Source organism: Anoplopoma fimbria, chromosome 17, assembly GCF_027596085.1.
Source record: "Anoplopoma fimbria isolate UVic2021 breed Golden Eagle Sablefish chromosome 17, Afim_UVic_2022, whole genome shotgun sequence".
In the NCBI taxonomy this organism is placed as follows: domain Eukaryota; kingdom Metazoa; phylum Chordata; class Actinopteri; order Perciformes; family Anoplopomatidae; genus Anoplopoma; species Anoplopoma fimbria.
The window spans coordinates 8,015,873-8,087,961 of record NC_072465.1 but is presented as its reverse complement, the minus strand read 5'-3'; the positions used below and the strand labels follow the sequence as shown (position 1 = coordinate 8,087,961).

At 40.7% G+C, this 72,089-nt stretch overlaps 1 protein-coding gene across 1 annotated transcript; it reads left to right on the top strand.

Annotated features, from left to right (window-relative positions):
* Positions 1 to 20,468: 20,468 nt before the first annotated feature.
* On the top strand, positions 20,469 to 60,786 carry cntn3b (contactin 3b). The gene is made up of 22 exons (XM_054616902.1): positions 20,469 to 20,523; positions 22,820 to 22,955; positions 32,578 to 32,753; positions 36,784 to 36,882; positions 39,524 to 39,727; positions 41,759 to 41,861; positions 42,294 to 42,478; positions 42,902 to 43,038; positions 44,276 to 44,405; positions 45,054 to 45,204; positions 48,366 to 48,493; positions 50,765 to 50,940; positions 53,519 to 53,636; positions 54,496 to 54,654; positions 54,791 to 54,940; positions 56,348 to 56,418; positions 56,804 to 57,038; positions 57,452 to 57,561; positions 58,802 to 58,988; positions 59,798 to 59,910; positions 60,004 to 60,169; positions 60,695 to 60,786. Exons 1-22 carry the CDS (start codon positions 20,469 to 20,471, stop codon positions 60,784 to 60,786), a joined length of 3,081 nt encoding a protein of 1,026 aa, XP_054472877.1.
* Positions 60,787 to 72,089: the final 11,303 nt, after the last annotated feature.

Here is a 72,089-nt window from a genome sequence, read left to right as displayed (position 1 = left end):
GTTCCATTGAGGTGGGCCAGGGCCCTGATACTGTGCATGCTGGCTCACTGGAATGGCTGTGACACTAAGTATAAAGGGACTATAATTAATGGTATTAATTTCACCTCTGTTTACAACGCAAAGGAAGGGGCCAACTTCTCACAACTGAAAGTCGGAAATAAGATATGGAGCAACAACCTTAAAACATTAGGAACATCTACCTTAATCAGTTAGTAATTATGTTGTCATTCATTCACTCTTTCCCTATAGCACAGTCCTGCTTATAACTAAGCTAACAGCTATAACCTTAACGGAGGTTGCATTGAGTTGCATTATGAAGGTGTTCAAGCTCTGTTCAGTCACAGTGAGTACTGGGAGAAAGTAAATTATAACGCTATCATGATGTGTTAAAATGTAATCTTGTAGAATATAGTTTTTTGCAATAAAACTTGAATAAACTCTTTTCATAGCAATATAAAATAAATATTATAGAGTGAAATAATGACCGTTTAACTTCCTAACTCTAGCTCTAACCGTCTTATGATACATAATTAAAACTACTGATGCCAAAGTCAATTCAATACAGTCACTTATTTGTTAATAAATGGAATTGTGTGTTTTTATGCCCATAACCTCTATAGATAACAATAACAAAACAAAAGCACAACATTTCATTTTTTTTACGGATACACTGACTTCTGGATGGTTGAAATTTTTTTTTCCTGTCAATTATAGTTTTCAACATGGCCAACATCTGATTTCTTATATAGGGTATACTGTAACTATAAACTTTTTATTTCACAAACTACAGAGCTACTTCTCTCACCTCTGCATACACTCTTGTAAATCCCCCAACTCCATGTAAAAAGCTCTTTTACAAACTGTTTTCTCTCTGCATTCCATCTTCACAATCTCCCTGCTCTAATTCCAGTGTCTGCCTGTAGTGAATTAGTTTGTTGAGGGCTGCTTGGAGGTGTATAATGGCTAATGTTTTCCAGACAGTTTAATTTGTTCACATTTTATCTCCATCTTTATGCCTCCCTAACCTCCCTCAATAACCTCCCAGCCCCTTTTCTTTATACTTTTTGCTCTTTTTGCATTTAATAGGGATGCAGCATTTGATCGGCATGACTCTGCAGCACTTCATTAGTTCAGTGGTCGTAAAATGTCACTAAAGTTCATGTTCAGGTCAGTGAAAGCAGCAATATTACTGAATCAGAGTTGGACGTATTTTAGCCTTAAGAAAACACCCAGCTTATTGTCTCTGCAGTAACAGCGAAGCAATACTGTGGTTGGAACAACTTTTGACAGAAATGTGGAGTATCATGAGTATGAGTAGCCTATGCTTCCCTTCAAAGGAAAAGTGCAGAAGCATATTCGATCAAATAAAAGTAACACCAGAATCTGAAATTTTTGATTTCTGGTGACAAGATTTCTGAAATGAAAACCAGTTTGTCAGTCAACATATCATTACCATTCATATCTATTGTATAGTATACAGAGACATTTCTGGTTTCATACATTTTGAACATGGTAAGTGTTGGTGCACGTTGATTGTTACGATTTGGTATGAACTAAGTATCTACCTAAACCATATCAGAAAATCATAGTTTACAGTAACAATTTGAGTGAAGCCATGATAAACTATGGAACTAGTAAAAGGTCAAACTACATTGGTTCAATATATTGTATTTCATACGTACAAGAAAGACAGACAAGCAACACTACTGAAACACTAGCGAAGGATAAATCATACTAACTCACAGTGACTCTATGTCAGACAACATGCCCCCCCCATTCACCTTTATTCATCAAGACTTTTCTCTGTTTTACGATTGGATGTCACCGTGGTGGCATGAAAGTTTTTTTGTGTCTTCTTTTGACAGAGAGACACAACTTTTTATTTATTTATTCAATATTCATATGCTATTTCATCACTTCTAAAAGTTTTTGAGGTGATAAATCAACTGTTTCAAATTTGGAATATTGGCAGTTTTACCAAACTTGATGGCGAATTTGAAATGAGTTGAAGCAATGTTTTATTTTTACATTCTTCCCTCGATTATGTCTTATTTCACCATAAAAGGTTAGAATAGATTTGTTGTCTAGTCTAACTTTCTTTTCATGGTAGTATATTGACATTTTGTTCCCAATTCCCACATTGTAGCTATCCAAGGACAGAAAAGAAAAAAAACAGGGAAGCAAAGGGACGGACAACGGGAGAGAGAGAGAGAGAGAGACGCAAGCCGCAAACAACTGTTTCAAGCCACCACTAGCTGATTTTAGCGAATCATTCAGGATTAAAGACCATGTCTAGCCTCTGTTAGTGCTACAGTCTTATGTGAGTGCTCTGACTAATATATATGGGCTTATTCTTTCATTTTGAAATAGCCATGTGGTTATTTACCGATGATGAATGACGCTTTGTTTCATTACAACAGTTGAGGCTCTTGAGATCTAATCGTTGAATAGTCTTTACTATACTATTTCCCCATAGTATGAAGTATTCCTTTAAACTGAAATAAAAAGCTGAAAGAGCACATATTGTAAAATAACGACTTTCTAACAAGGAATTCTATTTGTTACGTAATTTGCCAGCAAGTCAAAAAAACGTAAACCTTTTTTTTCAGGTCACTGGTTCTGTAGTTATTGCTGTCTTTTCAGTGCGCAGTGGTAAAGCATTATTTATATTAAGAGTAGTCAAACGTGTGGTTTCTACATGTAAGCATTATGTACGGTAATGAAAAAATAACGAGACTGTGTTACTGCCTAGGGGCATCAAGAAACCTATGAATTTACAAGCTTCAAAATGGCCAATACATCCTATAAATGTATACCTTCCCTCAGCATAATTGTGTGATTCTATTGCCATATCGTTTTTTGTATGTATTTCTATGGCATGTAGATTCTAAAAATTCCTAAAGCTAACTACTTGTTGTATCGTACATGTAACACAATTTCATTTGCATGACTAGGGCATGTTTTAACATCTTTTGTGGGCAATTGTTGGCTAAGTATTGAATAATTAATCACAATTAAGCTGTTTGTACAGCATAGTGTTATCTTTCACATTGGCAGAGCCTGTTTTTTTTTCAAAATGATGAAGATGAGGTTTCTTCCCAAACTGTTCCTTATGCTGCTTTGACTTGGTCATATTTTTTACAGAGGTCATAGTGGGTGGTAAAAACTTAAAGCAATATTCACGTGATGAGCTCTGGGGACTCTGGTGTCCCAGATATCCCAGTTGTTTCTATTTTAAAAGGCTGGTAGGTCATTTTCCTCTGTCAAAGCAATTTTAAGTCATGCAACAAAGAAAATTAAAGTTGGTTTTATGGTGGGTATTTAAGTCTTTGTTGGTTTCCTGGCAACCCCAAAGTGACAAAAGACACATATATATGTGTATATTCACAGATCCATAGTATTGGTTATGGAATATGTCATGTTTCCACTATTATATGAAAACACAATGTGAGTGTTCAGACTATTGCAACACTAAATACTGGATTTTTTTCTACTAAAGGCGAAACCAGGCTGACTAAGGCTGGGTATTGTTACGAAATTACAATTTCAGTATAAGGTGACCATATTTTCAGAGTGTAGTTTCTAGTGTACTGCATGTTCATGCACACGCCATAGGTATTTTCATGAATATCTTGGAAACAAGCTAAGTACTAGTGTTTGATCTCAGATATCTTTTCAGTTTAGAGGTGATTTTGTTAAATTCAAATTGTGTTTCTTACCTATTCTCATTATTATCTACGCTAGATCTTCCTCATTGTCAGTGTATTGGTTCATTTCGTAAAAGGAAGTAACATAGGATTAATGAAATCTTAGGTAAAGAGGTAAAAATATGGTTTACATTTTGTACTACCTTTTCAATTGCAAGTGCCTTCCTTTACAAGGTTACAAGTTACAAAGTTATTTAATTGTCATTGGACAACGGGGGTGCACAACAAAATGCAGATTGGATTCCAATTTGCTACAAACACAAAAACCCATAAAAAAAACTTTTAGGAATCTTGGCAGCCGATACTTCTTCATCTCTTGCCAGACAGCATCAGAGTAAACAAGTTGTGGCTGGGGTGGGTTTTGTCTTTTAATATCCTTGGAGCCCTCGATGGGCACCTCCTCTCACCAATATCACTGATGCTCGGTAGATGGGTCTTCATTTTTATAATACATTTTATTTTTATTTATTTTACCGAGCGCGCCTGTCAATGCCATGGAAAGCTCTTCAGCAGACGAACAATTATGATTTGTCTCCATCAAATAAAACAAGACATCGTTTATTTGAAAACTGTATACTGACTTCAGATGATACAAAATGCAGGGTTTACATTTGTTTAATTTAAAGATCGATTGTCAGATACCTTTTAAAACAAAAGACATGGTGCGCACAAGCACATGCTGCTGACACATTCTCTGCCAGCTGTTGTGTTCTTCCACCTGGCTGTCTTAATATTATCTTTTATAAGGGCATTTCCATCATGCACAACCGAAAAATGTGCTGTCAGTGTGTCCGGAACGCAGCATTTTCCTTGCCTGGATTTTCTCTTCGGCATGACAGCCAACCATTGTACCAGTACCAGTGTACTGACGGGTTCTGTCAGAAAGACCCGCAAGCGTTATAACAACAGTCTTGACAACGATTCATTGATGATTGGCACACATATAGACAATATCACTGCTGAATTCAGAGGCGTGATGTATTTCCTATGATTTTATATTGGGTAAGTTAATAATAGGTGGAAAAAGCTGAAAACAAATAAAAAGTCCAATTTTCCTTTTTTTCTAAATTAAATCTCCGTTCTTTTAACAAGCAGTAACTAGCTAATCGGGGCATTCCTACTATCCGTTGCCATTTCAGCCAGGTTTACTTCTAGCAAGAGAAAAAATGTTTTTCCATGATTTGATTATTTCATCTGAAGGAGGGCTTGTTAAACTATAAGAAAAATATATTGGTCAAGCTCAGGATATTATGGTCTAATAATTTTGACCAATGTTTTTACATGTGAGCGAGACAAAATGTCAACCCTGTTATCGGACATTCAGATCTCTATTAACATATTTTTGATTACACATTATTGTAATTATTACATTTTCTAAAAGATAAAATGTCCCTTAATTTACCCTCAACATATATTTTGACCGGTATTCACAGACAAGCATTAACTTATGTCAGCCAATGCAACAGTGAGCTTGTTACAGCAGCCCTGAAGGTCCTGTGAAGTTCTCCGTCACCCATATTGGGGTCATGTCAGGCCGTTTCACGCCACCAGAGTTCCACCGGGGGTCAGCCTGCACAGCTGAGCGAGGATGGAAGCTGAGCGAGGACGGAAGCTGCCCACGCAGCCTTGGGCCCCGCTGTCAGCTGTCCAGGATGGACCCATGGTGGGACTACAGAGGGCCTTACAATGAGGACAATGTTATGCTGTGCTCACGGATTGAATCACGGTTTGGGTGTTGGGCTGCTAGACGGGCGGCAGTTTACTGACAGGCTTCTAGTGACATTTTAAAAACACAAATTTATTCCAACCCAAGGCCTGTAGTGATTGTGTGATCTTGTTGTCAATTGTTGTACTGCTTAATAATACATTAAACATATGAAAGTAGATATAAGCAGGCAAATACTGTAATAATAGTCATAGTTATTCTCTTCATAGAGCACTTTTCAAGCTTTCCAGATTTATGGATTAAAGAAAATCTAAATTCCATTACCCAGCCTTGGGACTCATTTACAATATTAATTCTGGCTGTAGCCTGAGTTGATGGAGCTGTCCAATTATGTCTCTGTCTTCACATACAAAAACATACATTCAGAGATAAACTAGTGAACCCTACCAGAAATGTCTGTAGCTTATTAAGTTTGGCAGCATTCAATGGAAAGCATAACAGGATGGAAAAGTTCTCTATAATAACAGATTCCAATGTAGGTTGGCAGCACATTGCCAAATGTTCATGTTAAGATGCCAAGATGCTGTCTTCGGTTTGAGCAATGCCTGTCCACACAAAGAAAGAGCAGATCAGGCATGCACACACTCAGTCATCTAAAACCCACTGATGTCAAATCAACACTGTCTCTTTTCAGCATAGGTGAATGATCAAAACAGTCCCAACATTTTCCAAGTCTTTCATACATTTGCACTATTATTCAACAATCAAATCCTATTAAACATTTTAAAATAATCAATCTTTATTGAAGCTCTTTATCAAACACGCTGGAGCTTGTTTCAAATCAGTATTCGTTCTCTCAGCCCGGAGCTCGCTCCCTCGCTTAAGATGAAGGTCTGACATTAACCATCCATTTTTACTTTGTTACATTTTAGTAGTTAACTACTACTGTAGCCAGTGTTTAATTTGAGTTTTTTATTTTTCCTTAAGAGTTGGTTTAAGTTGCTTAATGCTGCAGTTTGTGTTGGTCAGTTGGTCTGGTTCGTTGCTGTTGGAGTTTGATGGCTGCTCCGCTAGCGTTAGTCACTGTGTGACTAATTGGGTCACTCAAGTGACCTTAAAGCCTGACCATAATGACTGATACAAACTCGTGTCAGTAAAAAAGTTTCCAAATGCTCACTTTTTTTACATCACAGTTACGTTAACATTTAAGCAAAGGAAGTACAGTTTTGTACGAGTAAACAGGGGTATGAGAGGTGCACCTCACCCGGCAGCCTTTGATTGCTGATGACAGACACAGCTGATTGAGATAAGGTAATTAGTGCAGTTAGGGAAACATAGAGACACAGACACAAATGCACACTCTGGCTTTTGTCTACCTATTTATACTGTCAGCAAAAACTTCATTCAAACCTTACAATGTTTCACATTTTAAGGCAACTTTGGTAATTTAAAACTATTTTAGCAAGCCATAGTGCTAGGAGTCTTCAATTGGTTCAGACTGCTAGAATCTTAATTAAGACTAGCTTATAGGCCATTTTCAAAGCAACCACTTTGACATGTCATAGCAGGGTAATACATTGGCACTTAAAAGGTTTTATGTTCTAATTCTATTCAAGGGCCAAAATGCAACAGGGCCATAATTCATGTTATTAATAACACTTGGCTAACTTTTCATGTCAGATCAGACTTCAAATGGTATATGGAAACGCCCCTTCCAACCCGATCTCCTTAAACCTTATACCCAAATCAGGACGTTCGGTTCTCAGAATTATTAAGCAGTAAACCAATGTGCCTCTATGGACCAGCCTCCTCTGTTGTGTATCATGATTGTACTATGTTAATGAATCAATTAAAAAAAGGTATGAACGGAAAAATTATTTAACAGGGTCTCCGCGTTCTATCGCCTTCTTTGACACTCTGGCCCAGCTTCCTCATAGTGTGACATCCATGCCTACTTTTAGTTTTGTACATTTTGAACTAAGATGGTACTTTTGGTTGATTTTAGCTGTTTTTTGTTCTTAAGATCTCTTTTGTTGAATGTTTGCTGTGTCAAATCCAACTTTTTATCATGACATCCTGTCAGATTAGCCCCAAAAGAAACAATTGCTTTCAACAGAGCATCTCCCGGCCTGTGCAATGCATCTGCCATACTATAAATCTCCCTTCTTCATAACTAGTGGCAACGTTGGGGGCTGTCTGCATAATGCATTTACATTTGCATTTAAATAATCATGTCACAGCTAAATCCTGTTAACTTGTCTTACCCTATCTACCAGTTTGTCTTATATTCAAGTAAATCTAATGTGGATATTCAAGCCATTCCTGACTGTAAAAGATGTGTTGAAAACTATTATCAGCTATGGCCAATGCGTCTGTTATGCTGTTGAAGAAACGCCAAGTAAATCCAATTATGTTTGTGTTCCATGTGCAGTTATACATGTATAAAGTGTGATTACATTTACCTCAAGTATTTCATCTCTCTCTACATTTTGTAGGAATGGGATACATTTTGATTTTCTTCTGTAGCATCCTTTAAATAGCATGGGAATGGAACGATTTTGTGTCTATTTCTCAGTGTTTATATTTTTTCCCTGCTTTTCCACTTTTTCCACCTTTGACAAGTTCAGGGTAAGGTGTTATCCACATCTGTTGGCTTTTCTTTGCAGCACAAACCCAAAGTGCACCAATAAAACATAACGTGTTATTCTCGCCAGTGGATGTTGTTATACCTCAAACTTTAGAGAACTGGCAGTAACAACAATGAAAGCAGTACTGTAAGCTGCCAAGCCCGGAGCTCCAAAAACTCACCAGAATCTCACTCAAAGCTGTATATCTCACTGGGAAGCACTGTACACCTTCAGGTGAATTTCATCTTTCTGATCACTTTCCACTTGTTTTCTTTTTCTAACTTCTCTCCTCATGCAGTATCCTTTCATAAAAACAAGTACAATCCCAAGTATGAAAAGAGAGAGAACTAATAATAATTAGACACGTTTTCTATCCATGTATTTCCTTTGCTCAAGCAGGAGCCAGTCAGCTGCATGCTTGAAATTGCTCTTCAACTGCAGTGATGTGTTGAAGTGCAGCAAGCTTAAAGCTTGCCAGCCTCGTGGCTCTTTTTAAGAGTTTTTTTTAAATCTGATTTGCATTTGTTTTTGCCCACATATGGCTCCTATCAACCCAACATTTTGTTTGGGGGATAGAAACAGCGTTTGGAAACGCACAGCAGAGGAACCAAAGTGATGCAATTTGCCTCAAAATCTCACCAATTCTTGTCAGAATCATAAGTTACACCAGAACACACTTCATCCACACAGAATCAGGAATTGCTTTTAAGAAGTATCCAATTAACCAGGTGATTTTGATACCGCCATGGATGCAGCTATATAATACAATATGATTCATCATTGGGGTAAAAAAAATGGGCACTGGGTACTTTCCACATCAACGACCCGTTCTTACTCCAAACTCGTCAACTAACCAGGCTTGATCAGTGCCCCTCGGTGTCTGATACCGATGCACCGGGGAAGCCTTTAGCATCAGTATGAAATGCACCAATTAACTCCAATGTAAACCCAAGTGGCAGGTGGGATGGGAGGGGAGGTTGGTTAGGTCAAACAAACATTCACCATGGAGACTGCTGTACGTGTCACGTGTAAAACCATGTCAACCTTGACTCGTTTATTTTAGTTTTTTTTACGTAATTTGGGTACTTTATGGTGCATTGTGCAGGATTTGGTAGCATTTTGCGGTAAGATTGTAGATTTCAACCAACTGAAACTTCTCCCCCTTGCCAAGTGTGTAGTAGAACTAAGGTGGCCAACATGAAAACACAATTGGCCGTTCCTAGAACCAGTGTTTGGTTTGTTTGTTCTGTTCTACTGAATTAACATGGCGGCCGGCTCTGTAGATGACCTGCTCTGTATGTAGATAAAAATGGCACATTCTAAGGAAACATAAACCCAACAAATTTTATTTTTTAAGTATTATATTTTTACAAGTATTCTGCCAATTGATAACACTAAATGCAACTAACTGTTCCTTTGTGTAATGCCAGTTACGCAAGAAAGTTACTTATTTTACATAACAAACATACTTATTTTAACCCAGACCACTGTCTCTCTAAAACCTAACCAAGTAGTTTTGTTGTGCATGTTACCCTAAATACTATGTAAACCTAAGTTGGAGGTTTATTTTAAAAAAGCCACTAGGCATGGTACGAGCAGAAACTTCCCTCCTTGGCACGTCCAAAACTGACGCTATAGGATCCTTGGGATTGAGAACGCGTTTCCAAAACCCACACACAGTATTTGTCAGTAATCCCTGCCAGCATTGCCTTAGAGGTTTATCAGAGCACACTGGGGCTTGGTTAATGAGGACATCCCATCACTCACACAAACACAGTATGGTCCACTTGAGCTAGGATAGGATGATATTTAGTGTATTTCCACTATGTGAAAAAAGACATTAATAAAGCAATTGAATTGAGGAGCCCATATGTCTACATAAAACCAACATTACATGATAATAATTTGAATGCTGCATGCCGGGTGGTGCATGAATCTGAACTTATGCTGTTACGATGGAAGTGTGGGTATGAGGACAGTTATTTAAAGTCATTTAAGAACACATTAATACATTCTCTCGCCTGCAGTAGGCAGAGAAGTAGAAAATGTTTTTATATCTGATTGTGGGCAACACACGTATAAACTAAAAGATTGTGCTAAAGGAGGCTGTTTAATTCTTGTTTGTGGAGTTTCAGTCAGCACCATCAGACCTGTAGAAAACACTGTCACTACAGTTAGCTACAGTAGATAAGAAGCCCATTGTCTCATAATGGGCAAGTGTTAAATTGCTCTCCCATAATTGTCATTACCGGGAAAATTAGCTATAGAGGTCAAAACCGTTTGTTCCTAGCAGTGAACATGTTTATTTCTGCTGTAAAGTTGGGCATTTTAACATGGGGGTCTATAGGGGAGTCAGGCTCAAGTAGCCATTCGAGGAACTGCAGTTTCTGGCACTTCCACGTTGGCTTCATGTCTCAGCATCAGGGATTTTGACCTGAGTGGATCCTGTTACACTTCCTTGTTTTACTCTATTAAACATTTTTAACAGTAGTTACTTACTCATGCAATTTCTTATTAACACAGTTCTCCCTGAAACACTGATATTCTCCTCTATCCATTCATTTACAGAAATATGTTGGCTTTGAAACCCTTTGGCCGCTACAGGCGAAAAATGGATTATTTTACTTTGCGTAATCATGCTTTGTCTGAATATATTTTAAAAGACTACCGAATAACATGTATAATGCCACTGAGATGCCAGATCATGGCATTTAGCCTAATTTATTCTTAAAATAACAATATGTGACATGCCTACGACTCATTCAATAACGACTAAACCATAAGCCTGTAAATACATGAAGTGAATACAAGGCAAAAAACAATGTTCAGTTCAAAGGGTTGATAACAAGCTAAACTCTTTTTTTGTGTTCATCAAAAGGTGAAATGAGTTACTGAAAATAGTTTTAGAGGCAAAGCATTGGCGTATTGTAAAATGTGGCAAGATTCTCTGAACAAATATTCATCTTTAAGGCCTATTTAGTCTCAAAGTTGGTTTTGCAAACTTTAGATATAACTGAAAATTCCTTTTGAAAAGAACAGTGTCACCTCAACATTTAATTGTGAGAATTTTCTTTTGTCCGTGAAGAAGCTCTATGACCTACAGCGTCTTCCTCCAGGAGGCTTAAGCGGGACTTCTGCTCTCTGAAACAGATGCTTGTACGTGCAGAATGGTCTCATGACTCATTTTGCCTCCTTAGTTACCCGTGGGTGAAGGTGGATTATCTGCAGTGGCAGTGTATGTGGCAGCCTCCCGTCTCTGCTGACCTTGAACTGTCATTTTATTCAAACATTCAATCCCCTTCCCCCCCACTCCTGCACACCTCCACACAACCAATAAGATACCAAATGACCTTAATTAATGGCATTTCACCTCGTCGGTATTTTCCATCAGTCTCTCTGAAAACCCCCTGGAGTTCTCCGGTGCCCAGATACATTAAATATTCATATCTCCATCATTTTAATATTTAAGTCAATCAAATGGAATGCAGCAGATAAAACTAACAGCAATTATCTATGCAGTGATAGGGAGATTTATTTAGTGTGATGAGTGACAGTGGGTGGAACATGAGGCAGCATGTCTGCCGCTCTCCCTCTTCTTTGCCTATTTGTCTTTCTTTCATTTTGACGACAGTGCGTCTTTCAAGGCTCCCCATTAACTTGAAAGAGAATCTCTGTCAAAGCTTATGGAGAGTTTTTGAAAAGAGATATCCACTTTTAACAAAAAGTGACACAGACCCCTTCACAGTGTCTGACGACTTAAGAATTACAAACTGTAGTACCATCCAGAAGATTGTTATGGATAGAGTGGTTATGAGAGCTAATGTGATGGCTCTGTTATGATTGAGATTTAAAGGTGCAATGTGTAACATCTAGGACAGATATTTTGTTTAAAACATTCAAAAAATTAACATTATCTACAAAATGTGAATTGATTTCAGTGTATTGATGCAGAGATATGTTCTGAAATGAGCATGATGCAGATTACCCCTGAATTTCTCCACATATCAAAAAATCAAAGCCAGGCTTTTCAATATGTGTGCCTCTTCTCCTGTGAGGGGGGTGTACGATATCACCATTGGGACGAAATCTTGGTCAATTTTGTCCATTGACCCCAAAACGAATGGGCTCTATTAATTATTCAGTATAATGATGAAATATATTGGTTTTCAGCATCAGATGTATTTCAGTATCTGTGTGATGGTAAAAAATAGTCTGTTTCACTTCTTTACGGTGATAAATCAAGGAGACACACGACATATGGTGTATTAAATATGGAACCTATTCTACATACCTAGAACATTATTTATTTGGCCACTTGGGGCAGCGCAGCAAGCTGTATGTCAGTGTTGCAGCTGCTGCTGGAAACAAGACTGGTGGGCAGTGGTGTTGCAAAAAAATCTGGGTCCTGTACATGTGCAGACTCAGTGGGACACCTTCCTTTTTTGATAGTTCCTTTTCACGCCTGTACAAATAACTGAATCACCAATTAAAATGCATCTGTAGCGATGTGTCAGTACGAGTTTTCAGGTCTTCATTATACATAAGACAAAGGTGGAAAGTCATACTACTGTACCACCTAAAGTACACTGAGAAAGGGTCACTGTATTTCACAATAAAAGATAACCGAATAAGACTTCACTAAAATCATGTTTTACTTGCAGAATTTAGGGCTCGCCAGTTGTGTCGCAACACAGAAGTAGCATAATACAACTTGGAAACTTGGCACAAACTCTTTGTATCAATTCCAGTCGGTAAAATAAAATGTTGGATTGTAAGTTTCTGCAAACCATGGTGACATTGAATCACGATGTTCTACATTTCATATCAACATTTCTAGAAACTGATCATCGTACTGTTTGCGAGTGACAAGCGAACTGCATTCTCAATTAAGTTTAGGCAACAGAACTATTGGTTAGGTTTGATAAAATAAAGTTTTTTGGGGTCAAAAAAGCAGGCTTCTTTTGGTTTCACACAGGACAAAAAGACCACTCACCTTGGTAATGGTCCTGTGGTGGTTTGATACATTCATCGTTTTTCCACGAACTTTGTTTTAACATATTTTTGATTCGTCAAAATCAAAGGATATCCTAGAGGAAAAAAATGTTCACTCGAAACATAGTTGATAATACGGTTTTGGTGCATGGGAATGTATTTCCCTGTAGAGGAGACCGTGTATACATATTCAGTCAAACTAATTATTTAGCCAATAGTAGACCAATAGTTTACTCATAATGCTAATAATTGAAAATCTTCAGAAAAATGCAGATAAAAACAGCCTTTTAATTTGGCCCTTTACTGAGGAGTGGGCCAAACAGTCCAAACCAGACAGGCGATTTATTCACAGAAGTTTGTCAAGGCTACAAGCAACTTCTGGCAAATTCCACATTGACTTGATCCACTTCATATGAAAGTGCAGCTTTAAACAAAGGGGACCGGACGAAGAGCATCTAGAATCTAGTAGCTGTATGCATCCATACTACTAGCCTGTGTGGTAATAAGCATGTGACTGATTGCCCCTTGCAGAACTTATAAACTAAGTAAAACATTTTGTTTTGCTATAGTTGCATGGTTGAATCAGTTCAATTTAAATTAGTATCCCGTGTCTGTGTGGTCCTCTACCCTACACGTGTCCTTTTCAGTGCAGCAGTGCTTGAGAATTAAACCCCTTTCACACTATATATATAGTGGGCGGCTGTGGCGTAGTGGAGAGCAAGGTAGTTCTCCAATCAGAGGGTCGCTGGTTCGATACCCGGCTTCGGCAGTCGATGTGTCCTTGGGCAAGAAAAAAAACCCCAAGTTGCTCCCGAAGGCTTGCCATCGGTGTGGACTGGATGTTGCATGAATGTTAGTTAGAGTCTGATGGTGGCACCTTGCATGGTAGCCTGTCATCAGTGTGTGAATGGGTGAATGATATGTAATATACTACTGATTGTAAGTCGCTTTGGATAAAAGCGTCTGCTAAATGACTGTAATGTAATGTAATATAAAGGCTCTGGCTGAAAAATACTACATGTGGGCTCATTTTCTAATCTAATAAAGACCACTCTTGATGTTTTTATTCAATGCATAAAAACACTTTTGTGGGTCAGTTTTGAACCTTTTTTTTTTATTTGATCAGTGGAAGCTCCAAATCCCAACATCTGCTGCAAAATCCCTGCATCAGTTTGCAAGCAAAACACTATACACTCTATTTTAAAACACTCATGATTAAAAAAAAATATTACAGTGAATTCCTCTCTGGATCTCTTCCTAACGACACAATATCCCGAGATCAAATGTGCACCCACTCCAGCAGAGGAATGGCAGGTGCCCACAGGCTGGTGGCGCATTACTGTGCTGCTATGGGTGGTGTTTTTTTTTTTTTTTTTTTTTTGCTCAAGCGTCACCAGTGGGCGCTTCTTTTCCTGCGTACAAAGAGAGCAGAGCCCGGGGATGCGCACAATGTGAAGTGTCTCTCCGCTCAGAGGCTGTCCGCTGTCCTCCCTGCTTCTCTCGGCAGTGTAACACAAGGAGGTCGGGGAGCGTCTGCACTGCTTGTGGAATTTAAAGCTACCGAGCTTCGTCATTAGTCGTCAAATTTAATTTTATATCATTTTTTTTTTTTTTTTTTTTTTTTTTTAAAAGACGCACTTGAACGGAGCATGCATTAAGTGCAGAGCGCAAAAAACGCCGTCGGAGCACAGAGCGACCTTCTTCTTCTTCTTCTTCTTCTTCTTCTTCTTCTTCTTCTCTGGCTTCTGGAGAGGACAAGAGTTGCAGTGAGACATGTTATCCGCTCACTAGAGCCACAGATAACACATCCGAAAGGACACTGGAATTACAATCAAAGCAGTGTAATGAAGATGGGAAAAAAATCTGCATCGTAAAACAAGTAAGTCACCAATCCAAGAAACCATCACTCACATGTTATTTCACTGCCCTTTATCGTGTTTGATATACAAGGAAACTGTGTGTTGCTAAGTTTATTTTATTTTATTTTTTTCTGCAGAAAAATGGCAGCACAAACAAGTTAATTTGAATCAGAGCAAAAATGAAATAACCCAGAAAGAGCCATATCCCTGTGGAGAGATGGCTTCATGTAATGTTCTAAAAAAAAAAAAAAAAAAAAAAATAAGTCTCAAATGGTTTGAATGGTCCTACTGGGATTTGTACCTCTGGGGCTCTTTTCCCTCATCTAGGACAAATTCCATATGGTGCTGCTCTGCTCAGTCACACAGAGAGACAGCATCAGGACTGGGGGGGGGGGGAAAAAGCTCTCCCTCTAACTTGTTTCAACCAATTATCTCAGTCTCTGCAGAGGAAAACAGTCTGTGTTCTTTTCATGTGATGTATATGTCATCTAACAGCATAATATTCAGATATTACTGCAGAGAATTGTTCTGAAATATCTCACAGGATTATAACAGTTCGAGCCAACAGGGGAGTGTTATAGATAAATTAATGCCAAGGCTCTTTTTTTTTTTCCTCTAAAAAAAAAGCAAATATTTGGCCACCGGTAGTCTGCACACAAGTATTCTTCTTTTTTTTTTTCTTCCTTCTTCTCTCCACCCCAGAAAAGGACAGACCCAACAGTGAGAGGGGAAAATGCTCAGCCTGCTCCATCTTCAAAGTATTTTCTTTTTGAAATTAGTATTATTATTCAGCAAGGATTGTAATAATTCCCTCCCCTTGTTCATGTTTATTTATAGATCCTTTGCACATATTTTCAGCAGTGGCAAAAACGAGAGGTGAAACATGTCTTTGAAGCCATGCAGCATATTATTCCGTAACGCAGCATTTGTAGCACGATTTGATTTGCTTCACCCCCCCACCCCCACCCCCCTCTTTTGATTGAACCAAAGTGGCAATTACTGTACACCCGAGAAAGACTTTGTAATGGGTTGAATAGGAAAATATATAAAAGAGACGGCCTGAGTGTCTCCTGCTCCTCATCCTTGACCCCCCCCCCGTCATGTGTTTGTGGCTGTATCTAGGATAAGGATCTGGGGATGATGTGGCTGGCTGGTGATGGGGTTGAGAAATGGGATCGCTGCCCCCCCTCTCTTTTAAGTGCACTTACTCTCCTGCCCCCTGCGCTAGGCAGCAGCTGAGGGATGCAGCCGTGTTTAACATGGGGGGGGGGGAGAGTCACTGGGGCGTCCTGCTGTCCTTCCAGGGATTTCGTTTTTATTTCTCCGTATGAAAATACACAGCTGTCTTAAGTTCTGCAGATCTTCCTGCGCCAGATGTTTTACTTCCACTGTGGTGTAAACAGATATTTTACATGAGAGGGTACGAGTAAACGTGAAATTACAGTTTTTACGCACTTTGTATCGTCCCCTTCATATTGTCCCTGCTTTTTTCGCTCGAGTGACATCACACAACCAGGCATATCTGTCAAGTGGCTACTGTGTTGTTGTTGTTTTTTTACCGCCTGCAGACTTGAAATGAAACCTTAGAAAACATCTCAGGAGAAAATATGCATTCTTTCATGAATGCCAATGTAACAGCTGTAGGGGCTGGGTTTTTTTTTTTTTCCAGTTTGCAACCTTAATACTTAATTCACCATGGGAAGCATCACTCATGCACACACCTGAGAGAATGCAGAGTTGTGCCGCAATCAGCACCGAACAATTACCCCTACTTGGCTACATCTTCTCACCTCACAAGTATTTCACTGTGGACGTTAAGCTTCTGCCTTTACTTGTTAATCACTTCACTTATTTTTTTTTTTTCTCCTTTTAATCCTCCCCGGCTAATGCTTATAATAGACTTGTGCATGCCCCTCAGGGTTGTGAATTAGGAGGCACCAGTGCACGGCTGATAGTGAATTCTTCATTCATTGGCGAAAGCACAGAGCAGCTGTGTATTCAGATTGAGTCTGTCATTCCCCCGTCCCCGTCCCCCTCCCGTTGGCGGATCCTCGTCTCCCAGGTTCTCCTGCGGAGTGATTTAATGGAGATAGTCATGAAGACGATAACCATGTGGAAATGAATGCATCATGTACCGTAGTGAATTCATACCCATTGTGCCACTGGTGTTCAATTTTGACAGAGTGAGGCTCTTATTTTTGCATGATCTGATGTATCTTGATCTCCCGGCTCTGTGCTCAGCTTGTGATCTGAATACAGACCTTGAGCGTTCGCACCCCTGTGATAGAGAAAGTCTCCTTTTTCCTTCCCTCCCTTTATTGGATTCTTTCGCAATTATGCTTCCCTCTGGGGTGGTGCGGTATTGGAAGGGGGTGGGGGGGGTGGAATGCATGCCTTTAACCACCTTTCCTATCAATTATGTGCCAAACAACAGCCCCCACTAACCAAGAAGCCATCTCATTTACTCTGGAATGTGTTTAGTCCAATGACTTCCATTAGGTTTAGCTTCTGCGGAGGTGAAAGTGCGATGCCTCATTACATTTGGCAGAGCAATCTTTTGCTCATCATTTCAGCTGAGAAAGAAAAAAAAAACTGTCCGCCTCACCTTCATTGCGTCAGAGCCCAGATAGGAGTTTTGGTTTTTTACTGTTTTCCCTGCGTCCAGAGTTTTTTTTTTTTTTTAATCCCATTTCTTTTGGATTCGCTAAAGCTTCCACTTATATGCAGCTCAAGGTTTGACACTGGTGCAGCTTTTTGAAGGTCAAAAGTGATACAATTCTTTCTTCAATTTTTGCAGCTCGGAAATGGTTTTTGTAGCGTCACAAGACACTTAAGCTCTCCACCGAGAGCCACTGCAAAGCTTTTCTGAGGTTGACACACCCTTGTTACCCAATGGCTGGACAAACTGGCACATATATATATGTTGCTTTTAATCAATTGGTAATTCGGACAATTTTTTTTCTCAGAAATGAAAATGTCACTGCAGGTTTTACAGACTGCAGAAATGAAGCTGTGCTCTGGGGCAAACATCCATCATATCAGCACAGGCGCTGTGCCATGAGCTGCGTAACACCCAACTTGCAAAGAAAGTCTTTTTCCAGGAGATTTTCTTCTCAGGATCATGAGGCTTTTTTGAACTGATGGGTTGTGATGACGAGGTCGGATCCTCCAGTAAGCGACTGGCAGTTAATACTGCACTCAATCTGAAAAATGCAGTACCCTTTTTTTTCTATATTTGCTCCAGTAGAATCTCCAACCATTTAATCCAATGTGATGTGTTTTTAAAGCAGCAAACCGCCCCCTAAATTTTCAAAGACACTAAGAAATCCACCCTGGAACTCGCTGTGCCTGCAATTACACCAGATGCAGAACAATTACTGGCACCAGGACGGTGGAGTTAAGCCAACACTGGGCATTAAGTCGTGATCAGGCAAATGGGATGAACCCCACCCCCTCCATAAGATTATGTAGCCATGCTTTTCATGTCAAACACAATCCTGCAGTTACAAGTTGGTGTGAAACAAGTGAGTGGTGAGTATGTTTGAAGAATTCCAAACATAGCCCTGGGTTAATCCGCATAACGGGGTTGTGTTGTAAGGATGAGGGGCTGGGTTGAATTCTTAATCCTGGGAGGCGTATCAGTTTCCACTTAGTGTGATGTAGGTCAGGGCTTGAGCAAAGCCCCTCCTGTGCCACTGATACTACATTTACTGTCTCAGGGCTCTTGGTTCCACCTTCTCATGAGAAAATCTAAATGGCCATACTTGATGCTGGTGAGTGTATAGGTGATGGGGTGGGAGATACCTGTGAGGATATAATCTTACATCACAAGATATTTTATTTCAAGATACATTGATATATTGTCGTGTAAAGTCTGGAATTTATGTTTTTGGCTAGTCCATATTAATGCAGATGTCGAATACTACTTTAAGCAGTTCTACAAAATGTATTCATAACAATGCAACTAATACAACCAGAGTTATTAAAGAGGCACTCTGGCAAATAGGTATCATGTTCCCACAATGTTAGGGAACTCAGAAGAGTCAATTTAAAAAAAAGAAGAGTCAAAATCAGGGCTTCAGAGGCTGAGATATCCTGATTTTAATCATACTGATATGGGTCAAGCGCCAAAAGCACTGGATCACCCATTTCCCATAATTCAATCATCTCCGTGTTTTCTACTCAACACCAGCAGCATTTAAGACAGAATTTTTGTTTCAAGCAGCATTGGGGAAGTTAGCAATCAATCATAAAAACTTTATTAGTCTAGCACATTAAGGTTAGTGTAGTTCAGTGTGCTTCACAGATTACTCTCAAGCTGAATATAAGACAGAACAAGTGTGGACCCTAAAAACAGCAAAAGATGCAAAAAAAACTAATTAAGCAATTTGACAAAAAGAAGACCAAGACCAAAAATGTAATAAAATGGAATTAAACACTATACAAATAGTAATTGTGGTAAAACAGCGTGAAATTAAAAATAAATTAATTAATAAATACAATTAAACGTGGATGTAAGGCAGCTACACTTTACAGAATCAACAAACAGACTTACCTTTACCCACCAATTTATTTTTCTATCCGTAATGTAGAATTAAAAAATGCTGCTGGTTAAAGGGCAGAACAAGCCCACCCCCCAAAACTGTCAAAGTAACAGCATTGCTGTGTTCAGCAACTGCAATGTGGCTACTAAATTTCAAAATGTAGCCACTTAGACTCTGTGTTACTTGCAAACGCGTTACAGCTCAACACTCAACACTTCTGATGACAGTAATGCTAATGACAAAGTCAGAATCATTATCTCAGATGAGACACATGACATGCAACTGTTTTCGCAGGCATAGTAAACTGATCCTGATGTGTTAAACTGTTGGAGTGCCCCCTTAAATTGCTTGGTAGAAAAGGTATAGGCTGACAGATTACACAATGCATCGCTGACAGTGAGATGTTCCATTTGTATTGGTTTAGTACGTCGCCTTCTTTTATTTTTCTGTTGATCTAGGGAAATAAAAAGAGTCAGTTTGCTTACTTTCAGTCGGCAGCACAAACCTTTGTTAAAGGATGAAGTGGCATCTTGTGGATTGCTGGTACACAGTCTGCCAGCTCCCATTAATAGTCAAATGGGAAGAGGGAAGTATATCTTTCGAGGTCAATCATTTCCTTTCCCCGCTCCTCTTTAAAGCCGCAGCATTGAGCTTGTTAGGCGGGATGACAACACAGCCATTTATTTAGCAGCTGTTTCTTCCTCTGTGCCACCTGAAAAATCGCACCGCCGGGGTTGTATCCTCAAGTGTCACCCTTTTTCTGTCTGCTGCTGCCCCCCCCTCCTCTCTTCACATCACTCCTCACTTCCTCAAGATTCACTTTCTCTCCACTTACAGCATCTCCCAGATAATACGAACCAATTATGTAACTTAGCAGTGCTATAATCATGTTTTTTTTCTCTATGTGTGTGTTTTTTTTTTTTTTGCTGATGAATGCTTGTCGTATTTGGCTCAAAATGTCATATTTTAATCACATGCATAATTACTTTCCCTTCAGATTGAAATCCTTGTATTCAAGGGAGAGCATTCACAAGCAATTGGATGAGAGTCTTATTAGCCCTCGGCAACTAAAGATGATGTTACCATGGAAACAAATTGTTCTGCTATCAATCACTGGATGCCTTGCAGGTAAGATGTTTTAACACATATTATGTTTGAGACTCACTGCAGTTGTTCATGTCACCGCAATGTCTCTGCTAATACATTTGTGTTTTCAGACGCATATTCATTATGGGATGATGTTACTGTTGTGCTTTTTCCTCTCAGGCTGAATGCATGTCCATAAGGTTAGAGGTTATAAATAGCATTGAATTCTTAGGTAGCAGTGGTTTTATGAAATATGGAGTTTTATCCATTACTGAGAAAGAGATAGAATCAGAACAGTTATAAATAACCTCAGAGAACAAAAAAAAAACGTATTTTCTTGACCAAAAAAAGGCTACACTGATTAAGTTGCAGTCATTACATGCGCAGCGTACCCAGCATGATGTCCTTCACCACTTCCAAGAGCACTGTACCGCTGCACACTGTCAGGCACGACCGGGAGTCTGATCCCCATCCCTGTTTATGGGCCCGTTCAGATCATTATCAGGATCCATGCAATGAATCCAGCCCCCCACATTTTAGCACAATCTACTCTCTGCTGCGCCTCATCCTGCCCTTGTGTGGCCGCCCGGGATTTGAGAGGCACAGACACTCCACCAGAATGTCAAGCCCTTGTTCAAATGACATTGTAAATCCCAATGAATGCTATTCAAATTGGCTCATGGGTAATTCACGCCCCAGTACTCAAGGGAGACAGATCCAAGCAGTCTCACCTTCCTAGCGGACAAGTGTTGTTTTTTTTGTTTTTTTAACAGGGCCTCCGGTCTGCTGCCTATAGGTGCTAGTTCTTATTCAGTGCTGAGAGGGACCCTTGAAAAAAATCAGTGCAGCTGATAACAATCATTATTTCTGAAGTGAAATGCTGTCTGGCTCTATATTCTCACAAAACACTCCGACACCTCAGATGTTAGCCTGCGTGGCATTTTACTCAAACTCACATTAGGGAGAGCTTGTTGAACTGTGAGGTGAATGAATTCGATGTGATGGTATAGTCATTCAATCATTCATGAACAGATCGTTCCACTACCTTTGAAACGTGACATTTTCAGATTCATCCCAAAGTTATTTAATTATTTTGCTGTTTGTATGGATTGAAGCTAATTCCAACAAGAGCTGCAGTGATTCGTTGTCACGTCTTGTCCCCTCCGTCTATCACATGGGTGAAATATGTGTCGATTCCCTGACATATTTTTACCGGTTAATAACCACGTGTAGAGCAGCTAGCCACATGCTGCAATCTGTTAGCAGTAGGATATTAATTGGGCCTACTCCGGCCGTCTGTTGACTCTGCTTTCATTTAGTACCAGACTGTGTTCCACATCCTTTCCTTTTAAGCTGTTGGCAGATGAGTGCATCCTTATGGCCTCAATTAACCGGTGCATGCGGAGTATGACATAGACGTTCTGAAAATAGACCACTCTGCTTTATTTATCAACCCTGTCACTTGCAGGGAAAAATTTATTATTGAGGCAATATGTGAAAAACTTCTACTTCGGTGGTTCAACTATTGTCTCAACTTAAGTTGTCAGCTATTATTATTATGATGATGTTGTTTCTGGCAAGTCATTAACACAGAACACCTTAGCTTAGTTGTATCACTCCCACTTGTCTATGTGAGCTCTGTGCTACTGTATTAAACTCACCTAAACCCCAGAGCCAGCTAAATATTTACACAGTAATTATTTGCATTATAAGACACGTTTCCAGTATTTTTTATTAACTTGCATTTTTTAACATGGGAGTTTGGAAGCAGGGAGATTAATTGTACTGGACAGAAGCAACAATGTGATGATTTAGCACGATGATAAAGTGACAAGAAAACAGGCCCAGCATGCAAAATTGCAGTGAATACACATAAGCGCCATGGTCAGTGTTTTTTTTTCAGAGTGTCAGATACCAAATGTGTCAGCAATAGCAGTTAATGCCTAACAAGGACAAGTGGGATTTGCTCTTCTTAACGTGAGATATGGAAAGGGCGTACACAACACTTCTCAGGGATTGTCCTAATGCATTTCTTGCTTTTTCTTGGGAAAGAGCAACACTGTTCAGATATATATATACGTATATATATATATAAAGAGAGGGAAGAGAGGCATTTATATATATATATATATATATATATATAAATATATACACACTATATTGAAAAAGTCATATACACCGAGTGTCAGAACATTGCTGTATTTTAGTAAGTTTAACTATTTGACCTCACAGCCTCTGTGCTTTGGCTCTATTCTCCCAGTATTTTCTCTTAAGGTCAAAGAGACAATTTCTCTGGCTTGTATTATGATAGACTTTCTCCCCTTTCCCCCCCCTGCAGCCTGTACAGAGGATGTCATATTTCAAGGGCCAAGATGGAGGACGGAGCCGAGTGACCTCAATTTACCGATCAACTCCCCGGACCAGCAGGCCACCGTCACGTGCGAGGCGGAAGGGAGCCCTCCCCCGCAGTACAGGTAAATTACCACATCAAAGTAGCATTTCCCCTCCAGCCTCCCTCAGCTCGGCTGTCCACGAGCACTGTCTCCGCATTGCGTGCTGCAAACTCGTTGCTGCCTAATTGCTTGTGAATCTCCGTTTGCTCGCTTGCGCGGGAAATCAAAGAGGGTACCGATAGCGTTGATTGCTATTGATTCGTTAAAGAACAACGTTTTCTGGACATAAGCGCTCGAGAGAGAGAGATTACCATCCAACAAAAAGACAGGCTTCTAAGAGCCGCTGCTTAATTGAGCATCCGTTTCTAATTGAAAAAAAAGCTTATCTTTCTCAGCCAAGGCTATGATGTAGAGTCAGAGTCGGGGCCAAGGCGGCGGATGAATATGCCAACACCTCAGATACGAGATGTGAGGTTAACTTTATTAATTATTAGATTTAAGCCACATCCCGGCTAAAGCTGATGATTTATGATATGGTGCACGGCTTAAGAAATCATTAGGAGAGAAAAGGAGATTCCAGCTACTTATTTGCACCACGGATCCTTTGATATCTCCCCGGCTATTCCCAGGCGGTGCAGGGGAGCCTGCCCTGAAAAACGGCAGCTGCCGGTGTTTTTTTTTTTTTTTTTAGTTGTGGTGGATTGTGTTTCGGAGCTTGGTCAGCACCATGTAGCTGCACAGCAAGCAGGGAAGAGATGCTCTAACCTTGTGAGTGACATTCTGTTAAATGCTTACATTTCCTATAATGTGTCGGTGCTGAAAACATGGTCCAGGCACAGCAGCGGGGGGAGGTATCAGCATACTTGTGCAACTGGATAGTCAGTCGAAAAAGAAGTCGAGACCATCACCTGCATTGTTTCACCCGCAATTTAAAGCATTCTGATGTTCACTTGTGTTTTGTGCAAGGGGTTTTCTCTCTTTGGTTCTCTGGGCAGCAAAGGGCGGATTTTTTACGATAACGCTCTGATTAACGGACCGAATTCCCTGCTTCTTATCTGAATCGAGTCTCTAAGGATAGAGGGTGTTTTATGCTGTACGGATTTTAAAGTCTCTTGGGACATTTTTGATAGTGACGGAAATTGTCTTGACTTGAATTAACTATTCTAACTAAGGATTTAGCAGCTAAAGTGCCAGATATATTTGTAAGGAGGAGGTGGAGACCAAAAACAAAGCTAAAAGGAGGGTTAATACTAGACTCAGAATTGTCAGGTATAGGGATGTCATGAGAATCGTTACTTCGGGACCAAATCCATGCCAAAATTCTGAAAACGTGATTGTACTTGTTTTTCTTCAGTACCATAGGTACCGTGGATCAGGGCTTGAGTCTGGGGGATCAGGACTCGAGACTAACGGCCTACCAATCCATGTTGAAATTAGAGGGAGGAGAACTAGTGTGTTAGCAGCCGACAGGTAACAGCACAGTCCTGCTTGGCTAACAGCTAACAGCTAAAGTCAAAGGAAGTTACATTGAGATACATTGTGATGCGTTCTAGCTATATTCATTAAAAATGAGTTATTTGCGCAAATGCAATTTTATAAAGTTTTTTTTGGGGCAAGAAACTTGAGGCAGATCACTTGTTTTTGTTATTTAACAGTCAGGTTACAGAAACATAGTTTCAAATGAATGCATATGTTCATGACAGGTGGAATAAATAGTATGCTAATGCATTACACATATCAACTTAACAAGGCAATGATTTGTCAAACATGTGATGTTTTTTTAGCTTGTTGTGGAGTTAACCCCAAGTGGCCAAAACAGACAAACAAACAATCCAGGCTGTTTATTACAACCTTTGATTTTAATTCAACCGAATACAAAATATACACCATCCACTCTCAAGGAGATCTGGTTATAATATACATTCTTATTACCCTTTCTATTGCTCGGATTTTACGCAAAGCTTTTGTTCAACTTCATCCTGCTTCTGTTGTGAACACTGCGTGACTCCCCTCTTATCTTGTCCATTTGTAATCTATCCTACCTAGAGTTCACTAACTTTACACAATTTGGAGTGCAAAACAAAGAACACATCTCGCTCTGGCAATATTCATCTAGGTCAGTAAATACACTGTTTGGAGTCCGTGTCCTCAGTTATGAATAAAAACATACATTTCTGAAACCAGGTTTAAAGGAAGAATTGATGTTTCAGTGAGCAAAGTCACCACTGTGGATTGACAGTTCTGGTAATGCTTTTAAAGACACAACATTTCTATCCTTAATCTTACTTTGTGGAGGGATTCTTTTTTTTTTCGGAAGCTTCATTTGGGTTGCATCAGTTTTTATGACACTGATCGTCCTTGGCTTGTTTCCCTTCAGGCGAAGAGAGGACTTTATTTTGTCCTGATGACAAAATAGTAAGTGTAAATTCTCAGCAATTTATTTCCCAAACACTTAAATTAGAACCTCAAAATATCCAGTGCATGCTGAAAAAAAAGTCACTCTCTGACTTTCACCAGAGTCTGCAAACTATTGGCCTAAACCCTGCAAATGAATAGTATTTGTATAATTAGATATGCCAAGCGAGAGAGGGTATTACATTCCGAGCTGCACACTTAATTTCCTCAGTTACTGCAGCTATTAAGAAAAATTCATCCATTTGGTTTAATAGCCATAGAAAAAAATTAGGTCACACAATATTGAATTTGTCAGAGAAGATGATGTTAACCCTTGTCAGGGAGTCATGGTAGCATTGAGGGTATCTGTTTCTCCCACAATAGGGTGTTTCAGCTGTCCTGCATATCCTACGGTGATGAAATGTAGATGAAATTGAAATTCCAGCACAGCTTCAATGGACCATTGGATAGTTGTAGGTAACATTTTGGGAGTTGCAGAAGTTATTTATTTCTGTCATTAACATACAGCTACCCAGCCCACATGTACACATTTTTCTTATTTAAACAATGTGTTAATAATGTAAATCACCATACATTAACAGGCTGTATTTCTTTACATGTAAAGAGAAAGAAACAGAAATATATATTTTAATTTTAATCCAAAATAAAGATTTTTCCAAAACTCCCAATAAAATATCTTTCCAATAGTATAATACACAGAACAGTGCAACTTTATTGTAGTATAGTGTATATATTATTAGAAAAAATAAAAATAAATGAAGGATAATGCTGGAGTTATTCCATATTTTTCTCACTGTGAGCTAATGAAAAGAAGCAAACAATTATATTAACAGATCATTAGTCCGTCTGTCAAGGCTAGCTGATTTCCCCTCCCTCTCTGGCTCTCACCTCCAAGCCCATTGGTTCATTATAAATATTTAAAAACAGCTCACAAAATTAAGTTTAATTTGTTACGAAAAGAAAGGGCTCAGTAATTTCCCCAAAACAGTTTAGCATATGACAAACAGGAGTTAATAGTGCATTTGTTTGGGACTATTTTCAGCGGTGGATGAACACATATTTGATGCTCCAGCGAGTATTTATGGCAGCAGGATGGTGAATTGGGTTGCGTCCAAATAAACTGTGGTGCTCATTTTCAAAGTAATGGAGGAACACGTCACCCAGTGTAGAAAAGTGACTCATTGGTGTGTTTCTTGACAATGAAGCTCGAGGACAGAGGAATTTACACCCTCCGGATTTGTCAATACCAAAACATGCGTGTTAGTGGGATCAATTCATTGTTGTTTTTTTTATTATAAGGATTGATTGACAGTAAAAAAAAAACTAACATTAACAACATTAATATCCCCAACCTAATACATTTGTCAGCGACAATCTAAAATGTAAAAGAGTTCATGAGTTCCTCACATATTTGCTCCTGTGATATATTGACGTTTAACAGTGATAGGGAAGTGGATCAGTCGTTTAATATGCTGTTTGAAAATGCCGTCTAGTTGGTTTTAATATTAAAGTAGAGAGAGCATGTACGATAGAAATGAGAATACCAGGTTGTTATTTGTGTTTAAGCTCATACCCCTTGCTAGTCAACTTCGTATGGTCTGATTTTGTTCCCCCCCCACACCTCGCCCCACTCGCCGACGCCATGAATATATGAACGGGGAGCCCTGACAGTTCTCCAGTTGACAAATAGTCCAGTGTAGCGCCAGAGCACACTCCAGGGCTGCGAGCGGTGCTTTATGAATACACCTGTCACTGTGTTTACTATGAATCTGCTGTAACACAGGATCAAGGGCACAGCAGTGATTGGAAAGGGGGAATAAAAAAGTGCTCTGGCTGCTGTCTGCCATCATGTAATGTGACTTCGAGCAGATGTATGACTCTACCTTTGTTTACGGGTCGGTTCAGGGTAACAGGAACATAAATAGAACTGGGAGGGTGATTAGAAGATGTTTTTCTTTTTTTTTCAGTTGCAGCATAGAGCCAGATAACAGGGCTAAATCTAGAAATTGTTTCGGATCATATAGATTTTTATCTTTTGGAGGGTGAGAAAATCCTGTGACAACTTTGGCGTACTAAATTCTTTCAAAACTAATGGCATCAACTGGAAGAAGAACGGCCTGTGGTCTTAAATAAAGGCAGATATATGGACTTTGAGTTATTTAATCCGTCTGCGCTTGATAAATATGCTCTTATTTGACTTTTACTTTGAATAAAAGCATCATATATCCAGGCTGTAAATAGTGATTGTAAATGGTATTATATCTGCTAGTAATTTTATGAATGTGTGTGTGTAAGTGTGTGCACATGCACTATATTACCGTTAATATTTCAGTAATTCCACAGGACTGTTTTTTAATCTGATACACACACACACACAAAACATTCACCTTGATATAGGTGAATAAATGTTCATTTGGCTTAAAAAGCCAAATGAACATTTATTTATTTAAAAAGCAGCAGCAATAATCTACTAAACACAATTGCAGAGAGTGCCCTGGTCAGCAGTTGACTTTCCATTATCAGCTCCAAGCTCTGCTCGTGCGTGTGCGTGTGCGTGGGTGTGTGTGTGAATTTGCGCAAACAGTATGCGACCTGTGTGGTCACTGCCGTCTCTGTGGGTGTCTGGCCTGAAGGAAAAGGCAGGTGAGCCGGTGCTGCAGCGCAATTCCCAGTCTATTTGATGAGTAGACCTCATGCAAAATTGATGTGAACCTCAAGGTCACAGGGAGTTCATTCAGAGCATGCTCAGATCAGCCGGCGCCCTGCAGCACACCGCAGCATACTGCACTGCTCTCCTGGACTCTGTTGGACTTACTGTATAAGCTCCTCTCCACCCGACGTGGTGTTAGATACAGCTCGGTTTGGGCAGTGCTAACACTGAGAGCTCTACTCTGCCTGGCTCACCTCTCTGTGTAACTGATGCAAGTTAGAGAGGGAATTATAAAGGGGGGATACAAACAAAGAACTGTGATCATCACAGGTAATGGCCTCAGTATGGATATTTTGAGAAGTTCTACCGGTTATACAGATTTTCCTGTTGTGGGTGGTCGTTAAAGGAACTTATACCCTGTGTCCATAATCATTAACCTTTCATCGCAATACTCAAAATAGAAGTTGGTGTAGTTTATATGGTTGTATGAATGTCTAATGAGAATCGTTATACCCTTAATAGTGGACTCAAATAATCCTGAAAACTAGTCCCTATCTCCCCATTAGTCAACGTATTCTCATACAAAGGTTGCTATGATATCTCACAAAAAAGTTACTCCTCATTTTTTATGCGTTTTCCTTGGAAAATCCAGCAACATTTACCACTTTTTACCTACTTGAAATATATGGTTAGGTTAAGGCAACAAAACTACTAAGTTAGGTTTGGGTTAAAAAAGCAACGTATGTGACAAATAAATCAATGTTTACCCTTGTCTCCAGGCTTGTCTACTGGTTTTTCTTTGGCCCAACCAGGTTTCCTTTCCCGCCTGCCTGTTGTGTTTTTTTTTTGCAGTCTTAATACTTTATGGTTATGTAGATTACATACAAATTGATTTCACAGGATATCTACAATTTCAGCCCATTATTTTTTGTATAGGTATAGCTACGTACACTGTCCTGGATGGCATCGTCTTTGTAAGCAAAACCGCTTCTCCCTTGTTAGCCTGCCACCCCTCGTCTCCATCCCCTAGAGATAGCCCAGGGTCAGGGGGGTTGTTAGTCTAGTCTGCCTGACTCATTGATCCATCATCTGACTGAGGTTTGTCTAAGTTAAAACCTATGGTCCCGACCATGGCTCTGACAGCTGTGCAGCTGTGGCCAGAGCTGATCGCCGCACTCTTGACAATACTTGTCACCCTACCAGACATGTCGCAGCACGGCCCAGAAGGGTCTTTCACCAACCTGTTGCCAGTTTTTGGAAAATCCTCCTTAATTATATATCTACTCTGAATAAATGTATTCAGGACTCAAGGACTACTGCCCACTGTAAGAAGCTTTCATGAATTGCTTATTAACATTTATTGCCGTGGACTTGATGGTTTATTGTACTTTACATTACATTACATTACATTACATTAGTCATTTAGCAGACGCTTTTATCCAAAGCGACTTACAGGAAGTGTATTCAACATAGGTATTCAAGAGAACTACTAGTCACCAGAAGTCATAAGTGCATCTCCTTTCTTAAACAAGCATCTAAGAGCATAAGCCAGAGCAAAAGTATAGTGCAGAGGATATCTACAATTTCAGTACTTCATTAATGGCTTTTCAAAATTAAAAATGACTCCCCAACTTTGGATGTTTTCTTACTTAGGCAGGAGGTCAGTCACAAAGTAGGTCTGAAGCAGAAATGATGGTGCTGTATTTTGGTGGGAAAACATTGGAAGAGGCAGCGGCAAATGTGAAAATATGCACCAAATTCAAACAGTCTGCCAAACAGCAGTGAAAAAGCGCTCCATTAAGAGAGTGAGGCATTTCTCATTAGTGTGTTCTGTTTTATCCAGTTGGTGTAAAAAAGATGACAACCCAGCTGGGTTTTTAAAGATGCTGTGTATGGCGTGTTGTGCTGATGTTTCACCACGTTTTGCGAGTGTGAAGCCCCCCACTACCACCACCATTTGTGTCAACATGTCGGAAAATGCAAGTTCATTATTTTGTTCACAACTGGCTCTTAATGAAGAAGAGTGACATAGCTGCGGTTGCAATGTCAGAATCCTCCTTAAAATAGTGCAGTTAACCACGAAGGCCATCTGCTTTACCTCTCATTACTCCCTGAAACTTCCCCTACACCTTTAAATCGCTCACACCTTTTCTCAGGGTTCTCGAGCGAAAGGCAAAAACCCTTTGGCTTCTAATAGCAGAGCCTGTCTCAGGTTCTTTTTTTTTTCAACAGCAAGAGTAGGTAGGTGGCTTACTGATTGTGTCTGCGATGGAAAGACACAACACCATCACACCCCACCAGCTGTCTGCTCCGGGGGTGTGTGTGATCTGTCCAGGCTGCCCACCTTCCTCTCCCATTAAGTTCAATCATGCTGGGTGGCTGAAAGTCTAACTAGCTTCCCATCCATTTCCATTTAACCTCGTCCTCCACTTGCAAACACAATGATCCTCCTTTTGGCACAAACAGGGAAGAGAAATGCAAATGGAAGAAATACCAGGACTTCATCTAAAATCACTTAAAATGTAATTGTAAAGTGTGTGTTTTACTCTAAATGTTCGCATTGGGTATCAGAGATCGTGTTTTCGCATACAGTATATTATTAGAAACATAAGCTTTACCATGACAAGTATTGTACATAAGTAATATCATTGTTGGAACAATGACAAAATCAGTCAGATTAAGTGACTGGCACAGACTGTAAGATGAATAATGCAAGCTACAAGATGAAAGACAGCTTCGTCTTTTGTAGTCTGTCAAGCGGGAGACTGGGGAGAGCCATGCCTGGCTTTAAGACTGCATGCAGCATCATTCTAACAGCCTGTTATTTTGCCTAGGAGGGGGAAAAGGAATGATATTGATTTTTATTTTTTGTCTTCGTTGGAATTGTCATTTCACAGTCCTGTCACAAAGGCGGACTTGTAATAATTCTTTGTTTCTCAAATTCTATGAGGAGTGGGGAAAAGTCATTTTTCATCTGTGTTAATGTTCTGAGATAAAGTCCTGTTGCCCCTCGATGCTCTTATAGGTATCACTCAGTATGTATCTCCGTCAAATACGAGGCTGTCATGCCTGGCAGACTGTAGATTTCTGTGAATAACGTCTGAGGCGTTTTTATTGTTCAGAGTCTCTGTCGGTCGCGGTGATTAATAGCTGTCACTCCCTGAACTGCGCTCGCATGACAAAGTATCTTGTGACCTTTCTTTGGAGGAAATGGTTTGTAGACAATGCAATATGAAGGTGTCAGAAAGCAATAAGTCAGGGACACAAAAGCACAAAGATGAACTAATTAGAAAGCACTCAGAGAGCGCATCACTCTGCCAAGGCTTTCAGATTTCTAATTTCAATAACATCTCTAATCTTGATCAAAATCTTCGTCAAAATGCGCATAGAAATATACAATCATGCTCACGATTCATACGTGTGCCCTTATTTTATTTATGTAAGTGTTGTAATTAATGAATAAATAGTAACAAGACTAAGAGTCCACAGCATTGCTAGCAGCTATGTGAGGCTGTATTTTGGCTAAATCTGAGCATGCTAACATGCTCATAAGGAAAATGCTAACATGCTGATGTTAAGGAAGTGTAATGTTTGCCATGTAAGTTTAGTCTTTTAACTCCACCGCAGCGAACTAAAACATTCAAATGCAGCTTTCATGTTACTGCATCAATATTACTACTAATATAGTATACTATGTAATAATGGAACAGTATCAGAGCCTGTTTTGACTGCATTCTTTGACTTTTATACTTTGAGAACATTTGCCAATAAAAGGCTACAAATAAACTTTCACTTAAGTAATATTTTCAATGCATGACTTTAGAAGATCTTATAATCTGTGCTATTGTAATATTTTCCTAATTGGCACAAAATACAGCTGAGCCTGATGGGAATGTCATTAGTTGTGCAGGTATTTCATAAACCAAAGTATTGGATCAAGTAGCATTTTGACAAGAAATGTCATTTGGTCACCAACGTTATCACAATTCCTCTTGAGGTTGACATGAATGCGTGAATCAAATTCCATGCCCATCCATCAAATTATTGTTGAGAGATTACACTGAAAACCACAATTGGTTAAATTGGTTAACCACATGGTTAAACACAGCAAAAAAAATTCAAAGTGATGCATAATTTGGTGTTTTCTTACCAGCACATTAACACCTATTCCTTAGGCCATGGCCTTATTTTACACAAATTTAAAATTTAAATTTTTAACAGTTTTCAAATATTCTGCTAGCAGACATACAACCCGGACCAAAAACATAACCTCTTGGAGGTCATTAAAACGGTGATGAAAGAAAACCCACTTCACCGAGCAAGTGGGAGAAAAATCAATACTCACCACAGAAGATTTGCTCAGTTTTGGAATTTTGCCTAAATCAGTAGAAAACAAAATGAATGAATGAAGTCAGCCGTTGCTGTCTTCAAAATGAAGAAATGTTTTCATTCTTCCTAAATTGCTATAAGGGATCTTTACAACATCCTGATTTTTCTGCTAACAACAGGATCCTACTCCTATTACTCACCTTTTATCTCCTCAGCATGATGCGACCGATCCAATCGATCTCTGTGATAAACACTGTGAGCGTGCATCTCCAGGGGGCCCAGCCACTGATTGTGTTTGCGTTTTTCCAGATGGTCACTAAACGGAACACTCATTGATCTGGGGAATGACTACCGGCGTCACATGTCTGGGGGCAGCCTGATCATTAGCAACCTGGACAAGGACCAAGACTCCGGGGTATACCAGTGCACGGCCTTCAACACGTGGGGGTCCATCCTCGGCCGCAGAGCCAGCCTGCAATTTGCATGTAAGTGATCTCGCGATTTACTAACACGTTTTTCTGGCGCGACTCTGACACAGTTATGACATCTTGGCATCGCTTTGTATCTGTTTATCAGTCGAACGTGTTTAATATGGTTGTGGCCAAGGCCTTCCTTTTTTTTTTTCATTAACTATTCCGATTTCTCATTTAGATTGCCTCAGAATAGATTTTTGGAGAGGGGAGATGGTAATCGAATGAAATGTCAGATGCAACAAACACTCACAGTGGGTGAGGCAGCTTCTGACTTCCTCTGAACTCCATTGATTCTCATTAGCGGTTCCAACTCGTGACAGCATCCATGCTCAATCTGGATAGACTCATACTTTGCCAAGTGAAGGGCCCAGCCCCTGTGATCCAGACTTTAAAGGAGACGAACACAAATGATGCTTAATAAGTGTTTGCATCCCTGTAATCACCAGCCACTTCTTTATGCATTATACATACAGCAGATTGCGAGTGGATCAGTGACAGGCTGTGCGCCGCTCTGTCAAAACACAAAAAAGGGCCGGGGGTTTGAAAGTGATGCTGTGGCGTGTGGTCCTACAGTACCTTCCAGACAGGCACTGTTGAGGCACCTTTCCTCCCTTAATCAAGCCTGCTGACTATTGATCATGTCCCAAGGATAGAGAGCATTTCACTTCCTCTCAGGAGATGGACTGCCATTATCCCTATAGCCAGCAATGAATCTTACTTGTGGGGACCGGGTGAAGAGCAGAGCTGCTTGACATTTATTGTCTTGCCTAATGCGCAGTGAGGGAGGTCTAGGAGATCAGCATGGCTGATACTCTGCTTTCCTGTGTAATGAGGCCACTGCCCTAAGATAGAAATGTCATGCCTTCTTTGCTGCTTTGCTTGCCTTCAAAATCAAGCTGCAACGACTTTAAGCCTACATGTCCTCCCACAGCTCACAAGAAGAAACTACTAATATAAACGCATAAAATGAAGCAGATATTTTTAATCGACATCATAACACGTGCTCACTGTATTATTGATGATTTTGTCTTTTTCGCACTGCCATGAAGAGACATTTAGTTTATACAATCTGGGTTTTATTTTCAGAGTTTTGGCAATCATCAGCGGTTGTGATAACATTGTGCTCATCAAGTTGTTTGCTGAGATCTTGGAACGTGCCAACATTGGCCTAGTGCAAAAGAAGATTATTGTTTCTTTCCTGACCCCTGTCTTCTCATTTCTGCTCAGCATAGACTATATATTGAAATAACGACATAAAAATGTCTAATCCGACATTCATTTTGATGATTACAAAAAACAACCTTGTAATAATTTAAAGAGTCAATATTGACCTTGTTAAAGGTTGAGGGTTTCTTCTCAATATATTTTATATTGACAGTTTCTTGGTAGATACCTTTTAGGCAATGGGATTATGTCATGCAGTACCATGATTAGCCACTGGGGCAAATTAGCAGCAAGATTATTGCCTCATTTCCAGTGCATGGCTCCGCTCAATTTGACTCTACTCCATTTAGCTCATTTTTGGTACCAGTGGTCAAGCCTTTCAAACATAGTAACAGGGGTCCGTCATAGCAGTGTGCACTGCGCCTCCACGTAACTACCTTACACATCTGGAACCTCGAACAAGCTTGTGCCAAAAAAGTACCAGGGACTATCCATAACATTTTTCCGAATGTAAAAAAAAAAAGAAAAAAAAGCAGGTCCAGGTAGAAGTAGAAGCGTGCAGTGGACAAGCGGCATTCATTGTTACGCAGTATCTCTCAATACATCCATGCCATTACAGATCAAGTTCCTGGTTCAACTTTGATCCACGTACAGTTTGATGCAATCATAAGTAACGTTTTGGTTGCATTCACTAATTGTTTTAACACCAAATGAGTGGGTTAAAGTGGGTTAGCTGCACTAATCAATTTCATTCTATATCAACAATAGATCAAATTACTGTGCAGTATGAAATGTGTCCATGGACAAACAATGACTCCTGACTGCGAGTTCAACTCAGCTCTATGGAGCCCTTTGGAGTCTCTCAGCTAACTGCTTGGTTTGGTTTTGTGGCCCTCAACTGTCCTGTTTGCTTCAGTCTCGACGCTCTCATTAGTATCGTCTCCAGCCACAGCTAGAAGCTGTGTTCACTGCCTGCATCAGCACTAAACAACAGACATACACAGTTATTCACTAGCTGGTGATTGTGGTGGAACATAGGAGCCAAAAAGGCATATTTCTCCTTGGAGAGTTGGTTGAGACCAAAAACAGAGAGTGAATATAGGACTTATATTTCATCACCGTAACACCATAATAAGCGCCTTATCAGCTTTTACAAGGTGACAATGTGTCAGTGTTGTGTAAACAGCTGCTCATTAGTCACCAAAAAGGAATGAATACTGCTTGAAAAAGCCATTTGGTATGTTTACAACCTGTTATCTTCCCGCTGCTCAGTTGTGTTGTAATGATGTTGTCCCGTGTCCAATTCTCAGTAATTGCCTTACAGTGTTATAATAAGTAATGGAGACTATAGCTAAAGCTAAAATTATAATAAACCAGATTTATTTTTCTTAAAAATAGCAAATACACATTTAGAATGCTGCATTATGTGGCCTCTGCAGCAGGTAAAAGCTTTGCTCAAGAACACTGTCCGTCACAATATGTAGCAGTGATATGGGCGGCGCCATTGCCCAGACCAATCATCTTCGAGCTGTAATGGTCGCTCTCTGTAATCTCTAGGCCAGCCATTCTTTTTTTTTCTTCTTCAGCTAACAAAGGAATCACTGCAGCTACAGTGAGTTTGGCCTCTAGCTCCCAGAGTTACAGTGTGTGGTCAGTTCACTCCAGTGAAGCCCATTATTCTTCTGCTCAGTGGCCGGGGCAAAGACAGAAGTGTATCCCCTTCAGCACCGAGCCCAGCTACATCTCCTCTGTGCCATTTTTGCACGATCTTGGTGAGGTAGTCATCATCTCCTCGTCCGCTAAGTTGTTATTTGTAGCTCTGTGATTCACCATGAAAGCTTGGTTGTTATAATTATCAACTGCTATTTTGCCGGAGCTTCTTTTTTTTTTTAAACGCCGGAATATTGTGAATGTCTTTAAGAGATCGAGTCTGTATTTACTAAGGCAGCCTGATGAGATCAGAAGGACGTTGCCTCTGTCTGTAATTTTTGAAGTCAGTCGCCTCCTCCTGTGGCCTCCTTGGTGTCCTGCCGTGACTTGGCTCTGTTTGATTCCACTGCGGTCATCAGAGAGCTGCTCATTAATCTTACCAACACTCTGTCCCACTTCTCTCCATAATCTTCCTTCCCCTTAATTTCCCTTATCGGTCACACTGACTTTCTTTTGTTTGTGTTTGGATGGCTTACTCTAGGCTGTTAGCCAGAGGGTGCAGACAGAGTACAGAGCGGACTGCGGCAGCTTCCCTCCATCAGTCATGAAGCCAAGGGTGGTTTATCATCCCAGGTTTCGGGTTTTTTGTCTGCCAGCAACTGCTCCTTCATTTGCAAAAGGGGATGGATAGTGCTGAGAGTATTGATGGGGAAGCTAATGTTTTTAAGTGCGAGATTACACCACATTTAATAATGATCTTACTTATTGCTGCTGGCACTGCAAACTGTCATTTGTCATGCACACACCCCCGTGTTTGCTCAGTCCACGCTCAGCGTTTCCTCCCCCCTTCTGCTCATTTCATCTCATTCCAGCCTAATCTTCTTCGCTGTGCTAAAGTGTGGTGTCGCAGGGTAAGCATCAACAAGTCAGGTCCATCTATTTCATCAACACCCCAGATGCCTTTGAAAGTGTCGGAGGCTGCTGGGAGCTGTCCCAGGGCAATCAATGATGCCCTATCAAAGTGCCAGTGCTCAAAATGTAACATCAGAAAAATGCTTGAGAAAAAGTCTTTTCCTTTAAGAACTATCCTTTTCATAGAAAATTGAGAATACGGTCAACATAAAAATACACTTTCTGGCTGTCTGATATTGAGCTCTGTGCCGTTGATGATTTGACTGTTTTTTTCGTCTGCAGTCTAATTCCATTTCGATCTTTTTTGACTCATCAGATCTTGATAACTTCAAATCTCAAACGGTGAGGAACGCTGTCAACGTCCGTGAGGGCCAGGGAGTGGTTCTGTTATGTGGACCACCTGCACACTCTGGAGGTAAGCTTGCTCTATTTGGGTATGCTGCTTTTGTGCCTCTTATTTAAACATGACTCATAACAAGTCATATAATTCCCTCCACTCATTTCACAGCGACCTTTGATAAAGGATTATTCCCTTACTCCTAAATTAATCTGTTTTACACCCATTCATGTGTACTTTTCCAGGTCTAAGCCTGCAGGGAGATCATGCATCCGTGTGTTTGTGTGTGTGTGCATGCGAGCGTGAGTGTATCCCTCTGTCCACAACGAATCTTGCATATTCCTAGATCATTCAGCCTTACATTATTTGTGCACATTTATGACTGTTTTCTCAAGGGCCTGTCTTGAAAAAACGATTATATTTTCTGTTTTACAATTTTATTTTCTGTATGCTTCATTAGCAAAAGGCATTTCAATCGGCAAGGCTAAAAACAAGCCCCGCCTAGTCCATTAGAGACCACATATTGGCTTTTGTTGTTGCTTAAAAAACTGACATTTATAGAAAAGTTTGGTCTCATTTTGAACCGCAGCATCTGCAGATTAATAACATACAAGAGGGACACTCCATGTCGTGGACTGCAATCTACTGAGTGCACTTAACTATTTCAAGTAGTGTCTTTCTGACTAAAAAGGAAAAGTTTGACATTTTGTCATACAAGCTTCTTTGTTTTGTTGCCGAGAGTTAGATGAAAAGATTGATACCTCTCTCCATGTCTGTTTGTTAAATATGAAGTTACAGCAAACAGCTGGCTAACATAGCTTAGCACAAATATTATTTACAAGGAGAAACAGCTAGCCTGACAGTATCTGTATATAAGCACCTCTAAAGCTCACAAAATGACACGCTATGTCTCTTTCTCTAAACCCTTACAAAAACCATACAATATACATTAAAAAAAGTATATAAGCAATGAGGGGGTTTAGTACTTGATGCACTTTGTTATTTTTCATGCGATTAGCAAAGGTGATATTACGTGTCAATTAGTGAGTTTTAGAGGTGCTAATAGAAGGCTATTATCTACCTTTGGACAGAGCCAGGCTTGCTCTTTCCAGTCTTTAAACTAAGCTAACAAGCTGCAAGCTGCAGCCTCATAATAATGCACCACACATTCATAAAGAAATGCTTTAATTGTTCAACTGAGAAGCTACAGATGTCGTCTGTAGCTTCTCAGAGGCGTCAAGTAGCAGATAAACGCGCAGACTGCCCACACCCACCTCTCTGAGGATATGGACAATGGCTGCTGCCTAGCTTGTCTCCCTCTTGATACAGTAGCTTGCACATTGGAACAACCAATTTCCTTCACAAGGGAACAGTTTGTAGCGCAGTGCATTGTACAGCTGGTCTATGGGATAATGGGTCAGAGTACTCTGTGTGAAATACAGTTTGACAGCTTTCCTCTGACATAGGCCTGGGCTTATACGCGGTTGGCTGTTGTAACTGTGGCGCCCATTGTGTTTTATTTTCTTTCACATTATCAGAAGTGAATGAAAGTAAAAGCGGCCTGCTGTCCCTTTCTTCCTTTCTCACCCTACTGCTCCCTCTCTCCCTCTTTCTCTCACGCCTCTCTCTCCTTTCCTACACCTTTTTTTGAAAGCATCAATTTGCTTCATAACCTTGAACGCCATTGAACTTTATCTAACACCTACGGAATGAAGCACCCTTTCTGGCTCTCGTTTCACTTTGTTGACTTTGAATTCTGCAAAAAAGCTTTTACCTCTACCACAACATTCATCATCAAATCACCAGATATCATAAATTAAAGACAAAACTGTCACATGCAATTGTTATCGAGTCACTTCTGTGCTCCACTGCAGTCATTTGTTTACTCAATTGGCTTTTTTTGTGCACAAGTCACCTTTTCTACTGCATTAAAGCCCTTATGTTGTATTTCCACTGTCCACTTGGCTTACAATTCTCACTGCTCATTACAGCCGCATAGTTCAGATGGAGGTTATGCTGACTCTGCTAGCCTAATCAGAAGCTGCGTTGTATCTGCATCGCTGCTCCCAGCTCGGATGCTCGATCCCATCCGAGGCCGTGAGGGGACATCAGATATGATTGACAGTTGTCGCATACACCTTTTGACTCTGAGCCCCTCAACTCCGAAGTGGTAGATTATCCAGACCATCTCCTCGCTCTCCCAAATCTGTGCAGCGTGCGCTTCTTGAAATGACACAGTAATTCACAATGGCAGGTTTCAATTTTTTTTCGTATTGGTAGACCTGCAGCTTGTGAAAGGGGCGTCACAACATGTTCCCACCTCCAAACGTCAATCCGTCAAACCATCCAACCCTCCGTTCGTACTCGCCTCCCATGAACCCACCAAGTCACTCAGGGACCCGGGGAATGGAGGCCATGTGTCAGGGGAGGGCCACTGACACGCTGTAATCCATTTTGTTTCGCTCCCTTTCCCTGGGTCTCCCATTGCTTCTGCACTGATAGCTATTACATTTGCCATGCCTTGGTATATCTTCCCAAGGAAACTGAGATAAGGGAAGGAAAATGAGGTTATATGCTAACATTTTTTAGGCCACAGTGGGGTATCTGCTTTTGGTTCAGGCGTCCCCGCTGTAGACATCGATGTCACCAATGCAGTGTGTGCGGAATCAGTTTTGAGCGAGCGATGACAGCGGTTTAATTGTATTCCTTTCCATTCCAGAGCTGACATTTGCATGGATCTTCAATGAGTACCCGTACTTTGTCCAACAAGACAGTCGTCGATTCATCTCTCAGGAGACCGGGAGTCTGTACATTGCAAAAGTGGAGCCCTCAGATGTTGGAAACTACACCTGTGTGGTTAACAACTCTGTGACGAGGGAGAAGGTGCTCAGCTCTCCCACACCGCTGGTCCTCAGAAGTGACGGTAAATTCTTTAAACTATGGGGAACTGATTAGAATGATGTTGGATTAATCCATAGTTGTTACATCTTCACGTCAGCATATTGCCATTTGTGGTTGTTTGCCCAGTACGCATCAAGTTGACATTACATCCAGATTATAGAGGGGCTATATTTGATTAAGTCTAGTTGACATCATTTAGTAATATTTAAATATACTGTAAAATAAGAAGTCACATCTGACAATGTTTTGATATTGGACTGTTGACATCTAATGATACTGTTGACAGCTCTGCACTTAAGCTGCCTTTGCTCAAGTTAACGTAAATTTAACATGCTGACAGGACAGACTTCTTCCCAACTCTGAATATTGGACGTCTCAATTTGAATTGTAGCATTTAATATCATATTCAACGAGTTGGGGGAACCTGCTTCACATACATACTCAATTAATTTCTATTGAAAAGGTTGTTAAGAAAATTACTTCTCAGAGAGGATGTCAGGTTTTTTTGTACTACCTGACAGCCTTTATAAAGGCTTTTTTTCTTGTCTCTCGTGGCTTAAATTCATGTTATTAAACACTTTACAGATCAGTTATATACCATTCTAAATAACAACTTTTGGGTTACCAGGTTGGTTGGCCTTTATTCTTCTCCAGCACGTCATTTTCTGGACCACAATCTACTTATAAATAATTTACATTCATAACTGATGATCTGATGGCTTACAATGACAATTCCATAAGCATTTACAGCATGAATGCATAAGGCAAACTGGATTATTACAGAATACACCAACCACATGAATGTCAAAGTCGGGAAACCTATACGTTGTTGTTTTCAGTGGCTTATGATCAATAAAGCCTAAGTAAATAATTTGTTAGCTACTGATAAAGCCACTGATCCTTATTAGAATGCGGTACAGTGTTTCCCTTTAGTCCTTTGTCAGCGTCTCTATTCAGCCATTATTCAGAATTAACAGACCATTTATTGGAAGCACAAAATGCAGAACTGTCAAATCTTTCATGAGCTGAGTTATAGTTTGAATTAATGTTGACGTTTCCATACAGGAAAATGCCGCATATCATAAATAACTAATCATTGAGATGATCAGCAACCCAGGCGCCAGAAAAATTGTTGGCATTGTGCTTTTTTTGAAACCACAGGATACAGTGAATGTAACATTTCTGAACCAGAACTATGTTTCATATCAGCATCATGTCACGCTAACAGAAATGCACAGTGCTACATGGTTAACGTAACGATTGGTTAGGTTTACATGTTTAAGGTTGGAAAAAGACAATGGTTTGTATGGAAATAATAACGCAACAACGTAACGCAACAACGTAACGCAACAACGTAACGCAACAACGTAACGCAACAACGTAACGCAACAACGTAACGCAACAACGTAACGCAACAACGTAACGCAACGAAACGCAGCAATGTAGCGCCACAGCGTAAAGTAACAACGTAATGTAACATTTGAATGTAACGAGGTAAAAACGTAACAACAACTACCGTCAATAGCTGAATTTCTTTCAAGTTTTTTTGAAAGTTTATTTTTTCTTTGCTCTATCCTTCTCATCTCTCACCTGCCCTTAGTGGAGTTTTTACACTCTGGGTGTAAGATGCAAACACTTACTTTTCAGCGTCTTTAGTGACCTTTAGTCTGAAAACATGCACAGGTCCCCAAATCAGCTCTTGCTGCCAGACTGTGGGGGTTGTGTTTGGTAAAGGGCATACTACTATCGCTGTCAAGGAGCCTTTGTCTCGTTCCAGTGATGTGAATATAAATAAAGTCATAAATGAAGTCACATTGCCACAGGTGATGAATTTCTACAGTGAGTCTTTTCCCTGATGTGTTCTCTGAATCTTTTATAAGCCACCTCTTCTACATCCCATCAGTGGTCACTCTGCTCAACATGCATGCGTAGAGACTCTTTTGTCAGCCGTGTCACTGTGTTACTGCTCTCTTTTTGATCCAACATGTGTATAATAGGAGTGCTGTTAATCATTAATGTAAAAAGCTTGTCCTCCATTGTCTCCCTTTTGCAGGAGTAATGGGCGAATATGAACCCAAAATAGAAGTTAATTTCCCTGATTCAGTTCCAGCTGCGAAGGAATCGGTGGTGAAACTGGAATGCTTCGCTCTGGGAAAGTAAGTCCCCCTCAGTGTGTGTGTGTGTGTGTGTGTGTGTGTGTGTGTGTGTGTGTGTGTGTGTGTGTGTGTGTGTGTGTGTGTGTGTGTGTGTGTGTGTGTGTGTGTGTGTGTGACATAATCCTTGGGCTCATTCGTGCATGAATTAGAGCTACTCAAGATGATTTAGGGATGCACAAGGGTAGCATTATTCACTCTCAGATTCATCAATCCACAAGAGAATAAGGGCCGTAACATGACAAGACAAGGGAGTAGAAATCAAAGTTCTTTCTAAAGCTTCTGAAATCAGGGCAATCACAGGTTTGATTTGCAGGGAACAATAACTTACAAGGCTTTAGCTTCAACTGCTTTTCGTCTGTGCTTGATCAAACTTTGATCACTGGGAGTGACAGTCGCCACCAAGGGAACTTTTCCGTTTCTCTTTTTCTGCAGCCCCGTCCCAGAAATAAGCTGGAGGAGAACCAGCGGCATCCCTTTCCCCAGCAAAGTGAAAATGAAGAATTCAAACGCCGTCCTTGAAATACCCAATTTCCAGCAGGAAGACGCAGGGACGTACGAATGTATGGCGGAGAATCGGCGAGGCAAAAATGCCGCACGGGGTCGTATTTCATTCCATGGTGAGTGAACCGTTTCAAATTGACAGGGAATGCAGGGAGACGACGCGGGAATGAATGTGCGTCTGCATTTTCACCGGAAACATGCATGTGACCAGCTGCTTTAATCTCATTCGTTTGACAGAAAGCCTATTTGTCTACAATATGTGGGGCACAATGTCACCATGAAATTAAAGTGCAGGCTTTGGATCCAAGCTCGGAATAGTAAAAAGTGAATATTATTGCAGAGGCGCTGCTTTTCCAGCCAATATTAAAATGTGTTGACCAGCCTGCATTCCTCATTATGCTGATAATCTACTTTAAACTTCGATGATTTATTGCAAGACTGCTTTAACGGCCTCATGATTTCTGATACCACCCTTTGCTAATCCACTGCCTCTATAATTAAAACACATGTTTGAAGGTAATCCTCTCATTTATTCCAAGCTAAACCCCACTGGCTCCAGACTATGACGGACACAGCGCTGTCCATCGAGGAGAACCTCTTCTGGGAGTGTAAGGCCAACGGGAAGCCCAAACCGTCCTACAGCTGGCTGAAGAATGGGGAGCAATTGACGTCTGAGGTATGGAGACATGTTAGACTTTAGGAAAACTAGAGGAAAACAGCGGAATTAATGCCTGGGGCGACGTAATGAAAGCAGATGTTTCCAGTCCGTTTAGTCACGCTGAATCAAAAATGTACAGAAACAGATTAAAGAGATGAATTGTGAACATATCCTGCTCTCGATGAATGCATGTTCTGTATCAGAACAGGCCTTTGATGACGAGAATCAGCCTCTTATCCCTTTTCCACTTGCTAGGTAGATCTGCCGTTCATGGCTTTCAAGGGGTACTCCAGCGATTTAGTACTTTGCTTTCATAATGGGGCAGAAACATTTGGAAAAGAGGCACACCTGGTATCTGTATCTAAATATATTATGTGGATCAGGACATCTGATCTATTGGCATTTATACTTGGAATTAACAAGCATACACTAATCTCGATTCTATTATGTTTGATCTTAATATGCATTAATTTTTAAATCACTTTTCACCTTACTGAGGTGAAAATTCACTTTCTGTCTGAACACACCTGCCAGTTTTGTTTTGTTTTTTTGTAATTAAGAAGAAGGTCCCTGTGGTTTTTCCAAACTCCCAATCTCCCCTCGGACCAACACAGAATATTGCACCATTATAGATTGCCAAAGCCAAAATGTGTGAAATAAGTGGTGTGCCGCTTCAAATCAGCAAACGAAGCAAAAGAATGTAGAATGTAATTACCTGTAGTAACATGCTACAAATAGATTCACAGTGAAGGTTGGCAGTGTTTATGTGATAAGGTGACTTTGTACCTCACTAATGTGTTCTATTTCACTGAGCTCCAGCATTCCAAATGCATCTATAATTAAGATAGCATTGGAAGAAACCCCTCCCCCTGCAGCCTTGAGGATCTCTGACCACCTCATTGGGTTAAAAAAATCAATCCAAGTCATCATCCAAGGCTGTCATCATAGTTTTTCCAGCTGAGCAACCACGGCAAATAAATGACTTCTTAATATGCTGCTGGTGCTGTTGTCAACATTGCTTCTCTTCTGTGTATCTGAGACACAGGTTTCCATCGCTGCCTCCTCATCGCTTCCCCAATTCCGAGCTGAACATACGTAGAATGCCACGAGGCTCTATAAGCTTTTTTTTCTCTCTCACTCTCCTCTCCTGCTGTCCCCCTCCCTTCATGGTGCACCAGTAATTGCTGCTGCGCTTGTGGACATAATAGGCTGGCCTTGCAATGGATATGCAGAACTGTTTCTCTCTCCTCCTCAGGGCCGGGTACAAATCGAAAACGGGGCTCTCTCCATAACGTCAGTAAACCTGTCGGATTCCGGGGTGTATCAGTGTGTGGCCGAAAACAAACATGGCATTATTTATTCCGGGGCCCAACTAATGGTGTTAGGTAAGATTGCATCCCTCTCTCTGCTTTTATCCTGCTTATCTGTCTATGCGTTTGATCATCTCCTGAGATAAAAAAAAAGAAGAGAAAACAGCAGCCTGCTTTAGCTCTCCTCAGCAATCAGTCTGCAGACTCATTTGATGTCACTATGGGCTCTGCCAGGAACAAGAAAAGAGAAAATATGAATCTGATGGAGTGTCTCATTTTACTTTTGGTCTTTTCATCATATTGATTTGGATACTACAAATGCATTGTTCTGTGCCATTGTGCATGCTTTCCCATGTAGATGGGGTATTGAATTATTAGCCATCTGTTTGGCTCGATGAGAAATTAAATTCCATCTTGATACATGTGATGACACCTTGGGTTTGGGGGACAACAAAAAATATGATGATGAGTGTGGACAACAGGTGAAAAATGTGCAGGTTGTGAAGCTTTTATGTGTGTAGCATTGAAAGAGTGGGCTGGCAGGTGGGCCAGTATAGCCTTGAGCCCAATATGCATTTCTGCTTGAGTTCATGCTGAGACTTTGAGCTGCTCACACTGAAAGCTGAGGAGAGTTGATTTTGATATGGTGCGGCTGATCTGCAAAAGTACAGGTTGTCTGTATTTTTTTTAATCTCATGCCTTTCTCTGCTCCCCGACGCTCAGCTTCACCTCCCAGTTTCTCCAAAAGTCCATTAAGGGCCTTGCTAAAAGCTCGCTCAGGCAGCGAAGTCACTCTTGAATGCAAGCCCCAGGCCTCGCCCCCAGCAATTAGCCTGTGGAAGAAAGGGAATGAGATCCTGCAGAGAAACGAAAGGTAGGATAAAAGTCTGAGTGCATATTCCTAACAGCTTTTTATTCACATTCACCGCAAGCCAGAATTGTTTGAATTGTGTGTTTGGGAATTGTGCGGATGCATAGAAGGGAAGGCTAATGAGGAGAAGGAGAGCAGGAAAACACACCCGCCAGGAAAATTGCATATGGCTATTATACTGTGTGCATGTGCAAATAGCTGGGTGTGAGGGATGAAGTTGCCAGCTGGTCATATCAACATGGCACGCATGAAATGTTTAAGACTATCAAAGATTAGCAAATGGAGTCGCTGCCCGAGATAAAGGCTTTTAAAGAGAGAAAGCAAAAGGGAAGCTGTTGCTCCTGTAATTATCCGAGGTAAATGCTCTCTACTTCCTCATGACGTACAAATAGAGTTTGATTCGTGCAATCATTGGTGCCGCAAAGACAAAAAAGCCTCGTCGCAGATTTTGAGAGAAGAGACATCTCACAAGACTAGAAACACACACAGACATTATGCAGACAATGAGCAAACTTAAGGCGCCACTTTCAGCGGCACAAAGCGGTAGTTAGTTGTCCTCCTCTGTCTCGCCGGGAGGCTAATTTGAGCTACTGCAAAAATTTTACACAATGCTAAAGGACCAATTAAAAGGTGGAGAAATCCGAGAGGGAAATCACAGGCAAGAAATGACACATTTGAGCAATCCATCCACAGACTTGTCATCATCAGAGGGAGAAGAAAAGCGGTGACTAAATTCCCCCGGCTGCAAGTCAGCTCGCGCACATCCAGAATTAGCAGCATGCACACAAACACGCAGGACGGACTGAATAAGAGCAACTGGAAAACAGCACAGTGAAGAAATGCTTGACTTTGTGCTGTTTGAATCACGCCCATGCTGCTTATTCAAAAGGAGGTCTGAAAGCAAACAATACCAGCAAAGAATCTTGTCAAAACAGCGCTGAGGCTCCTTGGTTGGCTCCAGACGGGGAGTTGCATCTACGTATAGCTGCAGAAAATTGGTAAAATTCCCAAGCTGACTGACATTGAGCACACAGCATGTGAAGCCCACGTAGTATTTCAAACACTAGATGTACGCAGACATTGGATGGAAAGTGTTTTTTCTCTTAAATGCAGCCATGCTGTAAATTGGAGCAGTGTTTAGAAAGATGTGTACACAAATTTGTCACTGAATAGCAATAAATGAATGGTGCTCTCACTCAGATTATAAAAAAAAATACATTTCCACAACATATTTCCCCCGTGGCGTCTAGACATGCAGATCATTTTAGCTTAATCTACTCAGGTTTTACTCATCTATAAAAAAATCTGTCTCTGTTTGTGCACCAAGTCTGTATTTTTCGTCCAAAATTGTCATACGTTTAAAAATAAATACAAGCTCAAATCTTTTAATTGTCTTTTAATTTTCTGTGTACGGTAAAGAAATCAAATAAATCAGAGATGTGTAATTTAAAGATAGATTGTGGCGGGTGAATGCAGAACAGCTTGGAATCTGTCGCAAAACAAAGGATTTACAGAAAATTAGAGAGAAGAGGCTGTTCCGTTGGCAGCTAAACATTTTAACATAATAATTTATTGTTTAGCCCTGTTTGGGACTAGTGCTATCTTTTGCACCCATTTTATTATTTCTGTTTTGTTTCGTATTGCAAATTTTCCCAATGAAGAGAATAACAAAACGCATCAGACTCACTATGCGTTATGGTTTTAATTGGATGACGGATTTTAAAAACCCATCCGAAAAATGTGGACTTGGTGTGGCCTTTTAATCTGGACAATCAACGAAAGGCACTGTCCATTGATTTTGTCAGGACTATTTCTTTGGTAGAACGTAGCTCCAATAACAACAGTTTTAAGTGAGGTTTGTGATTTATCGAGACATTGTGTTCTGGTATGACACATTGCTGTTGAGGTTTTATTGGGTTTTTTTCAATTCTTTGAGCACCTCAAACACAATTATTTTTGCCTTCATGCTGTTGGAGGTGTAGAGATACCATTTTTTCCTGTAATTCCAAAGAGCTTATAAAACCTTTGGAACACATCCTTCCTCTTACAAAGGAAAAGTTGGCATCATGACTATAAAACAGCCTTTTGCTGAATTCAATACACTTTAATGGTACGACCGTACTTGATCTGGTTTGACCAGTAGTTTATGGTGGCTGATGTTGGCAAAGTACTGTGTATCTGGCATTATCCCAGTCAGTTCATTGACTGAACTGAACTTTATTTGAGCGGTTGTTACAGTAGCATTTAGCATAATCACATAGCCACTTGACAGCAGTGACAGTAGCAGCTGCTGCTAAGCAAGTGTTACATAGTCTTGCTTAAGTTAAACCAACCCTTCAATATGCAAGAATCTGATGTTGTGTTCTGAAGATGGCTTTATACAAACTTAATATTACAATGTTAATATATTTATTGACATTATGAAGAGTGACAATACAATACATGGTATTTTTCAAAATTCAAATTCTCTATATTTATTCTTAGAGGTTTTCTAAAGGAACTTTGGTGCCTGGAAACATTACCGCTTTTGTCCACAGAGACCGCCAAATCAACACAAAATGAAAGTTACTCGTAGTAACTTTAATTCAACAGTTTTTTCCTGTCTTTAATGTCTTGAGAATGTTTTGCCAGTTATTATAAACAGTGCACTATGTTGTGGGGTATTACTGTGCACTGTATTCTTTCACATCATATCATACAGAGAGTTGGTTTCCCAGTGTGATGCCGTCCTCGGTGACCTTAGCAACATAAAGCCTGTGAAGCACATTTTATTTATTCATTTAGTTATTCAGTGTTGCTGTTTGTAAAATATTTCTTCATTTAGTAATGTGTTTAGCCTACCACTGAGACAGGGTGATGGGTCACCCTTCCTGCTGCTTACCAGCCTCAAATAATTTCATTTTCATGGGCTTTAGTGGAGAGCTTTAAAGCACCATGAGGGTCAAAGTGCTTCAGGGGCGTTTCCATTCATTACAAGAATACAGTTCGGTGGAAACTTACAGTAGACTTACGACATGAAGACTAAAATAAAAACATGGGAAGATGTTGAATACAAGCAAGAATAATGACTTTAGGCAGTTGCAATATAATGCTCGTTACTTCAGTCTAACTGTACACAGTCCTTCTCAGTCAATACAGTAAAAAAGCTGTTCTGCTTCCCACAGGATTACTTTGCTTCCCAATGGGACATTAAAGATCGCCAATGTAACCAGACGGGATGCGGCGAGCTACACGTGTGTCGCTAAGAATCAGTTTGGGACAGCGAGCACAACTGGGAGGCTGCTCATCACCGGTGAGTGCTGCTATGCTCCACCAACAACTCACCCTTTATTGATCTTTGGCTCTACAACCTTTCCTCCTTTGTTAATATTTTATTGCTATGTTTATGTTATGCTTTTCAATCGAGCAACTATAAACAGTGACATATAACGGTTGCAAATTTGCATCTCAAGAGTCCTTGAAATAATTGGTTCGAGATTGCTACGGCAACCATTGAGCTTGACAGATGAAATAACAACTTTCGTTAGTAGATTTTATTATTTGTAGCCTGACTAACATCAAATCTGAGAGTTGGTTGAAAACCCCTTCTCTGGCTGCCTTCTCATTGTTTTTAGGTGACTCATATGAAATAAGCCTCTGAACACCCCCTAAAGGTTTTTTCAGTTAGTCTGACTGATTAGACCTCTGGACCCTCTAGGACTGTGTAGGCGTGTATAGACGCAATTGATTGGCATCTTCCTGAGTCTCCTGGTAGGTTTTTGGCACCTGTTAGGATGGGAGAAATTACACCTTTATCATTCTTATTGCTAGACCAAGATGTGTGACCTGATAAATTCCCATCAAAGCTCCCCTTACCTTCAACCTTAGCAGAGGTCTTATTAGCCAGAATAACTGGAAACACCTGTGTGGGTGTTCAGAGGCTTTAAAGGAAAAGTTTCATATCTTGCGAAATGTGCTTAAGGGCTTTGAGTGTTGAGAGTATGATTGATACCAGTCCAATATCTGTGAGCTAAATATGAAGCAAAGGGGAACTTTGATCAGCACAAATATAGTCCAACCTAAAAAAACAAACACCTACCAACACCCCTGAGGCACACAAATTAAAACATTGTAGGAAAATTAGTGAATGTAAAATTGATTAAGCTATTCAACAAAGGTTGATGTGTCCAACTATTGCCATGTCTGATTCTCTCTGCTGATACTAGTCTCTGCTGATTGCCAGGAAATGGGTCCCAACCAAGAAATAGTCCAACACATGATCCCACCTTAAGCTCAGATTTGTTGTTTGCATGTTGTTGAAGACAGGCTAGCTGTCTTCAACAACATGCAAACAACAAAGACAGGCTAAAAAAAAAAAATGACTGTAATGAAAATGTAATGTTTACCCTGTTTCCAATCTTTGTGCTAAGCTAAGTTAGCTGGCTGCTGGCCGTAGCTCTAAACTTTGCCTACAGACGGTGGCTTCCATCTTCTCTACTTACTCATGGCAAGAACAGAAATATGCGTATTTCGATAACTTTCCCGAACTTTTCATTAAAGTATGCATTTGATTGATAACTTAATTATATCATTAACTTAACTTAATTAATTAACTTATTCAGTGCTCTAAAAATGCAAGAAAGACTGAGGGCGAAATAAAAGAGAAGCATTGCTAGCAGGCAAGGTAAAGCCAGTCATCCCTAATATTAAAGTACATTATCATGAGAAAGAAATGTAATATAAAACATACATGACATAGTTCAGATTTTTATTATTCTCTCTGAAGTCTTTAGATGCCAGGTATTGCTATCTCTAGAGCTCTAGCATACAGTTTTAGAATCCAGTTTTTAAGTCTCACTGTGCCCAGTTATGATCGCCACTCTACGATTGGACATCAAGGGAGGGGTTTAGCTTATGGTCAATTTCCTTTCCTTTCAAAATAAAGGTCAACCATTTCTTGTAAATTTATGGCTTTAGAGTACCTCTATTTATATTGAACTTGTATTGCATATTTAACGTTAACAACCAAGGTTATTGTCAAATGAATATGATGCATTTAAATAAGCAACAAAAACGTTATCCTTGATTTAGTCAAAGGTCATTATTTATGAAGGCGGTGACATAACACGTACGTGTAGCCCTCCAGTTTTATCTGTTGTGTGTGCGTAGCCACCTGACCTATTTTTCTCATTAGCTTCTATTCTTTTCACACTCTGACAGCTGAACCATTTAATGTCACAGAATTTAATTACTGTGACCTTTCCTCAACATACTCTGAGGCCTCCAATCCACCACAGCCACCAGTGGGAATGTGCTCCCATCTCTGTTATCCTGTTTCAAACATTTTCTCCTAAAATTGAACCCAGAACATAAAGTGTGAACCTGATATGTCATTAAATGTTGCTAATGGACGGGCTTGGAATTTAAGTGCTTATTAAAATCAGGGAAAGCACACATCCAATTGAATGCCTTGATTCAGCTGTTGAACTGAAGTGAGGTGGCAGTTGCCAGGGTCACGGCGGTGTCAAAGGTTCCCGTGGCAGCGAAATTAACATGCTTATGCCGTCGTCTGTTGTCTGGCCAGAGCCCACCAGGATCACCATGAGGGCCACTAACATGGAGATTATTGTTGGCGAGAGCATCGTGTTACCCTGCCAGATTGCCTGCGATCCAGCTCTGGATGTTTCTTTCTCGTGGGCATTCAACGGCCAGCTCATCGACTTCCAGCGAGACAGCGATCACTTCGAAAGAGTGGGCGGGGTGAGTCATCTCGAGCATCGCACTCAGCAACATTCCGGCTAGTCTCGGATTAATTGGAACACACTGTGTGATGTGTAAGGGTGTGCTCCACTGCCCTGCTGAGGTCTTCTTAGACACCAATAATACCCGAGCAATGAAATGTACGCCAAGTCTCGTCCATTTAAGAGTTTTACAGTGGCGGATGGAATATCAAAAAGATAGCCTCTATGAATGGCACTGTTGGGTCTGTAATCGGGGTCCTTACCTTTTGAATTGGCTGTGTGAGCTGCCCTGTGTTACACTTCTAAAGATATATTAGTGAAATGCCATTTCAGCCATAAAGAGGGTCTTCATTAATAAGGTCTTTATACTTTTTCATCCCTTCAACTTCTAGCTCGCTTACCTCAAGGGAGAACATGTTCTTATCATCTTCCTTTGCCATAATTTAATTTTGCGTACCTATTTGTGAAGCTTGAGCCCTGAAATAATTAAGTAATGAGTTAGCTGGCATGGCACCAGTAAATGTGCATTTGAGATCCTTATTCCCTCATATAATGGACTCTCTGTCGAATATTTGTTCCTTTTGATGAAGGGCAAAGTCAATTGTTCAGAGCTTGTCAGTATGAAATTGCTTTACGCATGCCTTTTCTTGCTTTTTATAGTTCCAGCCCACGGTCAGTGCCCTGAATGCTGCCATTCACGTGTTAAGGGTTGGCATGCTTTCTGAATGCCCTCACGGCGTCGCGGACACGCCAAATTCATATCTTCATGAATGCAAATGCCAATTACTAATGACATTGAACTGTGCAAAGGAATATAATGAGATATAGTTTTCACAGAATCTGTTTCCCTGTCCAGTGAGATTACCAACCCCCTGCTCAACAGCTTCTGATGAATTAATTAACATAATTAAAGCAAATCTGCCTCATCACTGCCTTCATGCCAAGGAAGGACGCCTTGCTCTCTCGGGCACATGCTCCCAGGTTGGCCAGGTGGCGGCTGACATTAGAGAGAGGGAGAGAATCAGACATGGCAGAGCAGAGCGTGGAAAACTGTCACGCACAGGGAGAGAAGATGAAAGGAAGGGGAAAAAGAGGAAATAGAGCGGCAGAGGTAGTCTCTTTAGCCCGTGGCCGCTTAGAAGGACAATTCCGCTCAGCTCTGCTCTGTCAGGTGCCTCAGAGAGTCGGAGATCCACGTGCGTCGTTGCTGCGGAGGGGAGCTATGATCACTTGCCGCTGGGGCTGATGAAATCCGATACGACTGCAGCAAGTCTTACCTGGCTCCCCCCAGGTGACTTGTTTCTAAAAGCAACACACTTCCTTTCACAGGCCGACATGCTTTGTTACAGACTCTTCAAGAGGTGACTTTCAGAAGGTGGATTCCAGCGCACAGTCAAAACGAGAACAGAATAATGGTGTCTGGATCCAATGTGTTATTACAACATTGTAAATTACTTTTCGCCTTGGCATACATTGCGCCATTTTATAGGATAAGGCTTGTGATATTATTGTTTTTGTTGTGTTGTTATTGTCAACGGATACCACCTGAAGACAAAAAGCGACAAGGAATTGATCGTACCGAATGCCCTTTTTTCATATTATGAAAGATGGGTCTAATAATATCTATCTTTTAGACATGTCAGTGCGATATTTCACTTATGAATGGTAATGATACAATGTCTCGAATTTGGAAATGCTGTCAAATACAATGAGTTATATATGCCAATGTTGTTTTGGTCGGCGCACTGTTTCATTTATTGCTCCTTTCTGATTAGTTGGTTTGTAGAAGTGAATTTTGGAAAGAGTTATATTGTGAGAATTGGGCACTTGATTTCAGACATTCAGACGTTTGGTACAAACTACAGTGCCCAGCTGTTATAGAAAATGATTTCGCAACACTGTTTGTTTTTAAAAAGTATGTTTTTACATCTTCAATATTAACAAATGAGCTTGGGTCTGAGCAGCCCAAACATTGTAGGGAAGATGTGAAGAATTGAGAGACGGACAAGAGCATTGTTGGGTTTTGGTCTTTTAATGAGATTTGTTGACAATAAGAAAAGTATAGAAAACACCAGCCTTTTAAAAAAGGTAGCAACTAATTACACAAATGTCAAATACAGACCAGAAAGATAACAATATTTGTGTTTTGCCGTGTTCCCTCACGGCTACCAAATGCATCCAGCTTATGTACAATAATATTTGCTCTTTACACTGGGAGTTATGCTCATATCTTGCTTGAGCTTATGTAATTACAGAATAATTAGGATTGCCTTGCCAATTAACTCGACTATGTTTGTTTTGTGTGTCCTGTGTATAGCTGGTAGCTGTTTGTAGGGGGTTTGGGGGGTTGGCAAGGGGCTGGTTGGTCGGGTAGCGCCTGAAGGACAGCCAAAAGCGTTATTTGTGCAGAGTACATCTGCCATGTCTGTTGTTGGTGTTTGAAGAGATGCAAAAATCTGTGGCCTGGAGACAATGTGATTGTGCAAAGCATTATAAATGTTTCAAACATCCCAGAGCCAAAAACTGAGTGATGAAATAACGCTGCATCTCTTACTTAGCCTCATGTTTTCCAACGATCATATTCCCCCCCCTTCTAGACTATATCAGGGGATCTGATGGTTCGTAACATCCAGCTGAACCACGGGGGGAAATATGTCTGCGTTATTGACACTGATGTGGAGAGCCTGTCCACCTCTGCCATCTTGGTTGTCAAAGGTAAGAGAGCCAAAGGATTTCAAGAGCTTGTTTTTATATGCCAGTGCATGAACACCCTGGTACATCTACTGTGAAACAATGTGGCGTTGAAGCATTTGCACAAGTATTCAAAGAGAAAGAGGTTTGACAGAGATGGATGTGAAAAATCCTTGAAGGCTTTGTGTAAATGGATAGTCGCTGCCCCAGTCAGAATTATGCCAGATTCTGTTTACATTATATATGTTTTGCTGAAATAAAAAAGGAAAAAAAAGATTTAAAAAAAGGCACACACTCATACTGGCATATGTGAGCAGCTTTGTTGATATGTGCTCGGCGTATCTGGCTCACCGTGCGGGCTTATCTCCGGTGATTTACATTGGTATTCATGCCCTTAACAAACTGTAATAGCGGTCCCAGGTGCTTTGAGAAGGCAATGTTTATCACGAAAATGACTATAATTGGCTCATTTACACATGGGCAAAATATCATGGAAAGCATTTAAATAATTGAGCAGTTGAGCAAACAACAGCAACATGGTAACACCGAGGCACATAACATAGCTCCTCTCTTCCCCTGTCCGTATTGACTCTTCTTTCATTCTTCTCTCTGAGTGTCTGCTCCAATCTAGCCCCTCTTTCCTTTTCTCATAAATGATCCCATCCCGTTTGATAATCACTTCGTAGCCCTGCACAAGCAACATGCAGTGACTGAAGATTACCCGCATGCACACGCCAATGACTTAGTCCTTAATTGAAGGGAACATGATGGCGTTGAAACCGAGGTGCAGAAGTCTTAGTGATTTTGATGAGGGGAGGCTTCTTGGAATGGGTGAGTAACTCAGATTCACCCCCTTCCCACCATCATTGTCTGATTGATTCAGGTCCGCCAGGTCCTCCGGACAAAGTGGCAGTGGAAGAGATCACGGACAGTACCGCCCAGCTTTCGTGGACTCCCGGAAGGGACAACGGCAGCCCCATCACCGGCTACATCATCCAGGCCCGAACTCCCTTTACTGTGGGCTGGCAGGCTGTTGACACAGGTACCGTGGAACATTCCCCCTGTCCCTTTGCAGTATTTATCTGGGTTATTCCGTGGGTTTTTATTTATTCATCATTCAATTTGAGTCCAGTTGTGCGACAACCTGGTTTTCTAAAGAACACGTTTCAACTTTGCAGTGCCGGAGGTGGTCAACGGTAACACGCTGACAGCGACAGTGGTGGGTCTGAACGCCTGGGTGGAGTACGAGTTCAGGGTGGTGGTCCGCAACATCGTAGGCCTGGGAGAGCCCAGTCCGGCCTCAGCTAAGACCAGGACAGAGGATGCCAGTATGTGATACTAAACACTTCAGTGCACAAAAACACAAAGACAATAGTGTTGAAAGATTTGCAGAGATTTAAAAGTAATTGATTACAGGAAAGAACATGGTCAAGTGTTTCAATCGTCTGCTGGAAATACATATGTTGCAACACCTGCAATGGGTATCACAGTGTAATGGTTTAAAAGTCTGGTGTAAATAAAGCTAAATACCGACCCATCCAAGATGTTTCCAAAACCCCGGATTATATTCAGTGACATGTGAACATTATAGGTAAAACAGAATAATTGACATGTCAAGCTGTAAAAAATTCGACTTACTGGGTGTCACATTTTTCAGGGTTGATGGAGAATGGACTGTAATGCAATGTAATATTGTGATATTCAGAGAAAAAACTGTGAGATTTAATATCATGAATTTGCTAGAAAACTCTTACATTGTGCCAAACCATGGTTCCAGCAGCCACCGACTGAATTTTGTTTGTTAAAATACTGTTCTTAGTTTTCTTTCATGTTCTTTTTCTGTGTTCTTTATGAACATAAATAAATAGTAATACATTAATATTTTCTACTCGACAGATGACATTATGGCCGTGTTTAACATTGGCATATGAGGTGTGATGAGGTTGATCCAAAATTGAAGATTGGTTCCTTGACAAAAAATAAGTCACCATTTTTGCGAGTTCTTTATCAAAAATGTGTGTTATCTCGGAGAATAATCCTTTTTATTTAATCTCTTTTATTTGTGCGATTTTTCTCGAAAATGTACAAATGATCACTTTAATCTAAGAGAATATCCACGTTTGTTTTGTCCACTTTTTATCAAACAGTACCCCCCTTCCCCGGCTACATAATTCTTTTTTTGGGAGCCCTAATATGCCGTTGTAGGAAGGAACCTTAATAATATTCAGGTATTTCTCCCAGGAAACAGGAGCAGATTACCGGGATCTCCTTTCCCAACATGCAACCCTAACACATCCATGCATGAGCATCAGATATAAGTGCTGCATCAACCATTTGCTGATATGTCACATTAAAGGCGATGCTCCACTTACTATATGATACTAAAAGGAGGTGCACGAGTGCTCCTCCACCTACACTATCAGCTTCGCCACCACACTGCAGTGCACAAACAGCGTTTGAGTGGGAACAGGAATGAAGTGGGTTGGAGCTGAGTGTCATTCGCAAAGCAAAAGATCTTGGCTTGGTGTTCATGAACGGTGACTTTTGGGAAATATTGGTAATTCACTATTCTCTGAAATGTTTGTGTTTGCACAGTGAGGGATTTGTGGGCTGTAAAATAGAAGATGGCATCTGCAGCTGGCAGCCTTGTCATAAGGCTGCCAGTGTAGTTTGGGCTTGTTGTTGAGCTTTGTAAACTGTGTTCTAATTGCTCCCCTCTGGGCTTTATCTCTCAGTTCCTGATACAGCTCCCACTGATGTCGGAGGTGGAGGCGGTACAAAGTCTGAATTAGTGATAACATGGGAGGTAAGTCATCTTTCACATTTTACTGTTCTATCCATTGCCGAGTAATGCTTCGGCTTAATTGCGCAGAATTGAACGGAGCAATTTTATGGCCCGCATTAGAGCGAGGCACCTCAACCCCCAAGCGCCCTCTCTGTCCCTCCAAAAGCAGGGACAAAGGGCCCTCGCTCTAGAGGGTTTTGCACTTTAGTCACAATCGAATAGCCAAGCAGGAGGAAAAGATAAGGCAGAAGAGGGATTGTGGGGTGTTCTAGTGTTGCAACGACAAAGAATGGGGCCGTGTCTAAACGCAGAAGCCCTTGTCAGAGGTGCAGCGCAGAGACGGCCCTGTCCGTTTCTTCGTCTGTATGCGTTTTAATATCACTATAGTTTTGTGTTTCGCTCCCAGCCTGTTCCCGAGGAACTGCAGAACGGAGAGGGCTTCGGGTACATCATTGCCTTCCGGCCTTTTGGCACGGTCATGTGGACGCGGGCGGTCATCTCCACGCCCGGCGTGTCGCGCTACGTCTTCCGCAATGACACCATCCCGCCCTTCTCGCCCTTTGACGTGAAAGTGGGGGCGTACAACAACCGAGGGGAGGGGCCCTTCAGCTCCATTGCCACCGTGTACTCGGCGGAGGAGGGTAAGCGATGACATCACAGCGGGGAGTGATGCTTAAATGAGCTCTAATTTCTTTCCTCACAACTATGACCTTGAATAGCAATGATGAATTTTTTACCCCTGCGCTGTTATTTCCCTCCCCTCTCAAGCTGGGAATGTCAATTTGATATTAGTTATCATGCTGGTAGATTACAGGAAATCCTAGCAGACACTTACCACACTGCGCTGTCAGGGAGGTATACTCTTAATTGAATTTGCTGGGCAGATAGTCTTCCCTTATGTCAGTCACAGATCCCATTTAAAGAGAGTGGGGGAAATAGCTTTTCAGCGAAACTACAGGTCTATTCGGTGCCTTTCTTATTGCTATTAGTGTGTGTGAGTGTGATGGTGTTGGATGAGTCGGTGGGATTCTCACCAGCGCTCTATTTTCTGCAGTCCCCAGCGTGGCTCCTAAGAGGGTTTGGACTAGAAGTGTGTCTGCAGTGCAGATTGAAGTGATCTGGGAAGCTCTCCCTGCCATCTCAGAAAGAGTGCTTGGATATGAGGTACGAGATGAATCACTGCAAAATCATTCTTTCCTCTTTTTTTTCTCAAATAAAATGATAATTGAGCTTGTCCCGTGTGGCCTGTTTATCCAATCATAACCATCCTTTCACTGTTAGAATTAGTTTTCTTACTTGAAATAGTCTACAATATCTTCTCATGTAAGGATCTTCTTTTTAGTGTAATGGTATCATGAAACTGCAAACCCACAGAAGGAGAATAAAACCCCTCATCCATTCAACAATGCAAAGAGGGCTTTGCTGTTTTATTTTCTTCCCACCTACCCTAGTGCTCTTTCAATATCTGTCACCTCTGGCCCTCAGTTCAGAGCTCTCCAGTTGCCATGGCGGTGGCCACATTGTCCTTTTTGAACAGAGCTCATTTCTCCAGACGCCTTCCTGAAGTGGATCTAAGCTGCTGAATCTCAATAGGCCACCAACAGCATGGATCCGGAGCTTTGTGACGGCACATACGCTGCGCTCAGCCTTTAATTAGACGATGTTGGCGTTGCAAATCCATTTGAAATTTCAGTTTAATGCAATCACCCTATATTACTGCTAAAACGCTAACGTTACTGTAAACCGAATCCCGCCACTTACAATAATTCTACGCAATGGAATGGTAGGAGTATGCCGGAGGGCAGACTTCACATTTCAATTTCATTATTTATTGACTTAACTCTTATATCACTTAATACCAGATGCATAGATATTGAAGATGACCCAAAGCAAGTCACCAATTAGTCTTTTTTGCTTTATGAAATATCGCTTCACCTGCACCCTTAATTGGAAGAAAATAGCCTGGAGGAAAGCATCTTCAACAGAGCACATACTGCTTTGTTGAAGAAAGCGGTCGTTTGAGTCTGCAAAGCAATTTGAAATATTTAGTCACATTTATCCATAACCTCTTCACTTTATTTAATATCCAACTTCCTAAGACAGTAGAAAGTAAAAAGCTGAGGTCGTTTTTATGGACAAAACAGGGAATTATCATGAATTTTCTTTCCTGGGTCAGTTATCATGTGACCCACTAACGCACAGTTATTTGGCCCAGGTGGCTGAGAGGATGTGTGTCAGTAATTGAGATTCCCCTAGTGAAAAACTCATCATTGCTCCATCACTGTAATCCACACAGCATTTCAGATTTCATGACAGAATAGGGTTTTTCAATAATGCGGTGAAATGCACAACTAGAATCTGACCGTTTGTGCCCATGACTTTTTTTTTTAATTGCTCTCAATAGGTTGTGTACTGGGAAGACGACACCAAGCCTGACACTGTCGGCAAAGTGCGCATATCTGGCAACTACACGCTGGTGAACATCACAGGGCTGAGAGCCAACACAGTGTACTACCTCTGTGTGGCCGCATTCAATACGGCTGGCCCCGGGCCACAGTTGGCGCCTATCAACGCCACCACAAAGAAACCACGTGAGTCTGCTCCCCCCCCCGAGGGCCATCAAAATCACTTCCAAATGGTGCTTGTCGGTGAACCGTGCGAGGCCCCTCTCGGGTGACGTCGTACTGTCCTCAACATGACAGGCGTAGCGGTTCTTCAGCTTTGCTAGTTGTGCTCATAAAATTCAATGTGACAAGGGAACTTTCCATTTACCTTGGGATGAAAAAAAGAAATGTAATCAGTGGGTTGAGTGGTGCTGCAGTGGCAATTTAGCTATTCAAAATGTCTTCAGAAACTGCTGCACAAACATGTTGGAATTTAAGCCCTCAAATATTCTGCCATATGAGCTTTTGTTTCTTGACACACACCAGGATATTAAAGAAAATAGGATAGAAAATAGTGACCCCTAAAAACTCATGCAAATACTCCAAACACAAGCAAATGAAGACATATTTACCAAGTTGAATAAAACATGTGCAGCATTGAGAAAAAAGGCGCCTAGTGAGAAATACAAAATTCAGAAACACACTGCAAATACAGAAACACAACCAAATAACGAAACACGCTGCAATCTTACTGCGTTTTTCAGTTAGTGGAGGTGCTCTGCTGAAGCTGCAATTTATAGTTGATGTTTTTTGTAGTATGGAGTCAAAAGTCACAGGAGACCAAAAACAAATAAATGAAGATTGAGAACAGACAGGAAGCCTATTCCATGCTTGTTCAAGCAAGAATCTGTAAATGCTTCTAGATGCATGGATTGATTAAGAACCCCTCCCACACACACACAGGAAATAGTTTTGCAGCATATCCTGTAGTATATCTTTACCATTTCCTTTTCCAGCTCCAGATCGGGCTCCGCTCAACATACAATGGACCATGGTTGGCTCCACACTCACGATGCACTGGGATGTGGTAGTAGCTACGGAAGCAGAGTCAAAGGTCACTGGATATTTGGTAGGTCCCGATTCATTGCAAAGCTATCTTCAGAATCGGGGTTGACGGGTCTGGTGTTTACTCATTTCTCCGCGTCACCCTCCCCTGCCTCAGGTGCTGCTGAAGAGACAACGCTACAACGACATCAACACCATCCAGACCGACAAAACCACCGTGGAGCTCAGCCTCTCGGCCAACGACAACTATCTCATTCAGATCAAGGCCATGAGTGAGGGCGGCGAAGGTGTGGGCAGCGAACCCATCCACATCCATAAATTAAGTGAGTTTGCTCTAATCTCTTCTCCTTCACATCCTTCTCTTTCTGACCACTGATAAAATGGAAGGTTCAATAATTCAGAGGGGACATTTAATTTGGCTTCATCGCATCCCTTTCCATCCGTGTGTAATAGACTTATTTCTAGTGCAAGAAAAGCGACCTTTTTAGAAATGCGTGCGCGGTGTCATCCATCTCTGCCATTGGGTTATTATTCCTTGTTGACTGGCTGCACAGCGCCGCAGCATATAAAGCAGTTCCCATCCCGCTGCTTTTGCAAAAATTGTGAGGCGGCCCAGTTTGCCGCTATCCTCTTTGATATGATACGAACTTTATCTTCCCAGGATACTTAAATAGCCTTTCCTGTTGGAAGCCAGTAATAATGTAGATATGGGAGAGAATAAAAAAGAAAAAGGAATCACAGTTGGCTTTTGATTTATGATGACTTGTCAGAAATTTAGGGGATAGCACTGCAGAGTTTGGGTTTTGTTCTTTTGATCTGAGGGGTATTGCTGCTTCTTTGGTTTACAGGCATGGGAGCGCGGGGCTCGGGAGCAATCCGCATCAGCCCATTGTGCCTCTCTGCGGTCCTCATCGGCGCCCTGCTCTGCTCCGCCTGGTGATGTCTAATCGGAGCCTACAGCGCGCCCTCCCTCCCCCCACCGTCCCTTCAGTCAGCCTGTCCACTGGACTGGCACAGGGCCCGGGCTTTCAGTGGCCAGGACTGGGAGAGACTGGAAAGGACCGGACTCCGCCAAACTCTTTAAAGGGACCACGGCACTTTTTTTTCCAAAGGGCCATCAGATAAGAGAAGTGACAATTTTTTTTTTTGCGTGCATGATACCTTTTAGTATTTCTTCCAGCGTCATAAGTGCCACCGTGCTCTAGGTTTCTTTTCTTTTTTTTGAAGTTATGATGTCTAAATGACTTATCTTCTTAGTATCTTTGGAGATACTAATGCCTTAAAAAAAAAAAACATGTTACACATACAGTCCATACCAAAGTAGGTGACAGGCTGCTTGCTTTATGGTTTCTTTAATAGTCACAAGAATTTATCTTCTCAAGATCGCCTTCTCACATGTGATTACCTAAATTTATTGGTTTCATCAATATTTTATCATCTCAAAAATGAAATTTAAACTAAACCGGTTCCATTGACAGAATATCAACTAATGTCCCTATATTATTCGCAGCTTTTGCCAAAAGAAGCACCCTTTGCAGGCTTAAAAAATCTTACCAGGCTTTGACGGATATACGAAAGATGCATAGCCAATTGATAAACTGTGCCTCAAACATACTTATCTCCGCATACTAGAATAATATTAGGTCTGTTGGAGAGCCACAGTCTCCTGAGCTTAAGGCCCTCTCTACAATACTCTGATAGATCTTGGCATTTTGCCATCTCTTGCTCCTCTAAATAATAAATGCCCATCACACTCTGCTTTCTCAGTCTGGCTTAAAAAGCCGAGGATTGCTGAAGATAGAGAGAGACATGTGGTGTCAGATCCCGTGTGTGCTGTTCCTCCTACACATTTAGACGACCTGTGTTCTAGATACGTATATCATACCACAGGAACATGTAACATTGTACACACCCTAGATGACCAGCTGGCCCAGTGCACAATAGACTACAGGATAACAGTGCCTTCACTAGAGCTCACTTATTTCTCTTTCTTTCCTTTTCAAATAGCTTAGGGGAAAGATTCATCTTGCAGAAAGAGGCATTGTTTGCTCTTCTCTCTCCGAAGAAGTTTGTCAGGAAGGACAGGAAACTCAGAATGTAGAGGAGGCCCGTTATTGGAGAGGGTATGTCGATTAAATTTTCATTGGAACAAGCTCCTGGTTTACCTAAGACTAAAAGGGTTGGAAGCTTTAGGAAAGCCGCAATGGATTGAGATATACGACGGAAATTTCGGTCCCAGTATTTATGGCCTGTGGTTTAATAAATGTATGACTCCATCCGAAGCATAATTTATGGGCTATTAAAGCATCAGAATAATTGATGCCAATACTGCGGTGAGAGTGCCCTGACTGGAAATGGAGCGAAAGGCACGGCTGTCATTTTACCCCCACCCCATCACCGCCCATTGGACACACACCAGACTGAACAGAAACAAAAGAGCGTTGCTACTCTGCTGAGGGAGCTACTTTTCACGCCCTTTTTTATCATGTGGATGGGTCTGTCAAAAGCCAACCCAAGAGAGAGCCGAGGCGTGATTACCGGGGGTCTTGGCGATGTTCTTTCGTGGACGTGGAAGGATACAGTCAACTGAACTGCTACACATTACTGTGCCTTTGCCGAACATGGGGCTGTGTACGGTCATTAGCTCGGAGGCTGTCGTCGTCTGTATTTTGCACTCTATTATCCCACCACCCCTGCTTCCCCAAAGTCGAATGAAAGCACAAGGAATTGATGCAAGGTGACTGGATGTCCTCACTTAGCCGTCTGAACAGGTGTGCAGTCCCCAGAGGCCTCGTAAAACGTCCAAGCGGCCGACATAATCAGTCTGTCCTATCTGCTCCTTCGCCGGTTTCATGAAGCTCTGTGCTCTTTGATTAGACTGCTGCAGACCAGTCAATGGGATATTGATTTTCTTGCCCCATTATTACAGCTGTCACAATTCAGATACTTGATTGACTTATGGCCGAGTTCTTATTACGTTCCTTCTGTTGTGTTACGGTACAGTCAATGATGTTTAGAACTACGTTTCTCCCTAGCGGACAGCTTCCAAGATATTCTTCTTTTTTTTGTGTGTGTGTGTTTCTGTTTGCTTTTATTAGAAATTTCACTGTATTTGCGCAATTTGTTTTATAGATTTTTACAAGTATTTTGTAGTGTAGTGGTAGATTGTGATTTTGCATTGGAGCAGTGACCTGAAAGTGATTGGCTGGTTTATACTTAGTACACAAGTTACACATCTAAGTAATACTGTTTCTTTCTTCCCAACAGCATAAAAGCCCAGTCACACCAGCATTTCAAACAGAAGCCTAAAATCTCATGGCGCAATCAGTTCATGTCAAGGTGGCGAAGTAAATCTTTGTAAAAAAAATAGTGCCGTAACCGTTAGCAAAGCGTCTTGACAAACCAGATAATCCAAAATGGAGGAAGCTAATGTGGCTTATCAGTTTTGAGACAAGTTATGAGGCAGCTTTTTGATGGTACAAATATGTGGAATAAACTGTGAAAACCTTATGCCCTGTTATATACCAAGCAAATGAGCAACATCGAAAAAGCTAGCTAGCTAGGGGAGTTTGTCCTTTTAATGATAGAGAACAAAGAACAGAAAGACCCACTAGCACTAGCATGTCCCGGCTGCCTCTCGTGAAGCCGTTAGCTTGCCAGCTACACCAGTTCACAAACTAGCCCTGCAAGAATTCACAATGTCACCGAGCCTCTAGCAATGAACGTTTCACAAAGACGTGCGGATGAAAATCGCTATACCACTTTCTGGTGTGACCGGGCCTCAAAGCAGCTTGTGTGTGCAAATACTTGATCCAAGTGATGTTAATATTTCCGTTACCTCATGGCAAGATGGCAGACTCATAGGTTATTAATTAAATGTGTGGCAGTTTCTCAAAGCTTTCTTAATTTTTACATAGTTGTAACTCCGCCTAATGTTTCTTACCTCTGCTCAGAATTACACGAGAAAACAAAACTATTGTTTCTCGCCTTGTGCTTTATTAAATACTACAAAGTACAATCTATTGAAAGTGAAGGCAGTGATCAGAGCCATCAGCTGAAATGGCTGAAGTGCACTGATCATAGAACAGCAACATATCTATTTATATCCACAAGGTCTATTACGTTAGGTTGGTGTCTGTGGTCGTTGTTGCTAGAAAGGAGTGTACCTGGTGTGGTGTAAATAGCTTGCATATATTTTTTAAACTTGGCCATCAAAGATAAACCTTACTGCTTTTTATATAGTGTGTTCTCTGACCTTAATACTGGTGTATTAATCAATGATCTCTGTGAGATACTGACATGTAGAGTTGCATTTTCATATTGAAAAGTAACTGTTTTGTCTTGTATACTAAAATTGTGCATGTTAATCATTGTTTGTGAATTTGTGTTGGATTTTTTCTAAAACTATAACTTAATAAAAATGTTTATTCCAGCCAGTGGGCTATTTGCTTGTATCTGCCTCACTCATGGACCCACCAGCCACTTTCTTCCAGATCCAAATCCCAGGGGACCTTCCAAGCCCGAGATCAGTTGATTTATGGATATTAGATTAACTGCAGATGTGGTAGTAAATTTGCACCCAACAGTTCAATATTAATTAATGCAGGTACACATTATTAACTGATCCAAGAGTCTTGCTTTTTACTTTGGCCCTGTGTCAAAATCTAGTTTTGATCTAGTTTTTGTTCTCACATAGGCAAGTGCATATTCCTAAATTAAGTTATGATGAATCAAAGTTACCATAAACTGACAAAGAAAACAAAGGACCGGTAGTACCAAGTATTATGCCAGCTAGAAGGGGTCAACATGATCTCATCCCTGCTCGTCATAGTTCACTACTTGGGCTAAAGCCTCTTGTGTAGTATCTTGAAACAGGAGGTTTGTGCGTGGTTAACGCAACACAATAACATTGTGAAACGTTCACGGTTAGGTTTAGGCAACAAAACTAGTTGGTCAGGGTTAGAAAAAACATTATGGTTATGGTTATAATAGCTTGATCTGTTACATAATTTAAGCTAGAGACTAACATCATGTGACTTAGTGACATAATAATAGGACATGAACGCTGGTCCCCTGGGTGCATGTCCAGTGTTCATTTGACCCATCCACATTGACACCCCTGGAAAGAAACCAGGCTGGTAGTCTGGTTATTTTCTGGATCTCAGGGGAAATGATGAAGCTGCAGTTTGATGTTTGCACTGTACTTGCAGGCAACAGGGCACATACTGTTTGGAAACAGACATTTGTTAAATGATGATATCATTAGATTTAGGCAAAAACAGAAACACAATTTCAATGCTAATGGCTTAATGGTAATTCTGAATTATCCAGACGTAATCTGAAGTCAAATAAAGTCCAAGTCAATTCCTCAAGATTTAGCCAGAGAAGCTGGAGACTAGAGCAGGTCCTGAGGGTGTCAAGACCAACTGGAGACTAAATGTGCTTACAAATCGTATTAAATGTAACAAGGATTAAGGGGTTTTCGTAAGGATAAACAGGCTGTATTCAAAACGGCCTACTTCGCACTAGTGACAAAAGCAGTATGCAGTATACAGTTCATACTGCATTCTACTGCATACTGCATGCGTTCATCAGTAGTACAGAGTATAAAACTGTAAAATCAATTTATTTTGCAGCATGCTAGGTCAGGTCAAGTCTTAAAATGAGCTCTTATCTTATATTTTTATCATTTATGACCAATGTTTGTTTTCTTTATAATATACTGCATTGTGTAACTCCCCACCCCTTCAACACTTTATTCCAACAGTTCATGGTGAAATAAGACAACAAGGGAAGTTAATATAAGACATTGCGGCACAAAATGTGCTCAAACCACTTTTTCAGTTACAGGGACAAAACAGGCGTGGGATAACCCTACAGATAAAAATATTATGTATTCAACGTCATATTTTTATCCCCTCAGAGGGAATGTTAGCTAGCTAAAAGTGGCAAAACACGTTTGTCGCCACCTGATGATGTGTCTTTATTGGCGTTGTGATATTCAAACGTAATGGTCATTGAAATAATAACATTATTTTATTCTTTGAATTTGATGTTTTTCATTTATTAATGTGAATTCCAGAGCAAATTTCAAAATAAATATAACTAGCTGTGAAAATCAACAAATTTTCTTTTCAATTTAATCCAACCATTTTGACAATACCTCTCCAAAATCACTCAATGGGGATCTGAAGACCACCAGTTGGCCCCGGTATACAAGCTTGAGAACATACAGGTGTTCCTACAGGTCAAAGTCCTTACAGTGTTTGTGGTTCTGGGTAGATTTGACATCTAATATCAATATTTTGACCCATTTTAAAGCACTAGATAAGATATTTTAAAGTAGCATGTAGTGCATTTAAAGACCTATAGATCTAGAGAGCTTGCCATTAAATAATACACAATAGTTAATTGCTATGGCTTTAAAGACATCAAGGGAAATCCAATGGGCAAATATTAACTTTAACATCAATGATGACATCATAGCAACACCTGATTGAAGTAAAGGTGCCAACTCCCATAATGCGAGGCAGGAAAGGCAGAAAAACCATTGCTTGTGGGATTCGCACATCAGTGGCAAGCAAACCTTTTTTAGTCAGTGAGATCTAAACAGGCTTACTTTATGCCACAGCAGTCTGTAGAGCAAAGGAGTGTTTCAGAATATAATCACCCGATTCATCAAAGGACAGCTTTGCACTGCCTTCTCCGCTGTGCATTTTACCCATCATTAGCCCCACACAGGCACGGTATCTGTGAAGAATGGATGTTTTTTTATTTCTGACCAGAGGTCGTCTCTGAGTAATACACGAGCCGTGTGATCCCAACTTGTGATTATATGTGAGAAAAGGTCGCTTATTTGCTTAAAACCCTTGTTGGCCTCCTTGTTCGTTTTTTTTTCTTTAACAGTAGCTTTAAAAAGAGATGTGATCTATAATGCATGCAAATGATCCCCACTGAATGTCCTGTTGTAATGAGAAATATATGAAAACATTTCTTTAGAGCGCCACTGTCCATGCCCCTGTGGTCTGTTCTTGTTTTGAAGAGTGATATTTCCTTCAGTGTGGGGAAATTGTTTTTAAAATATGGTGGCAAGCCCAACAGGAGGGCTGTTTCATTAGTTCCACAAAACACTCACGTAAAAGGATTTCGAAATGAAAGTTCACTTAATGTTTTTCTCATAAAATGTAGTGCAGTAATTGCTCTGCAGTAGCATGATCTGCGTATTGCAAGTTGTTTGCGGAGTACATTTATTATGGTTGTGATGTTTATGGATGACTTAAGGTCACTTCATGCTTTCTTATTCATTCCTAATATATGAATCAGGGTTTTATAATTAATTAGTTATAATTTTAAAAAGTCATATGGTTTTTTCACACAAAACCACTGATGTGTGGCGCAAAGTGATGACAACATTCAATAAAAATATTCATCAAAGTGAGAAAGAGACAGGTATTTTCACTTACATGGTATCTTAACAGTTATTTTCCACAGAAATGTTTAATCTTTCATAAAAATCAAAAGAGTTCGACCTTCCTCCAGTGAAATTGCTCGTTCATTTAAACATATTAGCAAGATTGATGAAAATTGAAAAAATTTAAAGCAATCATGCCTTGACCCGAGCTGTCACACTACCTTTTAAAGCAAAGGGCTGGTAATGTTTTATTTGCTGAAATTCTGTTAACATACCAAAAGCATTCAATAAATTAAATGCTCCAATAAAAAAATGGCTGAATCTATGGCTGTAATTGTGAGTCGTCAGCAGGATGCTAGCGCTACAGTTCTGAGTACTAACGTTCATATGAGCATTTTGGGGGAGTGGCTTTGGAGGGAGGTCTGAAGGGTCAGCAAGTCACTGTTGTCGACTTGAAAACTTTCTTGCTAGATTTAGAGACTTTTGGAGCTAGTGCTGCTCGCTGCTTCTACCGGAAAAAAAGTCGGCAACACTTGAATGGTTTTTTTGGTTCTATTTTTTTTTTTTATTCAACGTACTCTTGCTAGTTTCTCAACATTACTTTTCCTATTTTTAAGTTGCTAGAAGTTATATTTATTTCAAAAAAATGTTTTCATAATTTTATTGATTTAATTTAAGAACAATGTTCACCCTCTTGTCAAAAGTTAGTTCATGAGTGATGGGGAAATAAAATACTTTAGCCAGGATGAGGTTAGCTTAGCATAAGCACTCGAAGCAAAAGCAGAAACACAGAAAAGCAGTTTTTACACGTTGGTTTTTGTTGCGGAAAAACTTAACTTGATATAATGTGTTAAAGCTCAGTAGCTTTGCAGTTTCTCAACTCCGGACTTTGTTACTTAAAGCCGTTTATAAATGCAGTCCATTTACAATTCGCAGTCCATTTACTTTGGACAGAGCCAGGCTGTTTCCAGGCTTTATGCTAGGCTAAGCTAACCATCTGCTAGCGCCAGCCTCATGGCCGTTTTAATGGACAGACATGGGAGTGGTATCAATCTTATCTTCTTATTCTTAGCAAGAAACCAAAGAAGCATATTAATCTCTCACAATCTCAAACTTTTCCTTTAATTCTGTCACGGCTGTGGATCTTGTGTCTCCCCTCCCCCGGTGTTTCCAGCTCTCCCGTCTGTCTCTCTCTTTCTGTGTGTGTGTTGGCCTGGGTGTGGCTCCCTTCATCACACTCTCCCACATCTCTCTTGATCACGGCTCATTCCACTCACCTGTCCAGTCTGCACGGCTGCCTTCCATCTACTCATCAACTTCACAGTATATCCACTCCAGCGCTCCTTCCACTCATCACCATATCATTTACTCAGCTACAATGGTGGTTCATGTCCCAGGCTCCTTGAATTGTGCCTTCAAGTTTATTTCTCGAGAGCTTATTCAGACTCACTTCTTACCTCCTTATTTGTGCCACAGGTTCACTGCCTGCCTGCTTCCCTCAAGCAACCTCCCCCTCGTCCAGCCTGATCTGACATTCATCCTTGTGTCTCAGCGAGCCATCTTCTCGTCTCCACTTAACCACCATTCCCTGTTGACCTGTAATAAATCCCCTTAACCTTCACTGACCTCTAGTCTTTGTTTGGGTCCATCCTAACCCAACACGACAAAAACCCTATACTAGAACCTAACTATTGTTTTTTTCAAATGAAATGTTCAGCAGAGTATACTTAAAGACAGCAGGACTATTTTATCTCCCAATGTAATGTAATAATAATTTAAAAAATCATATAAAGTGCAAGGAAGATAAAATACGATCAGTAAGCCCAGCATAATAGTCATTGTAGTGGTTGGCTGACAGTCCGTACCGATGCTGCAACTCTCCACAGGAATTATACCTGCAGCTATATTTAGCAATGAGAATATCATCAAATGTAAACAATGATTCAAATCAGGCTGTATTGGGGATTATTTTCACACACAGGGAATCTGCATGTTTTTGAACCTCAGTCTTAGATCGGGTCATTCTCGTCACAATGCTCTTGTTGCACCAAATGTTGCATCATTAAGGAATTGAATGCTACTGACTATTTTACTAATTAAAGAAGGACATTTCAATCATCACACATTGTTGGTGTCAACCTTTCTAACAAATAATTGTGATATACAATAAATATATAAATGTATTTAATGCATCATGTCATCAGATGTTTTGCAATTTAAAGATGTCATATAGTCTGTCACGGCTCAGTCAAAAGGCCATTAAAACTGTAAAACTCTGAGGAGTAAATGATATGTATACCTTCAGGCAACATCCACTCGAGTTGAGGTACAGATGAAGGGCTCTGCCACAGTGAGTTGGCTATTCATAGATTTATTTTCAACAGCAGCATTGCTCCTTAGCTTTGTCCCCTGGGCTTTATAGATGCTCCATCAGTGTTCACTAATTAGGAGGGCGCCTCTTTTTTTGCCGTCCTTACAGACAACAAGGGAGGGGACACAAGAGGGAGGTTTGGAAATGAATCATTGAGGTTTATTAATGAGGGGGTATCTGCCCTGTGTGGCCAGAGAACAATATGAGAAGGAGCTGCCCAACGCGAGCTCCATCCATCACTATGGAGTCTGCGCAGAGACACCAGCGCAGCAAAGCTTTTAGAGGAAATCTTTAAAGTGGGAAAGTATCATCTCAAACAGCATATAATATATTTGGACCAGGTATTGACCTCGAATACTATTTTGATATCCTTGGAAGGATTCATATGTTCAATTTGAATCAACTAATGGATGAATTTCTCTTCAAATAGCTCCTGAATGTCAACCTGAGAGCCTCCTGGTGCTACATTAGATATTACCTGTAACATGCAGAGTTCATCAGCAGGGTCTAAAATTGCAGGAGCTACATTACAAAAAATACTACTACATTAAAAAAAATGTAGTGATCAACGCTCACAGTGTGCGCTCATATTCAGCACAGATGACGATGGTAAAAATAAAAACACATGGGATTTCTGCGATATCTATTGGCTATTAGCTTAACAGAAAACAGGAGAAAAAGAAAATATGGACATGCTTTTATACTTTATGAAGAAAACAGAAAATGAAATCAATCTGGATAAATAACAGGAAAAGTGTTAGTTGCGGTGACACATTGGAGATTCGTCAGTTGTGACTGCCATCTTTGTTTTGTGCAATGGAATATGTGAAATTTTGTATAACATCAACTTTGGTGCAATAGACTGATTCTTTTCTGCACCAGAGAGGAGTGTATTCTGGAAATATCTTCAAGTAATACAGTAAAAGCTTTCAAATTAGTTGTTTTACTTCCATTAGAGAGTGCAAACAAGATATGAGAGGGACAGACTGGGACAAAGTCTTCCCTTCCACTCCGGTGAGGTCACCTCACATGGGAGCTTTGACTCACAAAGAGCTCCAGCCAAAACCACCGAACCCCAGCTCTCGGATCTCGCTGAGCTTTGGAAGATGAAATCAAGGCTGCTTCCAGGAGGCGACTGGTCAGGCGTGGAGGGCCAGGAGATGGTGGCTGTGCACCGGCGGTTTCTGCGGGTGACTTCATATCCGCTGGCAGGTCCTGCAGAGGCACACGAGGCCACCTCGGCAAAGTAGGACATCGCTGTTTGTTTTTACACCCAGTGCTTTCAGACGACTGTTGGAAGTCGTACAATATTGATGTGGGAAGGAGTTGACCGTAAAAGTGTAACATATCTTTTAACATTTCCTTTTGGCTCAGAGATCACGATTGATTAAAAGTGCAACAGAAAAAGACTGATACTCAATACAAGTCTTTGTCTTTTTTTTATTCTATCTGTGAGGGTCAGGCAGGTTTCTAAGTACAAGGTTTATACTTAAAATCCCAGGACCAGCGGGGGAAATCTAAGCAGTGGATGTGAATGAGGAATGTTTTTTTTCCCTCCCTCAACGACTACCATCGAACTCCCCTTGTTATAGGCACTTAACCCCCATTTGCCCTTGTGGCGCTGCTCTGTGGCCAACAGCAGTAGACTGTGCTGGGCAGCTCCTAGCAGTAAATGTAACTGAGTGAGTGGGAAGCGTGGCATCTACCATCTCTGCACAGATAAGGGCCAACAAATTAGAAAAACAAGGTTAGCGTGTGCCTCTGAATGCTAACAGCGTTTTATTTTCAAAGGGTGACCTAGATCAGATAAATTGGGTTTTTCAAGCTCAGAATGTGACCACACAAGGACTTGGGTGGTAAAGGGATTAAATAGAAGTATCTGCAACCTTCTTCTTTGAATTTCTTAAGGTACAGAAACATTCCAAATCAGAGGCAAACACTGTTGTTTGACCTCAATTTTAATAGAATAATTCCCCTCAGTGAAAATCTGTAACTTCAGATTGAAAGGATATTCTTGAATTGGATACAGTGGTTTCACAGAACATTCTCACCACCTGATCCGCTATGAAGTCGTAGGTTTCAGCAATTCTAAAAAACCCAACAGTTTAGTCAGATTGTGCCAACTTTACTCATCACATATTTACATAAAGCTGTTTTTTGTTAACAAAAGCGATTTAAGTTTAATTCAAGGAAACAAAATAAGTCAGTAAATACCCCACTCATGAATTCTGAAGCCTTTACATGGTTGCTAAGAATTGGCTATATGAGACTGCAAAACGTCATCACTCTTTTAAGACCTAAGACTAAAAATAAATGCACCTAAAATGTTTCAATGTTCAAAGTACAGATGTTTGTGTGTGTGCTTTGAGCATGTAAGGGCAGTACAGTGGAGCATCATCTGTAAACTGTGATGGATGTTCACAGCGGACAGTGTGGGTAATTATTTTAAAGCTGTCAGCCA

Excerpts from the sequence above, each read along its gene's own strand:
- cntn3b (XM_054616902.1), top strand. The coding sequence starts at position 20,469 with ATGATGTTACCATGGAAACAAATTGTTCTGCTATCAATCACTGGATGC. Across the intron at positions 54,655-54,790 it reads CTGGCAGGCTGTTGACACAG|TGCCGGAGGTGGTCAACGGT; the intron begins GTACCGTGGAAC and ends TCAACTTTGCAG. Across the intron at positions 57,039-57,451 it reads CGTGTACTCGGCGGAGGAGG|TCCCCAGCGTGGCTCCTAAG; the intron begins GTAAGCGATGAC and ends TATTTTCTGCAG.